Below are 72,089 nucleotides of genomic sequence, written 5' to 3' on the forward strand. Positions count from 1 at the left end.
ATCTACCATTTTTGCCCTTTGGATCAATCAAATGAGGCTGCTGAATTTATCCGTAAATTTCCTGAAATTAAGTGAAAAAATATTTTAGAACCCATTTAATTTGTTGGAATATCGCTACATGTAGTTCATATGTAGACAAGCTGTTCTTGTTCCTTTACCCACAGTCGAAATAGGATGTTTTTTGCAACAGGACGGCTCACCATTGTATTTCACTTCTGAAGTGCAAAAAGCGTTTAAAAACTGCATAGAATTGTCAAATTCAGGTTCCACGCTTTTGATTTTTTGCTGGCAGTATTTGTAGGACATTATTTACGTCATGAATCAGGTGGAAGATCTTGTTTCGGCCGTGTCCGACATGATAATAGCTAAATGCAACGAAATGCCGCTATTACATGAGTCGTACTGCAAATGAGACCTGCATAACAGTTTACTAACGAAAGTACAAGACCTTATATTCCTCTGCCACTGTATGTACAAATTAAACAGAATCCTTGTGTACATTAACAAGTCACTATCACGCCAAATCACGGTTTTTTTTTTCATTTTTCCGGAAGCGGCTGTAGGAGACCACAGGGTTAACTGTGTTAACTGTACTGAAAGCGGCCTCCCTCGGGATTTAAATTCGTACATATGGGACACTGCTTTGTTACTGCGCAAAACGTTAACCAGTTCTTGGTTTTTTTACATCAAATAAACAACGTGTGTCTGCACTCCTTCGGCTGTCGCTTCTGAAGAGAAAATGAAGCTATCATGGAAATAGTTGGCTTTCTTTTCATATTCACAACTGTCCATGGATACCGACCTTTGAATATCTGAAGAAGCAGGTGTTGACAGATGGATACTTACCGAACTATCAGTTTAATAAGTCACAGCTGCAAAACACTAACGCGAATTCTTTACAGACGAATGGAAAAACTGGTAGAAGCGGACCTCGGGGAAGATCAGTTTGGATTCCGTAGAAATGTTGGAACACGTGAGGCAATACTAACCTTACGACGAATCTTAGAAGAAAGATTAAGAAAAGGCAAACCTACGTTTCTAGCATTTGTAGACTTAGAGAAAGCTTTTGACAATGTTGACTGGAATACTCTCTTTCACATTCTAAAGGTGGCAGGGGTAAAATACAGGGAGCGAAAGGCTAATTACAATTTGTACAGAAACCAGATGGCAGTTATAAGAGTCGAGGGGCATGAAAGGGAAGCAGTGGTTGGGAAAGGAGTGAGACAGGGTTGTAGCCTCTCCCCGATGTTATTCAATCTGTATACTGAGCAAGCAGTAAAGGAAACAAAAGAAAAATTCGGAGTAGGTATTAAAATTCATGGAGAAGAAGTAAAAACTTTGAGGCTCGCCGATGGCATTGTAATTCTGTCAGAGACAGCAAAGGACTTGGAAGAGCAGTTGAACGGAATGGACAGTGTCTTGAAAGGAGGATATAAGATGAACATCAACAAAAGCAAAATGAGGATAATGGAATGTAGTCAAATTAAATCGGGTGATGCTGAGGGAATTAGATTAGGAAATGAGACACTTAAAGTAGTAAAGGAGTTTTGCTATTTGGGGAGCAAAATAACTGATGATGGTCGAAGTAAAGAGGATATAAAATGTAGACTGGCAATGGCAAGGAAATCGTTTCTGAAGAAGAGAAATTTGTTAACATCGAGTATAGATTTAAGTGTCAGGAAGTCGTTTCTGAAAGTATTTGTATGGAGTGTAGCCATGTATGGAAATGAAACATGGACGATAACTAGTATGGACAAGAAGAGAATAGAAGCTTTCGAAATGTGGTGCTACAGAAGAATGCTGAAGATAAGGTGGGTAGATCACATAACTAATGAGGAGGTATTGAATAGGATTGGGGAGAAGAGAAGTTTGTGGCACAACTTGACTAGAAGAAGGGATCGGTTGGTAGAACATGTTTTGAGGCATGAAGGGATCACAAATTTAGCATTGGAGGGCAGCGTGGAGGGTAAAAATCGTAGAGGGAGACCAAGAGATGAATACACTAAGCAGATTCAGAAGGATGTAGGTTGCAGTAGGTACTGGGAGATGAAGAAGCTTGCACAGGATAGAGTAGCATGGAGAGCTGCATCAAACCAGTCTCAGGACTGAAGACCACAACAACAATAATTGTTAACGCTATCAATGCACAAGATAGAGGGCATTTGTGCACGTGAACTGTGGGAACTAATCACAACGGAGGGTCAGCTGCGTCGCTTGGTATCATTTGGGGTCATTTTGGCCGTTGTCGTCGCTAAGGGACAAAATTCAAAGATCTGCATACGGTCCCCACAGCTTCATGAAATGAGGGAATATAACACTATTGTGATTATCCCTTCGCCTGTAGGGAATATTAAGCGACCCTACTGCTGCCGTATGGGAGACGTACAATACGTGCTAGCTTCTAAACTCCTTCCTTGCTTCATTTCGCTTTCATAATCATGTACAATAACACAACACTTAACCTGAAAGCAACTCATCACCCGTCAACCGACGTTGCTACGCAGTCGGTACACTACTCCGAAGAGAGACTGTCAGTACATCCTGCACAAAAATAGGTTAACAGCTTTGTGTTTCGACTTAATGACAAAGCGTACACATGTAGGGTAAATTCTCTTATAACTGGGTAGCTACTGAAAAGCTATATATCAATGACAATTTTCACTGTTGGGACTTAAAATTTATGTCAGTGAAAGATAAACAAGGCTTGAACAACATGCATGAACTATGAGGACTAAATTTTGATGGTTTAAATAATATTTAATATAACTTAGCCCTGTGCAAAACACGGTTATATCCCATATCTTATGGTAAAAGCAGATTCTCTGTGGGGTAACACTGGCAGTGTTACATTTTCCATGTGAGGCATGGGACACGCCGAACTCATTCAAATCATCTTCTCTCCACCCTATATAATCGTCATGGGCTCACTTCTCACAATTTTAATGCTTCATTCGCTCATCTGATTTTATTGTTGACAAGTATGTTTCTTTGCAAAGAAGGCAAGACGTTTCATTCTCATCTTTAGAAGAGCTTCTTGCCTCACACGTCTTCGGCTCTTCTAACTTTGTTATAATCTAGACCCGAAGGCCTTCAAACAATTTTTTTAACTTACCGGGAAGACGCATCTGTTGCACTGAGTTCATTTTTGTATGGAGACGCCATGCTCACGGCCCATTTTCCTCTTCACCTGTTTGATGACGGTGTCTCATAATGAGGAACTAGCTTTACACTCTCCGGTAACACAGTGAATGAAGACAGCGTTTGTACATCAGTCAATGGACCAGGATGTGGAGAAGACGCAGTAACTGACTCTGTTGTGTTCTGGGAATCTGGCATTATTCTTTCTGTTGTATCTAACAGTGTAAATTCCTCTTGGCTAAATGCATTTGAATTGAGCAGGAAAATATCCGTCTGTTTAAACCCATATAGGTCGTTTTACATTGTCGCCGTTATAGTACACTCATGTCCGAACAAGTGAGCTATTTGGTACTGGGTTGCCACTTTTCCCGGACCAGAGGATGTTAACCAATGTCTGAATTTTCTGAGCATATGGAGCGCTTAATGGTCCCATCTCAAATGAAAATATACCTACTCAATAAGACATAATTAATCACGTTATTAGCGAGAAAAATTATCAGAAAATTGGCTGAAAATAATTGTAAATTCTACATGTAATTATTAAATTGTATTTATTAAAACGTGTTCACACAAGTAGCGTAAGGTTAAAAGCGTATACTTCTTATGTCACACATGGAAGTTATACGTAAAGAAGTTATAAGGAAATATCTGGTAGTTCTTGTTTTACCCGGTTTTATCCCAGCTGTACGTTATCTGCAAAATTCCTTCTGCGTAAGAAAGAAGGTGTAGAATCGATGGCATGGCAAGTGTTCATAAAGACTGTGAAAAGTATTATTTATTGTATTACTAGTTTGAACTTGTAATACTGCGATGTAAGTTCCTTATTGAACACAAAACATCGCAAAGTAAGATACACAACCACAAAAATCTAACACATTATCTTGCTCAACAACAAAGCGTTTAGCCGGCCGCTGTAGCCGAGCGGTTCTAGGCGCTTCAGTCCAGAACCGCGCTGCTGCTACGGTCGCAGGTTCGAATCCTGCCCCCGGCACTGATGTGTGTGATGTCCTTAGGTTAGTTAGATTTAGGTAGTTCTAAGTTAGGGAACTGATGACAGATGTTAAGTCCCATAGTGCTTAGAGCCATTTGAACCACTTGAACAAAGCGTTTGACACTACCAAGCCTCGTTGCTCTCTCCTGTATGAGAGTACTCGTAAGAAAAATACTAGGATCTCAAGAAACCTATTCAAAAAAACAAAGTGATGATGTTTGGTTTGTGGGGCGCTGAACTGCGCGGTCATCAGCGACCGTGCAAAATCCCAGTTTTTTCACACTCCAATTTTTTACGCATCCAATCAAGCCACTGTCGCGAATGATGAAATGGTGAAGACAACAGAAACACCCAGTCCCAGAGTAGAGAAAATCCCCAACGCGGCCGGCAATCGAACCCGGGACCCCGTGATCCAGAGGCAGCAACGTTAGCCACTAGACCACGAGCTATCGACCAACAAAACGAAAGTGAGCAACACAGTAGACATTAAGAAGACACGAAAGCACAAAATCCATTTCTGTAATAGGAGTTAGCTCGGCCAGGAAAGGTTAACTTCCATGTTAGCAGACGCCAACAGCGTTTCTGCGCATATGCAGCATACTTGGAAACTTACAACTCCACGCTCGGTTCAATCTATAGATCAGTGACGTCACAGACATACTCGCGACTTGGATGGATTCTGATTTAGACGCAGGCACGAATGGCTCAGCTGATGTTGACCAAAACCTCGCTCGTGAAAAACAGGCTTATGGTACGTTTATGCTGCAATCGCGCTGCTGATACAACGATGTTTGCTGGTCGCCGGCCTGCAGCTACTTGGATCGCTAGCTGAGTGAATTACACGCATCGGTGTGAAGTGAGAATGATATTCTCTTCATCATGTTACGACATTATAAGACTCGGTACAACATTACTACTGGATTTTTTTTAAGGAGCCATTGGTACGCCTATTCACTCAGAGGTAACATGTTGTCAGTTTACATCCACATCTACTTCACGAAATACTTCTCACATTTGTCGAATTTAGTCCCAGTATTTAACCAAAAAACTGTCCATTATGAAGCGACTGTGATGATTTGCATGTCTCGAGAGACAGATAGCTTTGCATTCAAAAACAGCTAAAGGAAATGCCTTGCAAACGTGTCAGGATGGTCTGAGCGTGTATTGACTCGTTGTAGGTAGCTATGACCATCCAGGATATTCGGAAGGGAAGGAGGTACATAGAGCCAAGTGGACGGTCGCCAGAATGAGAAAACAGTAGCCAATTTATTCGTTTGACTCTCTGCAGCAGTCGAAACGTCGTCTTGCTGTGGTAATGCCCAGCAGTCCAGGCTACCCCTTGATAGAGGTGAATGCTTAGTTTGGCATGCGGTCTCAGGAGGTGACTGGCTCACCGAATGGCAAGCTGAGCAGGTGGCAGCAGTGACGAAGTGAAGTCAGCATATTACCGAGTGTAAGGCTGCGTCAGCCCAGGCCGGCAGCAGGCATGCACTGACCACAGCCCCCATAGTATGTTGGTCCCACTAGTTGGTGCACGTGCATGGCCAGCTAACAGCCTGGGGTCGGCCTCGTGCAGGGAACACATCAGCACAGAGGCGAACGGAGGACTCCAGCACAGGATACAAAGTCAGCATCCCACGGACGCAAATCTACAGTAACAGCATGTGCACACACAGGGCAGGCGGCAGCTCAGCCACAATTAAGGTGCAGGTGTGAACCGTGGACCCCCACGTAGGAGCCCTGAAATCGACTGAAGTCAGCCAACAGTTGGCCCCCTGCTGGAAGACTTCAGTTGAGCACCCAGGAGCATGAAGACTAGCCACCGACGGCTAGTGGAGCTGGTGTCTACTAGGAGGCCTGATGACTCATATCAGATCGATGACTGTTATCGTGTATCTCTTAGTGCTCTGTCCAGCTGATGACAGACACTGCATAGCCTGGGCGGGCGATACTAATAGTCGCTTGACACCATCCAGGTGTGTGAGAACATCGTTTCTGATCATGCAGGTCCTACAAGCGATGCACTGCCAGGTTTGGTTGTGGTGTAATCCAGGTCACCACTGCGAGACTCTGGCTGCTGTACTACGCTGTGTCAACAATGTTCCAGCCTCACAGCAGCAGTAGGGGCCGGATGTGTGGTAACTAATTTCACTCTATGCCTAGGGTGGAGACTTCTGGTATGTCTGTGCGGGTCTTCTATAACTTCTTGCGTCAGAACAAAATGGCAGCATTCTATTTGATTGGCCATGGGTTATAGCCACAAAGCTGGAGGGTAGTGGCCGAACATGCCTGCCCTCTTTTGAAGACGTGGTCCACAGGAACGCAGTCTGATAGTACTTTTGAATTACTTAACAATACATCTCAGATTTTTACATTTCTGTACACTCCATTCAGCTTTTATCTCACACTTCCCTGCCTGAATTACAATGTTCACTGTCTGGTATACTTAATCAGTAATTACCTGCTAAGGCTGAGCCACCTGGTTGGTACTTGGTGTACAAGGAGTTGAGGAAGATGGGCAGTTTTCCATCATGAACAGCTATTGGCTGCAAGAATGAGAGTCATAATAAAAATTGTACCCGAAGTTGAAATGCCTATCGCCATTACTTTGTAGTGATATTCAGCACAGTATTGTTGCACATGCTGAAGCATTTGCTCCGCACTAATATGTCCTTCTGTGCTGCTATTAACTCGTCCTGAGTTACGGACTTTGTATGGTACTGTTTAGGTAGGGTACGTTTTGGGCAGGTAGGATACCAAAGTCTTGTTAGACCAGCATAGTAGACAATGTGTTATGTTTAAAATTGCAGCTAATGTTATGGTAGCTGGAAGATGAAAAGCTAGCTCAAAAATGTCACAAGTTGTGCTGTTTATCAGTGTGATGCTCCATCTCAGCTCCAACCATTCCATACCCTTAGGCCATTCCTCCCCCCTCCCCCCTCCCCCCTCCCCCCTGCCCCCTCCCCCTCCCCCTCCCCCTCCCGCTAATTATCCAAGGACCTTGCGATCGGCGGGGTGGCTTGCGCTCATCAACGATACAGATAGCTGTACCATAGGTACAACCACAACAGCAGAGGGGTATCTGTTGAGAGGCCAGACAAAGGTGATTCCTGAAGAGGGTCATCAGAATCTTCAATAGCTGCAGGGGCAACATGTTGGATGGCTGACTGATCGGCACTGAAACATCAACCAAAGTGACCTTGCTGCCCTGGTACTGCGAACGGCTGAAAGCAAGCAGAAACTAAAGCCGTAATTTTTCCCGAGAACATGCACCTCTATTGTATGGTTAAACGATGATGGCATCCTCTTCGGTAAAATATTCCGAAAGTAAAATAGTTCCCTTTCGGATCTCTGGGCAGACAACTAAGGAGGATGTCGTCATCAGGAGAAACAAAACTGGCATTCTACGAACTGGAGCGTGGAATGTTAGATACCTTAATTGGGCAGGTACGTTCAAAAATTTAAAAAGGAAATGGATAGGTTGGAGTTAGATATGGTGGGTATTAGTGAAGCTGGGTGGCAGGAGGAACAGGACCTCTGGTCAGGCGAATACAGGGTTATAAATACATCTACATCTACATTTATACTCCGCAAGCCACCCAACGGTGTGTGGCGGAGGGCACTTTACGTGCCACTGTCATTACCTCCCTTTCCTGTTCCAGTCGCGTATGGTTCGCGGGCAGAACGACTGTCTGAAAGCCTCCGTTCGCTCTCGAATCTCTCTAATTTTACATTCGTGATCTCCTCGGGAGGTATAAGTAGGGGGAAGCAATATATTCGATACCTCATCCAGAAACGCACCCTCTCGAAACCTGGCGAGCAAGCTACACCGCGATGCAGAGCGCCTCTCTTGCAGAGTCTGCCACTTGAGTTTGCTAAACATCTCCGTAACGCTATCACGGTTACCAAATAACCCTGTGACGAAACGCGCCGCTCTTCTTTGGATCTTCTCTATCTCCTCCGTCAGACCGATCTGGTACGGATCCCACACTGATGAGCAATACTCAAGTATAGGTCGAACGAGTGTTTTGAAAGCCACCTCCTTTGTTGATGGACTACATTTTCTGAGGACTCTCCCAATGAATCTCAACCTGGTACCCACCTTACCAACAATTAATTTTATATGATCATTCCACTTCAAATCGTTCCGCACGCATACTGCCAGATATTTTACGGAAGTAACTGCTACCAGTGTTTGTTCCGCTATCATATAATCATACAATAAAGGATTCTTCTTTCTATGTATTCGCAATACATTACATTTGTCTATGTTAAGGGTCAGTTGCCACTCCCTGCACCAAGTGCCTATCCGCTGCAGATCTTCCTGCATTTTGCTGCAATTTTCTAATGCTGCAACTTCCCTGTATACTACAGCATCATCCACGAAAAGCCGCATGGAACTTCTGACACTATCTACTAGGTCATTTATATATATTGTGAAAAGCAATGGTCCCATAACACTCCCCTGTAGCACGCCAGAGGTTACTTTAACGTCTGTAGACGTCTCTCCATTGATAACAACATGCTAAAAACTCTTCAATCCAGCCACACAGCTGGTCTGATGTTCCGTAGGCTCTTACTTTGTTTATCAGGCGACAGTGCGGAACTGTATCGAACGCCTTCCGGAAGTCAAGGAAAATAGCATCTACCTGGGAACCTGTATCTAATATTTTCTGGGTCTCATGAACAAATAAAGCGAGTTGGGTCTCACACGATCGCTGTTTCCGGAATCCATGTTGATTCCTACAGAGTAGAGTCTGGGTTTCCAAAAACGACATGATACGCGAGCAAAAAACATGTTCTAAAATTCTACAACAGACCGACGTCAGAGATATATGTCTATAGTTTTGCGCATCTGCTCGACGACCCTTCTTGAAGACTGGGACTACCTGTGCTCTTTTCCAATCATTTGGAACCTTCCGTTCCTCTAGAGACTTGCAGTACACGGCTGTTGGAAGGGGGGCAAGTTCTTCACGTACTCTGTGTAGAATCGAATTGGTATCCCGTCAGGTCCAGTGGACTTTCCTCTGTTGAGTGATTCCAGTTGCTTTTCTATTCCTTGGACACTTATTTCGATGTCAGCCATTTTTTCGTTTGTGCGAGGATTTAGAGAAGGAACTGCAGTGCGGTCTTCCTCTCTGAAACAGCTTTGGAAAAAGGTGTTTAGTATTTCAGCTTTACGCGTGTCATCCTCTGTTTCAATGTCATCATCATCCCAGAGTGTCTGGATATGCTGTTTCGAGCCACTTACTGATTTAACGTAAGACCAGAACTTACTAGGATTTTCTGTCAAGTCGTTAAATAGAATTTTACTTTCGAATTCACTGAACGCTTCACGCATAGCCCTCCTTACGCTAACTTTGACATCGTTTAGCTTCTGTTTGTCTGAGAGGTTTTGGCTGCGTTTACACTTGGAGTGAAGCTCTCTTTGCTTTCGCAGTAGTTTCCTAACTTCGTTGTTGAACCACGGTGGGGTTTTCCCGTCCCTCACAGTTTTACTCGGCACGTACCTGTCTAAAACGCATTTTACGATTGCCTTGAACTTTTTCCATAAACACTCAACATTGTCAGTGTCGGAACAGAAATTTTCGTTTTGATCTGTTAGGTAGTCTGAAATCTGCCTTCTATTACTCTTGTTAAACAGATAAACCTTCCTCCCTTTTTTTTATATTCCTATTAACTTCCATATTCAGGGATGCTGCAACGGCCTTATGATCACTGATTCCCTGTTCTGCACTTACAGAGTCGAAAAGTTCGGGTCTGTTTGTTGTTAGTAGGTCCAAGATGTTATCTCCACGAGTCGGTTCTCTGTTTAATTGCTCGAGGTAATTTTCGGATAGGGCACTCAGTATAATGTCACTCGATGCTCTGTCCCTACCACCCGTCCTAAACATCTGAGTGTCCCAGTCTATATCAAGTGAGATAAGGGTAATGCCGGAGTGGGTTTAATAGTAGTATTTAAATAGGAAAGCGGGTAAGCTAATATGAACAGCATAGTGAACACATTATCAAAGCCAAAATAGACACGCCTACCACATTAGTAGAAGTTTAAATGCCAACTAGCTCCGCAGCTGATGAAGAGATTGAAGAAGTGTGTGCTGAGGTAAAAGAAATTATTCAGATAGTTAAAGGAGACGAAAATTTGATTATGATGGGAGACTGGAGGTCGATAGTACGAAAAGGAAGGGAAGGAAAAACAGAAGGTGAATATAATAAATATCAACATGGTACAGAAAGAAGTACGTTATTCAAACATAAAACTATTCAGTAAAATTCCAGCTCGCATCAAATCAGTCATTAGGAACCTGACTAAATTTAAAAAAAGAGCAATACTTGATCTTCTGTATAGCTCTTTCTATTCTTTACGGGAATATTTTGACACTGTGTAATACTCTGTGAATTGTGTTTAATTTCAGTTCTCCTAGGTAGCACTGGGACAGCACTTATTGACACTTTCTATATGAATTCAATTACAAGCCTTTAAATTCGTTTTGTGAGGTTATGTTTGCTTCAATTCTTTAAGCTATCGTCTGAGCCCTTATACTTCAACAGTCATGTATCTGTTTATACTTGATTTAGATTGTAAGCCTTATGACAATTTACATATGATTAATACTGAAATAATCTGAGACGTTCTACACCCTAGGGATCCACTAGCGTCAAGGACATATGGAACTCGAATATACACACAACGAAAAAGTTTTGCATCACCTCGGTCCTGAGAGTTCCGGAACCTGTACAGAAAACTGGAATAGAGATCAACATAAACATCAATTCTGCACTTTTTATTGCTCATGAAAACCCCACATTGCATGTTGTACCAAAATACAGCGACACCCTCAGAGGTTGTGGTCCAGATTGCTGTACAAACCGGTACCTCTAATACCCAGTAGCACGTCCTCTTGCATTGATACATGCCGGTATTCGTCGTGGCATGCTATCCACAAGTTCATCAAGGCACTGTTGGTCCAGGTTATCCCTCTCCTCAACGGCGATTCGGCGTAGATCCCTCAGATTGGTTGGTGGATCACGTTGTCCATAAACAGCCCTTTTCAATCTATCCCAGGCATGTTCGATAGGGTTCATGTCTGCCACTCTAGTCGAGCGATGTTGACATACTGAAGTAAGTCATTCACAAAATGTGAAATGTGCACGATAGGGGAGGGAGGGGGGCGAATTCTCGTCTATGAAGGCGAACGCTTCGCCAATATGCTGCCGATATGGTTGCACTGTCGGGCGGAAGATGGCGTTCACGTACCGTACAGCCGTTACGGCGCCTTCCATGACCACCAGCGGCGTACGTCGGCCCAACATAATGCCACCTCAAAACAGCAGGGAACCTTCATCTTGCTGCACCCGCTGGACGGTGTGCCTAAGGTGTTCAGCCTGACCGGGTTGTCTCCAAAATCGTTTCCGACGATTGTCTGGCTGAAGGCATTTGCGACACTCATCGGTGAAGACGTGATGCCACTCCTGAGCGATCCATTTACCAATTCAGCATGTTGAATGGCCCATCTGTACCACGCTGCATGGTGTCGTGCTTGCAAAACGATGGACCTCGACATGGACGTCGGGAGTGAAGTTGCGCATCATGCAGCTTATTGCGCACAGTTTAAGTCGTAACACGACGTCCTGTGGCTGCACGAAAAGCATTGTTCAACATGGTCTCGTTGCTGTTAGGGTTCCTCCGAGCCATAATCCGTAGGCAGCGGTTATCCACTGTAGTAGTAGCCCTTGTGAGGCTTGAGGGTAGTATGTCATCGACTGTTCTTGTGTCTCAGTATCTCCTCCACGTCCGAACAACATCACTTTGGTTCACTCCGAGACGCCTGGACACGTCCCTTGTTGAGAGCCCTTCCTGGCACAGAGTAATGCGGACGCGATCGAACCGCGGTATTCACCGTCTAGGCATGGTAGAACTACAGACAACACGAGCCGTGTACCTCCTTTCTGGTGGAATGACTGGAACTGATCACCTGTCGGACCCCCTACTTCTAATAGGAGCTGCTCATGCATGGTTGTTTACGTTTTTGGCCGGGTTTAGTGACATCTCTGAACAGTCAAAGGGACTGTGTCTGTGATACAATATCCACAGTCAACGTCTGTCTTCATAAGTTCTGGGAACTGGGGTGATGCGAAACTTTTTTTGATGTGTGTAAATAAGTAATACAAGAGGCGTACTGTTAGGTTTGTTACCAGTCGGTTCGATTACTTCGAGAACTTTGCGAAACACCCCTTGAACTTAAATAGAAATTCTTGGCAGACGATCCTTTAGAAGATGTTTAGAGGATCAGCATTTGCGACAGAGTACTGTACTGATTCCAATTCGATGTCTCGTATGTATATACAGTTCACTCGCCAAACACTATAGAATCAAGTGATATAAGGCCTACACTCCTCTGCGATATACCAACAACGCTGTGTAACGACACTTGTAATTCCTCTACGCCACTGTCTGAGCATCCAAGACTGCAAAAATTTATGTTTTTATGTTGCGATTTCATGTCTTTTATTTACGTTACTGTTAATTCAGTGTTCCTTTCGTGACGGGTTCCTTCGACAACTAGTAATAAGCCTCAAAATGATCTGATAGTATAACACAGCGTCGATGGACACAGTAGTACTCTCTTTGCTGATATTCCAGTGACTGCTGTGAATGTTTGTAAAACAGCATACTTCTCGATATCCATAAATATCAAGCTGAAATATTTACTAAAAGTCCGAAAGGAGTAGATTTTTTTTAAAATGCACCCACTAATATATGGTTCCACTTTACAGAAGACACTGAGTTTATCAGTTGGACATCGGTTCCCCACATAGCCCAGTGATGGACGCTTTCGGTAAGGATCTCCTCAACGAGGAAGCTCCACTGACGCATGCAACCCGCTGAGTCAATGGCGTGACCTCACACTCAGGTTATGCAGCGTCATAGTCCAGTAGCTACACTCGAGTTTCGTAATATATGTGAGGGGATGTGACTCATGAGAAGCATCACCTCCACAGGAACTCGGATCATCAGCAACAGTTCATTTATTGCAGTTAATGTCGCAGCTAGTTAGTGATCGAACTGAAGAGATGCTACGGTGCGTTTCCCAGGCGGAAGATGACGATTTAAATTGGTACTGTTCTCCAGCTTTAATTTCAAAGAGTTCACTGACAGGTGTGAATAATACTGAACCATCAATTTGTTGTCGGGTCCCGTGGACTAAAGTAAAGGTAACGCGTGACTAGACACCGAGAGATCGTGGACTTGAATCCCTGTCGAATTACGGAAATTCTCCGTCCGTCTTTAATTTGATCTTCACCTCTTAACGATATAAAGAATCGCCAGGAACGACACGTGCTTCGGATTCCATGTTAAATTGTAGATCCCCTTTCCCCGGATAGACAAGTGGGGGTAGATTAGCCACACGCAAGTTGCCGCAGTAACGGCAAATTCAAAGACTTGCACCAGACTGATAACCTACACGCAGCCCACAGCGAGGGAAGGTGTAGCCTCTCGCCAAAGAAAGCGCAGAATGAGGCCGCAGCTCCAGTTCTGCGAAAGCTATTCAGCTCCCTGGAGGACGCTTCCCGTACTTCTTGAGGTTAACTGGCTGGCTTTTGGTGACATGCAAGAACTTCAGACCACTCCAGTAGCGCACCTTCCCAGCAAGAAATACGCTAAACTTCCTCCCTAGCAGACGTACACAGTACTCTCAATGAAATAACCACGAAGTAGTGGCCAGAAAAACAATATCACATGTGTGTGTGTGTGTGTGTGTGTGTGTGTGTGTGTGTGTGTGTGTGTGCGTGTGTGTGTGTATGTGTGTGTTGGAATTACCAAAGTACGTCGGAATGCACAATGGGCATAAATGAATGCAGGTGATCAGACACGATACTTAAGTACGTGTCGTCTATCAGAGTCGTATCTAGACGTATCAGGTGTTCCATATCACTCCAACTGCACACGCCCCACACCACTACAGAGCCTCCACCAGCTTGAACAGTCCCCTGCAGACATGCAGGGTCCATGGATTCATGAGGTTGTCTCCATACCCGTACACGTGCATCCGTTCTATATAATTTAAAACGAGATTCGTCCGACCAGGCAACACGTTTCCAGTCATCAACATTCCAATGTCGGTGTTGATGGGCCCAGACGAGGCGTAAAGCTATGTGACGTGCAGGGTACAAGAGTGGACCTTCAGCTCCGAAAGCCCATATTGATGATGTTTCGTTGAATGGTTCGCACGCTGACCCTTGTTGATGTCCCAGCATTGAAATCTGCAGCAATTTGTGGAATGGTTGTACTTCTGTCACAGTAAACGATTCTCTTCGGTCATCGTTGGTGTCGTTCTTGCAGCATCTTATTCCGGCCGCAGCGACGTCAGAGATTTGATGTTTTACCGGATTCCTGATATTCACGGTACACTTCTGAAATGGTCGTACGGGAAAATCCCCAATTCATCGCTACTTCGGAGATGCTGTGCCCCATCACTCTTGCGCCGACTATAACATCACGTTAAAACTCACTTAAATCTTTATAACCTGCCGTTGTAGCAGCAGTAATCGATCTAACAACTGCGCCAGACATTTCTTGTCTTACGGGTTTGGAAAATCCACCGGAAAAAATGGAAATTTGGATGGTATCTTTGTATGAAAATGTCAATGAAAGACAGTCGGTTTGACAGTTCTGCTCTCATGTTTGCGTAAAAAAGGTTACTTTCAGCTTGATAGTTCTGCTATTGCAGTTTTTCATAACACCAACAAATTCATCATTGAATATTGATATTTTGCGAAAAAGAATACAATTGGAAGTGAAATGATCGTATCTTCGGTGTGTTGCAAAGACTGAATTGATCTTGGTTCGTATTGATTTTGTGTGCTGCCAACATTCAGTTGGTTTCTATTCGTGATTTACTTCTTTGGTAAAAATGACACCAGTGAAGCGCCGAAATATTGGTCGGTATACTCGCAACGTAGGCCAACTACATGATCGTAGACAAACTGGATAAGAATTATACAATAAACACATTCTGTTAAAACGGCTTCGAGAAAAAACATGTCAAGCTGTGTTGTGAAAATGTATTGTTATGTGTTCCATTTCGCACTCTTTTTTTAATAGAAAAGGGGAAAGTTGTGTTTATGGCCAACTTTATAATCTTACCTGTTCGAAGATTAAAACCATGCGAAATACTGTCACTAAAGCTATTATCCTCACAAATCCAGCTGTTGGAAATGTCTCTTTCGTACCCATTGTACTAGTGATTCCAACCGATTTACCCATTCAATAATACTTCCATTCCCGGTCAAGGTTCCGTTTGCAATAACAATAAATAAGAGCAGGGAGAGGGGGTAGGGGGACGAGATGGACAGAGAGAGTGTGGGATAAGGGATGTACAGGAAGCGGAAAGTAGGTGATGAAGAGAGAGTGTGGGATAAGGAGGAGGGAGGGTGGAGGAGGAGAGGGTTAGAGAGAGGGGAAAGGAGATTAGCACGTACACTGATCAGCCAAAACGTTATGACCACCGACCTACCATCGATATAAGTCTGTTCAGACGATAGCAGCGTCACATGGCGAGAAATGACTGCTAGTCAGACACACGCATAATGCATGTCTATCAGTGAGCGTGCCATCCGTGGCGAAACGAAGGTGAAACCACGTCCAAGCGTCGTGGGGTTGGGCGGCCACCCTACAGATGTTTCCCAACTGATGTGAATTTTTGACCAAGATAATACGCTATGTCACAATGCCAGGAGTGTGATGAAGTGGTTCGGTTCGAGGATCACAGTGTGCTGCCCCCCCCCCCCCCGCCTCCTCCCCCCCCCCCCCCAAAATCACCAAATCTGAACCAGATCGAACACATCTGGGATGCGACAACTTGGCGTCAGAACTCATCGTCCCTCTCCCTGGAATTTACGGAAATTAGGCGACCTGCGTGTGCAGATGTGGTACCAGCTCCCTCCAGCGACCTACCAAGGCCTCACTGCTTCCATGCCACGACGTGTCACCGCTGTTATCCATGCCGAAGGCGGATATACCGGCTATTAGGTAGGTGGTCGTAATGATCTGGCTGATCAGTGCACATCAAATCCCCATAGATATTTGGCAATTGCAAAGCACTGCCGGGTTCGCTAGTTGTTAATGAATATTATTATTTGTGCTACAGAGCACACAGTCTAGCATAACTTTAAAAAAGTGGAAATGCCTGGGACGTCTGCCTTGTGAATTGAATACACACACACATTATCGTCTATGGCTGCTACAGGGGGCTGAGAGCCTGCCATGCCTGGCAGTCACTCTGGGAGACCGCCTGCGCAGTGGGGTGGCTCTTCCATGGAGGTTATGGCCCTATATACAGGATCTCCATAATCAAAGCTCCGGTTTCAAAACGCTGTAGAAAGAGAACCACTGCTCAGAATGATGTCATATTTTAAACAGCATATTATGGACGCACGGGGAAACTTCATGGAACAAAAAACAAACGAAAATTTGACCAATATATGTCGCTGTAAGAGTCTTAACATAAATGGGTTCGGCTACAAAGAACAGATGACTCCCAAAACAATGGCTGTCGTTTGAGATCGGCAGTACACCATCTGTACTGTTCAATGTGCACGGCTACAGAGGTTGGGCAATCAACAGTTGTGGCGCTGTTAGTTAAGTAAGCCCATCCACCACGGCAAGGTCCAACCACATCAGATGGGAAAAGAAGGTTTTTAACTGCCCTGAGAACAGAAACTGCACAAAAAGCAAAATGACATCGGTTTCTAATTGTTCTTGGGTTAAAAACCGCACAAAAAGCAAAATGACTGATTTCTAATTGTCGTGAGACTGCCGCAAGGCATGTTCAGTATGTTTTTGTACGCCCATCCTTGGGATTAACAGCCTGCGGGACTTTGGCCATTCGCTTACGTAATAAAATGGAAACACCTACAGCCATCGTTCTGATATTAGTTTATTATATTGCAACCAGTTTTAGTGCCTCAGAACACCACTCCAGGCCTTAACTTACGCTGAGGTGGTGAACTCCAGTCATTCATATGATCCTATCAGCAGTCTAAGCGATGTTGTCTCTGCAACCATCAACCACTACTACTCAACTACTACTACTTGATAGTTGTTGGTTGCAGACACATCACTTTTACTGAAACTTCCTGACAGGTTAAAATTATTTGCCGGGCCGAGACTCGAACTTGAGACCTTTGCCTTTCGTGGACAAGTGCTCTACCATCTGAGCTACTCAAGCACGACTCACGATCCGTCCTCACAGCTTCAATTCCGCCAGTACCTCGTCTCCTACCTTCCAGACGAAGCTCTATTGCGAACCTTGCAGAACTAGCACTCCTGGAAGAAAGGATACTGCAGAGACAAGGCTTTGCCACAGCCTGGGAGATGTTTCCAGAATGAAATTTTCACTCTACAACGGAGTGTGCGCTGATGTGAAACTTCCTGGCAGTTTAAAACTGTGTCCCGGATCGAGACTCGAACCGGATCCCGAGTACGAGTCTCGGTCTGGCACACAGTTTTAATCTGCCAGGAAGTTTCGTACTAGCGAACATTCCGTCGCAGAGTGGAACTTTCATTCTGGATCACTTTTACTGTATTCTACAGAAGCAAGTTCATAGAGCATGCCACTGATGGGTTTGTGTATATGACTGGAGTTCACCCTCTCCGCGTCACTTAAGGCCTGAAGATGGTGCATTGAGTCACCGAAACTGGTTGCAGTATAATAAAATAAAATCAGAAAAAGAGCTGTAGGTGCTTCATTTTATTGTATGTTCAATATGCTGTCCACCGTTTTCTGCCACAAGTTGAAATTGAGAAACAACATGTTCCACAACAGATCGGTGTGTTTCAGGAGTCACGTTCAGAATGTGTTGTGCAGTGCCTGACCTCAATCCAACTATATTCATAAGTGGAGCACTGAACTCATCTTTCAAGTAACCCACAGCCAGAAGTCACACGAATTAAGATCAAGTGGTCTGAACAGCTAGGCTGTAGAAAAATGATGGCTGATAATTCTAGCATGTCCCAAATGCATCTGCAGCAGCCACTTCACTGGGTGTGTAATGTGCGGAGGTGCGCCATCGTGCATAAAAATAATCCTACTCACACATCCACGCCATTTTAAAGTGGGAATGACGTTGGTGCGCGAAAGACTCTCATAGCGTTTACCAGCGACGATACAGGTAACAGGACCCATAGGGCTCGTCTCCTCGAAAACATACAGCCCTATGCTGTCAACCTGTAGAACACAGTCACCTTTGCAGAAAGAAGTGATACTAGTTGTTGTGCGTGCGGATTTTCCACTGTCCATCATTTTCTGCAGTTCTGTGTATTACATGTCCTTGGAAATGAGCATCGTCTATCTACAGAATGTTTCATCGCCATTCATTGTCCACTTCTAAGACAGGAAGAAATTCCAGAGTGAATGTTTGTCTTGCTGGCAGGTCAGCAGGAAAGAAGACCTTTGTATGGATTACAACGCAGGATGTGTCGTGAGATGTTATGCACTGCGCTCGCCAGCACGCCCAGCGCTCGTGCAGTCCCCCACGCACTGCGTGTTTGCAAACCATCATTCGACCCCTCGTGCTAAGCTTGGGCCACATCTTCGACAGACGTCCTCCCTCTACCACATTCCACTTGAAAAGATCCTGTCTTTACGAATTTTGTAATCGTTCACTCCAGACACTTAGCAGACATCAGAGTGATGCCTTTTTTCGTACCGTTCAGTGTCTGGCACTTTTTCAGGGCTATTTGTCCACAATCACTCTTCTTGTAAAAGAAACTCACCAGCAGCGTGGAATCCTTCATAGAGATAGTCATGTTGGGCATCTTGGATGCAAACTGAGGAACAACCGAGTGCTGCATGTGGGGGTGCGCATATTCTGATGGTGGTGGTGGTGGTGGTGGTTAGTGTTTAACGTCCCGTCGACAACGAGGTCATTAGGGAAGGATTGGAAAGGAAATCGGCCGTGCCCTTTCAAAGGAACCATCCCGGCATTTGCCTGAAACGATTTAGGGAAATCACGGAAAACCTAAATCAGGATGGCTGGAGACGGGATTGAACCGCCGTCCTCCCGAATGCGAGTCCAGTGTGCTAACCACTGCGCCACCTCGCTCGGTGCATATTCTGACTTCTGACGCTTACAGCGCCATCTATTGGTAAAATTTTCGTTAAATTTTTTGTTCCATGATGTTTCCCTCTGCGTCAATAATATGCTGTTCAAATTTGATGTCATTCTGGGCAGTGGTTCTCTTTTTACAGCGCTTTGAAACATTTTGGAATCATATATATACATAGGGAGCCCATAATTAAAGGTCATATATATATATATATATACCCTAGCCGAGCCTCAGGTACAGGGCGGGTCGCAGGTGGCGGATAGCGAACGATCCATCAGATATGGTGGACAGCTGCGAATAAGGGGAAACCCAAATAAGCAGTCCCGGACCGAGGCGGCAGCATCACGAGGGTGTGGGAGGGTGACTTTTGGCAAGGGTCACACTCATTCAAAGACCACAGAACCCGAAGACGTTGCTGTGTCATGGCGAGTAAGTGCCGCCATTACAATAAGCACTGTCAACACCCAAATCCAGGACGCGTCTGAAGTGGGAACCATCGGCATCCTGGTCAGCGTCTGTTCACACAATGTGCGGCTGGTCATAATGCGCCAGGAACTAACAATCCCTGGTTCTAAACACCCAGTGGAAACACTGGACCAACTTGATTACAAGCAAGTATGACTCGTGCAAGTAATAACAACATTACCCCAGGTGGTAACCAATCCACCCATCAACAGATGGCAACCAGGAATTCGGATTCTGGGGAACCTGGACTTACACGATTACATCAGAGAAAGTCGGAGCTCTCTGGCAAACTTCCTCTTAAAACACCTGCATACATTGGAACCTTTAACATAAATACATTAATCCAACCAGGAAAACTTCTAAACCTTACAACAGAACTTGAAAAGCAAAAGATAGTAATACTAGCTTTACAGGAGACACGTTTTACAGATGAAGAAACATCAGATTATGGCAACTATCGCATCTTTAAGAGCAAGACGGATAAACGAATCGGAAGAGGAGCCCCCCATCTCGGGATGGCGTTTATCATACACAAGAGCGTGCTCAGCTCCATCAAGGAAGTTACTCCCGTAAATAATAGGATAATGACGATGCGCTTACAATGTGCCAACAAAACATACACACTGGTTAATGTTCATGCTCCCACAAACGGAGACAACAAGAAAAACCCCACAGAAACAGAAAAGTTCTGGGAAAATTTGGAGAATAAAATGGCCAAGATTCCAAAAGATGATACAAAAGTTCTACTCGGCGATTTTAATGCCCAGATTGGTAGAGAGAAAATCCACCAAAAAACCGTAGGCAAATATCTTGCACATAAATTTACCAATAAAAATGGTACAAGGCTCGTCGAACTATGTAAGCAGAATAACCTGAAGATAATGTCAACATCTCTAAGAAAATGTCCAAGAAAACAAAAGACATGGAGATCTCCTATACAACAAATTGGCGAGTTTCAAATAGATCATGTGGCGATTTCATACCCAGTACAAAAAGAAATTTACGACGTCCAAGTACGCAGAGGAGCAAACATTGATTCAGACCATTACCTAACTAGAATTAAAATCAAGTTTACAGCACGAAGAAGTCATCAGAAGAAAACAGAAATACAGAAATATGACACCAAGAAGATTAAAGAATCTAAAGTAAAAGAAGAATGGGAGAAGGAAAAGGCAAACACATGGGAAGAATTTCATTCTAAAATCACACGAATAGCTGAGGAAACTATTCCCTTGAAAACGATATTCAAACACCCTTGGTGGGATTCAGACCGTGAAAATGCATTGGAAAGGAGAAAAAAGGCATTTCAAGAATATAACAGTAAAAAATCACAAGAAAGTCTACATTTATTTAACGAGGTTAGAAAACAGGTTTCAAAATCTATTAGGCAAGCAAAAAGGAAGTACACAAAGGCCCAACTGGATGCCATAGAAGAAAATTTCTAAAACTATAATACAAGAGACTTCTACAGAACTTTCTCAGATAAAATACGAGGATATATCCCTCAAAATTTATGTTTCAGAAAACCAGATGGTAAATTAGCCCTAACAAACCAGGAAAACTGTCAAGTATTGGCTCAATATTTTTCTAACCTACTAAATTGCCCAGAACCTAGTTTAAGGTTTCCCAAAGAAATCAGTGCCAACGCTCAACCGGATTCATTACCACCAACACAGGAAGAAATCAAATGTCACATTAAAAACTTAAAAAATAATAGAACATCTGGCGAAGATGGCATTGTTGCAGAGCTATTAAAAAACCTAGGACCAAAGACGTTGCAAGAGCTCACAAAAATAATAACAAAAATATGGGAAACAGAAAAATTACCAGAGGATTGGAAATGTGCCCTTATTCACCCGTTACATAAAAAAGGAGACAGAACAAATGTCAATAACTACAGGGGAATCTCACTTTTACAAGTCACCTACAAAATTCTCTCAACATGCCTGCTGAAAAGAACACAAGAGCAGCTGGAACGCCAAATTGGTGATTATCAAGCAGGCTTCCGCCCCGGTCGCTCATGCATAGAACAAATATTTAATTTAAAGACAATATTAAAACACAAAGCAATTAGAAATGCCCCCATAATTTGTACATTTGTAGATTTTAAGAAAGCCTATGACTCAATTGACCGGCAATCTTTGTTTAACATTTTAGAGGAACTTGGACTTGACTCCAAAACACTAAGGCTTATCAAAGAATCACTGACAGACACTGTATCTAAAGTTAAATTCAGGGGAGAAATCTCTGAACCTTTTCTCATAAAAACTGGAGTACGTCAAGGTGACGGGCTATCTCCACTTCTGTTTAATATAGTCCTGGATAAAGTCATTAAGGAATGGGATAAAGAATTAAAAAATCAATCCTACTGGAAACCAATCCATCTTGGTAGAACCAAAGACAACGTGGAGATATCTTGTTTAGCATTCGCGGACGACTTGGCCATACTTGCAGATGATGAAGAAATCGCCACCAAACAAATAGAGATCCTTAAGGAATGCGCGGATAAAGTAGGTTTACAAATTTCGTTTCAAAAGACAGAATTTTTCTGTACGAAATTCCATATACACAGTTTGAACACAAAATATGGAAAAATAAATACAGTAAAACATTTTAAATACCTAGGTGAAATTTTGGAGCCAACCGGAGGAGAGAAAGTTGCACAGAAGATCAGACAACAGAAAATGAAGAGAGCATATGGTATGACACATGAAATATACAATAAAAAATGCATCTCCTCGTACACAAAAATCAGACACTACTGCGCAGTAATTAAGCCAGCAGCACTATATGCTAGTGAAACGCTCACACTCCACACAAAATGTGATTTAGAAAAAATACTAAAAGAAGAACGCAAAATTATGAGAAAGATTTTAGGTCCAAAATTAACAGAAGAAGGATACCGGATACAATCAAGAAGAACCACAGAAACTATATCAAACCTGGCAGCAGACATAAGAAGGCGAAGATTAAAATTTTATGGACATGTCACTAGACTTCCCCCCACACGACTCACCAACAGAATTCTCACTTACATAGAAAAAGTCAAATCAACAACACCATGGATTGGCCAAGTAAAATTAGATTTACAAAAAGCAAATATTGAACTTAAAGATGTCAAAGATAGAAAAACTTTTAGAAATAAGGTCGAAAAGTGGATTGTATTGTCGGAGAAGGAAGCACTAAAGAGACCAGGAACAAAATGGACAGAAGAAAGAAAAAGAAAACATGGAGAACGAATGAAAGAAGTATGGAAGAAACGACGTCAGAAAGCTTGGCGTGATCCTTCTGGGTCCATTCGCGATAAGTATATATATATATATATATATATATATATATATATATATATATATATATATATATATATATATATATAAGACATCGTAATTCTGTCAGAGACACCAAAGGACTTGGAAGAGCAATTGAACGGAATGGACAGTGTCTTGAAAGGAGGGTATAAGATGAACATCAACAAAAGGAAAACGAGGATAATGGAATGTAGTCGAATTAAGTCGGGTGATGCTGAGGCAATTAGATTAGGAAATGAGACGCTTAAAGTAGTAAAGGAGTTTTGCTATTTGGGGAGCAAAATAACTGATGATGATCGAAGTAGAGAGGATATAAAATGTAGGCTGGCAATGGCAAGGAAAGCGTTTCTGAAGAAGAGAATTTTGTTAACATCGAGTATTGATTTAAGTGTCAGGAAGTCGTTTCTCAAAGTATTTGTATGGAGTGTAGCCATGTATGGAAGTGAAACGTGGACGATAAATAGTTAAGACAAAAAGTGGATAGAAGCCTTTGAAATGTGGTGCTACAGAAGAATGCTGAAGATTAGATGGGCAGATCGCATAACTAATGAGAAGTTATTGAATAGAATCAGGAAGAAGAGGAATTTGTGGCACAACTTGATTAGAAGAAGGGATCGATTGGTAGGACATGTTCTGAGGCATCAAGAGATCACCAATTTAGTACTGGAGGGCAACGTGGAGGGTAAAAATCGTAGAGGGAGACCAAGAGATGAATACACTAAGCAGATTCAGAAGGATGTAGGTTGCAGTAGGTACTGGGAGATGAAGAAGCTTGCACAGGATAGAGTAGCATGGAGAGCTGCATCAAACCAGTCTCAGGACTGAAGACCACAACAGAGAGAGAGAGAAACACGCCTACTTGTCCCAAGTTAGAATGAGGGAAATAGCCCACTTATCTGCTTAAAAATATCCCCACCCATGCCTCTACACAAGCTGGAGCTCCGTGCGCTATTATTACTTATTTAATCAATCATGTGGAGATGTTTCATTGTTTATTTAAACAATTATGCTGTGTCCTCGCCCACCACAGTGCTAGTGCAGGTCAAGATGATGGATCTAGGCCACCTGTGTGAGTGTGATGGAGATGTTTTCATGAACAATTATGCTGTGGCGTTTTTAATATTTGTTCAAACAATTATGTTCATTCCCTCTGTCTTATTCTCAGAGCACAAGCAGTAGAATGTCTGCAGTGACTGGCTACACAGGAGTGGCAGGTGACACCAACGCTGAGCTGGGTTCTTGAATGATTTCATAATATGCTAAAAGTTGTATGAACTGTGGACATTTTTGTAAATTGGTACAACAGCTCAAAAACTGTTGTACCTAAGTGACTGATGAGCAGCGTCCTAGGCGACCAGTTGAAGTGTCAACTCCTTCATCTGAAACCTGCATTGTCGGCATTATTATTGAATACAGACGTGTTGTAGGTGAAGATATGGCAAAAATATTTACAATCAGCGTTGGCAAAGTTCGTTACGTTATCAGTAACAACCTCAAGTACAGAAAACAAGTGCAACGACACAAAGAACCAAGACCCAAAGTGTGCTCAGGCTTGAAATAACGCTATGAAACGGAAGGTAGCAGTTTAGATTTTAACTTCTGATGAAGCTTGAGTTCACTGCTTTGAACCAGAGTCCAGGGAGAATGATCAGAAAAGGAAACATTTTATCAACATCAGAAGGGAGGCAAAGCGAATCCTAAGAGCAGAGAAAAGAATATATCTATCCAGTTTGCTACAACAAGTTGAGGCAAAGAGCCAAAACAAAAACTCAAAGCAATTCTTCCAATAGATAAAAAATCGGAAACGTAGATTTCAGAACCCATCTTTTTTCATCAGAGATAAGAATGGCAACTTGATAAATGACAAGGAAAGAATTGTATAAAGAGAATACTTCTCAGATTTGTTGAATCCTCAGACCAAGATGAGATATTACCTGCAAACACTACGGAGGAAAGGAAAAATGAAGAAGAATGGGAAGTTAGTGAAGAAAACGTGAAGATCGCAATCAAAGGACTCAGAAGCAACAAAGCCCCAGGGAAGGACAGAATAACATCAGAATTAATCAAGGAGGGAGGTGAGAGCTTACAATTAGAGATATGTAAACTGATCCAGTTGATATGGGAGAAGCAGACACTGCCAGAAGAATGGAAATTGGCTATATGCCCAATATCCAAGAAGGGAAGCAAAATGGAATACAGTAACTACAGAGGAATCAGCTTGTTGAATGTAACGCATAAGGTGCTGCCCATCATTATCCTCAGAAAATTGCAACCATTCACAGAGAACAGCATACAGGAGTACTGTAGTGGGACGAAATTGAAGCGTCAACCATCCACCAGTGTCAGCCCAGTTTGCAGATGAATATAAGTTTAATTTAGTTTTGTTTATGTATTTTTGCAATATTTGTAATGGTTGTCAAGTGTCTAAAGTTTTGTATTTTTTTTTATGTTTCATGTACGGAGAGGGCGGCGCAACGAACGGAGACAGCATCTTCGTTGCCGGGACCGGAGAGAAAATTGCTGGCCACTATACGTCGCGGGTCGACAGCCAAAGAGAGACAGAAGATTCTGAAACCGATTTGTTGCGTCGTGCTTCTAAAAATTGAAAATGAATAATTTGTAATGTTTGTACAACAATGACGTCGTAGAGAGTTTAATTTTATTGATACTGTTAGTTTTGTCTTGTCAGGGCTCAGGTTCACGTCTGTAGGCAGGAAGATGATAAACTAGTGGATGCTATTAAAGTTGAAATACGTGTTCCGAGGATTTATTTATGAAGAATTATGTGAATGAATTAATAATATATTTGACAAGATTATTGAATTTTGACAGCGTTCATCGCGACTTTGAATCTCAAAAGTTTATTCAATGTGGTTCTAATATCGATTAAATCAGATAACCTGTATCAATATAATTTCTGAGGAGAAACAAACGACATCTAAAATTGAAAAAGTTTACGAAAACCAATTGGCCCGAGTGACGTAATTCTGTGCATATGACTCAAATGATGTTTTACAGTTTCGTTCAAGAACCATTCTGAGACAATTCAAAAAGAATATAAATAATTTTGAAGTGGGTTGTAACTGACGTAGGTGACGAAGTCTGCACATGGTCATATGTCAAAAGAAAATCATTTAAACAAATCTATACGTCGTTACACTACAGTACCAAGCTGGCTTTCGACCAAACCGATCGACAATAGATCACATTTTCACACTAAGACAATTGTTTGAAAACATTGTGAATATGATAAAGATATCTACAGACTGTTCGTCGATTTTCAACGTGCATAAGACAGCATACATAGGAATAACCTATACAATGCAATGCGTGACTTCAGAATCCCTGAGAAGCTAGGGAGAATGGCGCAAGCTTGTATGGAAGGGTCAAAGGCAGCAATGCGTTTCCAAGGAGCCACATCAGAAACATTTGAGGTTGAGACAGGCCTCAGACAAGGGGATGCTCTCTCATGGGTTCTGTTCATGTCATCTTAGAGAAAGTAATAAATGAGCGTAGGCAACAGGAGTTGGCTGGAATAGAGGTGGACGGTAACTTCAATTGTCTCGCACATGCAGATGACATAGTACTACCAAGTGAATCAAAGCATGAGTTGAAAGAAGTGGCCTCCAACCGATTAGTAAGTTCTCTGACGATATTGCAGTGCCTGTGTTGACGGCATATGGAAGTGAAAGTGGACAATTATGCACAGAAGGTAGGGCTCAAAGTGAATCGAGAAAAAACAGAGTTCATGCAATTAGGAAGAAGACAAGAGCAGGGAGAATTTTTTGAGATAGATGGCAAGAGGCTCAAGAGAATACACCAGATCAGATACTTGGGATCTTCGTTTACCACGGACAACGATATAAAAATGGATATCAAGGAAAGAATAGCAGTGGGAATGAAATGCATGCATTTCCTCAGAGAGACGCTCGGCTCCAAATCGATCTCAGTGAACACTAAGATGAAAATCTACAATGATATGCCTAGCAATAATGTACGGTTCAGAAACATGGAGCATGACTAAGCGAGAAAGGGAAAAGCTACTAATATTTTAAAGAAGAGTAATGAGGAAGATATGGGGATCAGTTTTAGATAAAGGAGAATAGAGGAGAAGGAAAAACGAGGAAATCTACCTTCTGAAGCGACAACCCACTATCCTACAGAAGATAAAGAGCAAAAGAATACAATGGGTGGGCCATGTAGCCCGTGTGCATATGGAAGACAGGCGAAGATGGCACTAGCGGGGAAACCAAACACCAAACGCCGTATTGGGCGACCAAGGCAGCGCTGGATGGACGACCTGGCGAAAGACCTAGCAGCCTCGGGAACTGAAGACACCTGGCTCAAAACAGGAAGGAATGGAGGCAGTTTGTGGAAGCAGCGCGTGGTCTGCAGGGCCTGTGATCGCTGAATATCTATCTGTCCAAAAGATAAAGCTTAGAATAGAAGTACACCCAAGCGCCTGTTCGAAAGAAATTCAGAACGCAAGAAACAGCGGGAAAAGTCATGTTCATCAACTTTTAGGCTGCCCTAGGTGTCGTCTTCCTTGATTATTTGGAAGATGAGCGTACAATCAACTGTGTCTACTACTCAGACATCAAAAAAAGGTAACAATCTGAGAAAAACACGTGGATCTTAAAGAAAAGGTATGATACTGCTGCACGACAATGCTCGCCCTGACACCGCCCAACCAACCCAAGAAATCACTGAAAAAATGGGTTGGGAGATACTGCCTCATCTTCCCTACAATCCAGATTTGGTTCCCTCGGAATGTCATTTGTTTGGTCCACTCAAGGAAGTAATACGTGGAAAAAAGTTCAGCGCCGATGAGGAGGTCAACATCAACTATACTCATATACTATTATGTGACAGCACTAGATTAAGTTTATGAGAATAACAGTGAAAAAATATAGCTTGCAGACATTTTTGTTTAACAAAATTTTGGACACCTCCATATTTTCCTGTCCTTACTGAGGCTCCATACATGTTTGGTTCCTATTTAGTCAGTGACTCGCCAAACATCAAGGCATTGTATACAATTTCTGACACAAACTGAGCAGTTTTGTCGCTAGAAATATTGTGAAAACCAATAAATCTTTTTATGGGGCCGTCTATGGTACAAAAGCTGAGGATGATACATTTTTATGACCTACAAGAAACACCTGGGGTCTCATCTGCTTGTACTCCAACAAACTCACATGACTGTAACTTTTCTTTAATTCTATCATTAATGACATCGGTGACTGATTCAGTTAATTTGTTTTCAATTGTGCTTACTGTTCCTATGAACCCAGAAGTGCTCTGCAAGTGATCTCGAATAAACTGTTCCTGTGTAGACAAAAGTTCCAATAATTCGAGGTAATTCCATTTGTTGCTGTAACTTTCATTTTCAAAGCGTCGTCTGAATGCAAGCTCTTGCTTGCCCAAGAAACAAACAACGTCAAGAAGTCTTTTGATTACTGATCTGTTTTAATTAACACTCACATTATGTTTTAGGGCTAGAAGCATTGCTCCTTCAGAAACGGAATGTTCAGTTCGTTCTTGATCCAGGAACTGTAAACTCTCTAGATTCTGAAGGCCCCTTCTTGAATTCTGGTGCTCCTCGGCTTTTCTGTCAGAATTTTTTGTCACACAAGAGGCTGACGAGCTGTTTCTTTCAATCCCAGACCCACCAAACAAAACACATGCGTAACAATACAATTTAGGCATGTTTGTTACAGAGCAACCTGTTGCAGTATCGACCGCACTTGAAAGCGCGCGCGCCGTTAGTCACGCCACCGAGTTTCTTACAGCCGCCACCGCAACACGAGGGCGCTGCTACGAACGCGTAAGCTGCTGCCAATGATATACAAGCATCCCCTCTCCGGAGCTCCAGCGGCGGCTCTGCTGAAGTTCAAACATCTATACATTGTGCCCGTTATGTGTGTTTGCCATTTCATAACACATACAGACTTTCATAGCCGTCAGGGATCGTTACCTACGGAATAATCATTGTGCCGAAGACTGACTGAATTGTAAACCTTAGTATGTGTATATATCTCAACATTCAAATCTACTGTTAGCATCTGACGCTGCCATTAGAGCAAAAGAAGTTATGTATTACTTTTATTATTTGATATTAGATGTAGAATAAATTAATATTTCAATTCTTTGTCCATGAACCGCATCTTTTCCTCACTCCCGTATCCACTAAAGAACCGCAAAATGTGCGAACGATGGTACAACACCTGTGCGCCAAGGATACTTTTTATACCAAGAAAATTGAAATTTTCTCTTTTGTTTCCCCATCAGCTAGAGCAGTGTCTAAGCGTGTTGTGAATTCCGTATCTTTATAAGCGTATTTTGTTTCGTAAGTTCAGTTTAAAAATAGTCATCTAATTTGTGAAATAGACACAAGAGTTCCCTCTGTACAAGTCATAACATAAGGCCAGTTGTGAATTCCTTATCTTCTGTAAGCTACTTTGTTTCGTAAGTCCAGTTCAAAAAAATAGTTTGTCATCTAATTCGTGAAATAAAGACAAGAGTTCTCTCTGCACAAGTCATAACATGAGCAGTTAATCACATACAATCACGAATTATAGTACTAAAACATGTTTTGTTAAACCACAGCTCGCAAAATGATACACAGTCTGACAGTCGAGGCAAGCCTCAATGCTACGCTTCAACGACACACGTGGCTGCTTGCCACCCTACAGCAACCACATGGAAACATGAGGCTATTTCTAGAAGCCTCCAGTGAATCGTTAAACTGGATGGCATGCAAAGCGCAGGGAATTCTCTACTCGTAGGTGGATCTAATTAAACTTTAGTAATAAACAATACAAACTTACACTGTTATTAATACATTGCTGTATTCTAACTTGCGAGGTGCCGGGGCTAGCAGTGTATTTAACACTAAATTCTTCTAGAATCTTCATATGGAAATGATGCTCTAAGCCCCCCCTTTTCTAACTCCGACTTTTGCTGCTGAACATGGATTAAGAAGAAACGCAAACTGACTGCAATCGACCCTGCAAGTGGAGTAGAAAACAGTTTGGCACCTGCAATAATTTAATTTGATAAAAATTAATTAGATAAAGGAAAGTTTCATTAATGTAGTGAGAAATGAAAGGGTTGTTCTACCGATTAACAGAATGAAAGTTCTGTCCAAAATAACAATTTGATTTATTATGACTAAACTCAAAATAGTAAACAAAACACATGAAACATTTACAATACATCAAAACTGGATACTCAAATAAATGCTGTGAAGGTGAGGTTGTCCATAAACTAGATTGCGACATTTATGACCAAGTGGTATGTGGAGCCAATTCATTGAAACTCAAATCTTAAGAGAAACACCCAGCCACCCCAACATTAATTGCTGCTACAGTAGTGAGAACTCAGGCAATGAACATCCAAGACAGAACCACATAAGAAAAGACGGGAACAGGCGCGCTCTGCTGAGCTCTGATTATCATAGAGCAAATTCCCTAAACTGCCGGTGCTGCGGACATACATTACCAAGCTGTCTTCTTAACTGCAAGGACACGATCTGGAGTACTGGAAGCGATGGCTGGTTGCTTCGACGTCCCGACATGGTGATGATAATGTCGCAAGTATAGCCCGAAACAAATTGTCTTGGTCTGGTCGTTCCAGACTAACGACTTCCTATCAATACAAACGCACCTCTGAGGGAGATGAAGAAGGCTTGCCACACCATCACTGACGGTACAGTGATTGATTTTAACAAGCGAAGTCACACAGTAACTCTGATACAGTAAACTTAAGCCAAAACTGCTCAAGACGGACAACATAGGCCGCTTGTACGCAGAACGCTCAATTGCCAACTGTACTCGGAAAGTTACGTTGAAGTCGAAACTTCAGCAACTTCGTCGAACAGTTACAATTAAATGGAAGTATATTAGACAGGTAATGGAAGGCAGACTGTCCAGAGCAGTGAGAGCCCAGTCTTGTAACCTACCCCGACCGAAAGGCGAGAGCCGACTCCTTCAGGCCCCTGTGGGCGTGTCGCTCCCGCTCTTATGACAACATTGGCATCTGGAAAGCATCCACTCGACTCCCTCACACCCATCGGCTTAACCCTTTCGAGCTCAGCAGAACCTGCCTGTCACCGGACCACCCGGGTGGCGGGAGATGCTGCGTGGCAACTCCGCGTGTGAAGGAATAGCAACTTTTCACTGCATTCAATTAGAGAGGAAAATCAAATTACTCAGAGTAAGATAGAAATATGAGAGGGGGCTCATGCCACCTCTCAAGCTCTAAGTATCCTTCAACTTTTTGGATAGGCTAAAACTTGAAATTTTTCTAATAGCACTCATTAAAGTTTGCGAAGCTTTGTCTATCATCTATTTGTCATATTTGCATATTTGTCCATATTACCTCTGCTTTTTAGTTCACCAAATCCTAGCAGTGTGCTCCCTGCCGCCGTTGGATAAGCAGCTGAGCAGCAAGTCGTATACTCCTAGCTCACTCATTTGTTACATAGTTTAATTCTTAATTTCTTTGCATGTTTTTGGGACTTGCATTGTTTAATTCATAAATTTCGGGCGTATTATAGTATTTGAGAGTTGTAGCATCGCGTTTTAGTACCTGAATAGTGTAATTTCGCGTAGTCGTTTGTCTACTGTTTTTGTTTTGAACGGCCAGTGTCGGTTGGTCAGTCAGTGTGCTCCCTGCCGCCGTTGGATAAGCAGCTGAGCAGCTAGTCGTATACTCCTAGCTCACTCATTTGTTACATAGTTTAATTCTTAATTTCTTTGCGTGTTTTTGGTACTTGCATTGTTTAATTCATAAATTTCGGGCGTATTATAGTATTTGAGAGTGTAGCATCACGTTTTAGTACCTGAATAGTGTAATTTCGCTTAGTCTCCTTCCGCCGCCGAGCAGTGTCAGCAGTGCGCAAGTAGCAGCATTACTGCATTTACTAGGCAATCTTGTATTTTAATAACCGTTTAAATTTTGTCGATTTGTTTGCGCTCTCTGTAGATTAGTTCAGACGTTCTTTGCAAAACAGTTTTTAGCATGGATAGGGACTGCAACTGCTGTGTTCGGATGCAGGCTGAGTTGGCATCCCTTCGCTCCCAGCTTCAGGCAGTGTTGGCTTCGGTCACACAGCTTGAGGCTGTTGCCAATGGGCATCACTGTGGGGGTCCGGATGGGGGTTTGTCGGGGACGGCCAGCTCGTCCCACACATCCCCTGATCGGACTACGACTGTGGTTGCCCGGGATACTGCCCGCATTGAGGCTGATCCCTCACCTGTGGTAGAGTGGGAGGTCGTTTCAAGGTGTGGCAGGGGGCGAAAGACATTCCGGAGGGCTGAACGGAAAGCCTCTCCAGTTTGTCTGACGAACCGGTTTCAGGCTCTGTCTCAGGCTGATACTGATCTTCGGCCTGACACGGCTGCTTGCCCTGTTCCAGAGGTTGCCCCTCAGTCTGCAAGATCCGGGCAGTTGCACAGGGTGGGCTTACTGGTAGTTGGGAGCTCCAACGTCAGGCGCGTAATGGGGCCCCTTAGGGAAATGGCAGCAAGAGAGGGGAAGAAAACCAATGTGCACTCCGTGTGCATACCGGGGGGAGTCATTCCAGATGTGGAAAGGGTCCTTCCGGATGCCATGAAGGGTACAGGGTGCACCCATCTGCAGGTGGTCGCTCATGTCGGCACCAATGATGTGTGTCGCTATGGATCGGAAGAAATCCTCTCTGGCTTCCGGCGGCTATCTGATTTGGTGAAGACTGCCAGTCTCGCTAGCGGGATGAAAGCAGAGCTCACCATCTGCAGCATCGTCGACAGGACTGACTGCGGACCTTTGGTACAGAGCCGAGTTGAGGGTCTGAATCAGAGGCTGAGACGGTTCTGCGACCGTGTGGGCTGCAGATTCCTCGACTTGCGCCATAGGGTGGTAGGGTTTCGGGTATCGCTGGATAGATCAGGAGTCCACTACACGCAACAAGCGGCTACACGGGTAGCAGGGGTTGTGTGGCGTGGGCTGGGCGGTTTTTTAGGTTAGATAGCCTTGGGCAAGTACAGAAAGGGCAACAGCCTCAACGGGTGCGAGGCAAAGTCAGGACATGCGGGGACCAAGCAGCAATCGGTATTGTAATTGTCAACTTCGGTGCTTTCTATCAGCGCTTGAAGTTCCGGTACTTTACCAACGCAGCTTCGACAGTTGACAATTGTGTGTTGTTGTGTTGTGGTCTTCAGTCCTGAGACTGGTTTGATGCAGCTCTCCATGCTACTCTATCCTGTGCAAGCTTTTTCATCTCCCAGTACCTACTGCAACCTACATCCTTCTGAATCTGCTTAGTGTATTCATCTCTTGGTCTCCCTCTACGATTTTTACCCTCCACGCTGCCCTCCAATACTAAATTGGTGATCCCTTGATGCCTCAGAACATGTCCTACCAACCGATCCCTTCTTCTGATCAAGTTGTGCCACAAACTTCTCTTCTCCCCAATCCTATTCAATACTTCCTCATCAACATGGATTCCGGAAACAGCGATCGTGTGAGACCCAACTCGCCTTATTTGTTCATGAGACCCAGAAAATATTAGATACAGGCTCCCAGGTAGATGCTATTTTTCTTGACTTCCGGAAGGCGTTCGATACAGTTCCGCACTGTCGCCTGATAAACAAAGTAAGAGCCTACGGAATATCAGACCAGCTGTGTGGCTGGATTGAAGAGTTTTTAGCAAACAGAACACAGCATGTTGTTATCAATGGAGAGACGTCTACAGACGTTAAAGTAACCTCTGGTGTGCCACAGGGGAGTGTTATGGGACCATTGCTTTTCACAATATATATAAATGACTTAGTAGATAGTGTCGGAAGTTCCATGCGGCTTTTCGCGGATGATGCTGTAGTATACAGAGAAGTAGCAGCATTAGAAAATTGTAGCGAAATGCAGGAAGATCTGCAGCGGATAGGCACTTGGTGCAGGGAGTGGCAACTGACCCTTAACATAGACAAATGTAATGTATTGCGAATACATAGAAAGAAGGATCCTTTATTGTATGATTATATGATAGCGGAACAAACACTGGTAGCAGTTACTTCTGTAAAATATGTGGGAGTATGCGTGCGGAACGATTTGAAGTGAATGATCATATAAAATTAATTGTTGGTAAGGCGGGTACCAGGTTGAGATTCATTGGGAGAGTGCTTAGAAAATGTAGTCCATCAACAAAGGAGGTGGCTTACAAAACACTCGTTCGACCTATACTTGAGTATTGCTCATCAGTGTGGGATCCGTACCAGATCGGTCTGACGGAGGAGATAGAGAAGATCCAAAGAAGAGCGGCGCGTTTCGTCACAGGGTTATTTGGTAACCGTGATAGCGTTACGGAGATGTTTAATAAACTCAAGTGGCAGACTCTGCAAGAGAGGCGCTCTGCATCGCGGTGTAGCTTGCTCGCCAGGTTTCGAGAGGGTGCGTTTCTGGATGAGGTATCGAATATATTGCTTCCCCCTACTTATACCTCCCGAGGAGATCACGAATGTAAAATTAGAGAGATTAGAGCGCGCACGGAGGCTTTCAGACAGTCGTTCTTCCCGCGAACCATACGCGACTGGAACAGGAAAGGGAGGTAATGACAGTGGCACGTAAAGTGCCCTCCGCCACACACCGTTGGGTGGCTTGCGGAGTATCAATGTAGATGTAGATGTAGATACATGCTGTGTAATCTCTTAATTATCATGACATGGACTTCCATTGGATAGTTGTTGCATATCCTGTAAACAGTACACGCAAAAAATTTTAATAAAACCACTTCATTGTATTACGAAAAGTTAATAAAAAGTCCAGAAGTATGTGCCTTATATCTCAGATTAGCACCTCTCATAATAAAATTAAAACAATTTGGAATATTGGTGAAAGGGAAATATGGCAACCAAGAGCACAGGAAGACTGTATTTCTATCACACTCAATGAAAACTTTCTTAACAAAAAGTCAGAAGTAGAAAATGTTTTAATAATCATTTTTAACTGTTGTAGAGAAAATAGAATCCAGCTATTCATTAGAAAAAGCAAGGTAGTATATGGAAAAGGCAATACCTAAACAATTTAATAAATCTGAAATTCGACCCATCTCTCCTACTGAAATTAGGAAAGTAATAAATTCACTCAAAGATAAATGCTCACATGGAATTGATGGCATTTCCAATAGAATACTAAAAGCTTGCTCTCAAGAGACAAATAGGATTCTCGGCCACATATATAGTAGCGCATCGAAACACAGTATTTTTCTGGATAGATTGAAATATGCTATTGTTAAATCATTGTATGAAAAGGGGTTAGGTTTGATGCTAACAACTACCGCCCAACCTCACTTCTGACAGCTATATCCAAAATTCTTGAAAAAAGTAATGTATTGAAGAGTAGCTTCACATACTTGTAAAAATGAAGTACTAACAAAATGTCAGTTTAGTTTTCAGAAAGATTTTTCAACAAAAAATGCTATATATTCTTTCACTGATCAAATAATCATCCATTGGTTAAAGTGATGTGAAAGGGTTGTATACAGTAAAATTGCCGGTGGCGGATGATGCAAGGTGTATATTATTTTTGGACAGGGTGAGGCGGTTATAAACGATGTGAAACTGGGAAAACTAGTAGCAGAACCGCTGAAATTGTATAAGAAACCCGTAGAAATTCTCTCACACCCCGAAAACAGGAAATACCACCAGGTTAATGTGGTGGCCTCTCACAATTTCCTGACGATGCTCAAACGAAATTCCAGGAAAGCAGGATTTTAGAAGAGAATCATAAAAAAGTTATACCCATTATATAAACGATTAGATTACTGGGAATCAAAACATTCCATTAAGAGGCCACAGAGGTGACCGTGATTTAAAGTCGGAAAGTTCTCCCGGAGAAGGCAATTCAGAGTTTCTTTGAAGTTCCGAGTAGATGGTGGAGATGAGATACTACTCAACCTCGTGAAGACATACGCTAAAAAGCTTCCTACGTGAGCAAATCGACGCAAAATAAATTACAGTAATTGAGAGCTGTGGGCAATTAATGACAAATTAGTAGCGAAAATTAAAATACGTAAATATTTTTCTATTATAGATGATGAGATTACAGATGTATCTATTACTGAGCAACTATCCATTTGTATTCGCTGTTTCGATGTGGATACGAATGAAATCAAAGATGATTTCCTCAAGTTCGTCAACACTGCGGATCTTAGCGCTGAAAACATGGTTCGCAATACACTGGAGATTTGGAAAACTGAACCTAGACATTTCACTGTGCCGGGGACAAGCATACTATGGAGGAACCAGTATGAGAGGTAAAATAAAAAGTGACCAGATGTGCATATCCAATATTCAGGGTGTAGCGTTTTATACTCTTTGTGCTAGTCACTGACTTGACTTAGCCATCAATACCGTCTGTACTGTACCTGCCATAATGCTGTGGGAGTTAGTCTAGCCGTATCATTCTTTGTCCGTGAGCCAGCGGGGAGATTGCCTATCTTCATAGAAAAAATTCAGATTCGTTTGCCCACGGAAGAACGAATTACACTAAAAAAATGTGTGAGACAAGATGGAGGGAAAGACATCACGCGATTTTGACATCTTTAGACGTCTTCCCATGCCTCTCTCCAATTTTGGAAGAAAATGACTGAAAAAGGAGACAAACGTGCTAGACCTGCATTTTCGCTGCTCCAAAGCAATAAACTCGTCGGAATTCATAGGGCGCTTTGTCACAGTCGCTGACGTTTTTGAAATACCTCTTCCTTTATCTCGATCGTTATCGTTCATTGAAATTGATATACTTTCGACAATGAAACTTGCCAACACAACCACAAAAAGTTCCCAAAAACAACGCAAAATTAGCGCAGGTAATTTTCAATGGAACTCAAAGCCTAGCGAATGAGACTGGCACCGAAATCACAGTCCGCGTGTTGGCAAATTGTCAACCGACAGACCCATTTTCCAAACACAGTCTGTAGAAGAGTGTTGCCGTCTATCAGTGTTCATGCCTTTCCTCGATCATTTATTAAATGAAAGATTCCCTACAACTCAGCTACAAAGAAGCGGACACCTACAAAAATGCTGTCGGAGAACTTAAGTGATAAATAATTTTCCTGATCATGCTGTTGTAATAGTGGGTAGCATCAACTTGCCAGGAGTAGATTGGGGGTGTCATGCTGTCAGAACTGGTGAAATAGGCAGGGATACCTGTGACATTGTTCTGGATGTCTTGTCCGAAAATTACCTTGAGCAGATAGTTAGAGAACCAACTCGTGAGGGTAACATCTTAGACCTCCTGGCAACAAACAGACCAGAGCTTACCGAATCAGTTAACGTAGAGGAAGGTATCAGTGATGATAAGGCTGTGACAGCATCTACGACGATGGGTCCTACAAGAAATGTTAAGAAAGGTAGGAAGATATATTTGCTCAGCAAGGGTGACAGGATAAAAATTTCAGAATATCTCAGCAGTCAGCATCAAATATTCGGTGAAGAGGACGAAGACGTGAAGAACAAATGGAAAAAATTCAAATTCATCGTTCAATATTCCCTAGACAAGCATGTTCCGAGTAAGGTTTTAAGAGATGGGAAAGATCCTCCACGGTTTAATAGCCGTGTTAGAAAAGCGCTACGTAAACAAAGAGCACTTCATCTCAGATTCAAGAGAAGTTAAAACCTAGCAGACAAAGAAAAGCTGAACGAAACGAAAATGAGCGTAAGGAGAGCAATGAGAGATGCGTTCAATGATTTGGAAAGTAAGACGTTGTCAACCGACCTGAGTAAAGAGATTTTGGTCATATTTAAAATCAGTAAGTGGGTCAAAATCATCTATTCATTCACTCAGTGACTATTCTGGCACCGAAAAGGAAGATAACAGAGAGAAGGCCGAAAAACTAAAATCGGTCTTGCGAAAAACTGAAATCGGTCTTGCGGAATATTGTAAAACAGTTCCTCCTTTAGATCGTCATGCTAATGTCAGATATTGAGATAACCGACGGCGGAATAGAAAAACAGCCACAATCGCTTAGTAGTGGATAGCCGTCAGGGCCGGATGAGATACCTACAAGACTCTACAAAGATTATGCGAAAAAACTTGCTCCCCTTGTAGCAGTAATTTATCGTAGATCATTTGAGCAATGAAGGGCACCTAGTGACTGGAAGAAAGCGCAGGTCATTCCGTTTTTAAGAGGGGCCGCAGGGCAGATTCACATAATTATCGACGTATATCGTTGACGTCAATCTGTTGTAGAATTATGGAACATGTTTTATGCTCAAGAATTATGACGTTCTTGGAGAATGAAAATCTCCTTTATAAAAATCAAGATGGATTCCGCAAACAGATTTCCTTCGAAACTCAGCTCGCTCTGTTCCTTCATGAAATCCCCAGCTCCATAAACAATGGCGCTCACGCTGATGCCGTGTTCCATGACTTCGAGAAGGCATTTCGTACCGTCCCGCACTGCCGTTTAGTGAAAAAATGCGAGCTTATCGAGTATCGGAGCAGATTGGATTCAAGACTTCCTTGCAGACGAAACGCAACACGTTGCTCTTAACGGAATAAAATCAATAGATGTATAGATAATTTCTGGAGTACCCCAAGGAAGTGTGAAAGGACAGTTACTGTTTATGATATATATGAATGATCTAGTAGAAAGCGTCGTATGCTCTCTAAGGCTGTTCGCAGATGATAGCGGTTGTCTGTAACAAAGTAGCAACGCCAGAAGATAGTAACGATTTGCAGAATGGCCTCCAGAGAAATGATGAATGGTGCAGGCCAGACAGTTGGTTCAAATGGCTCTGAGCACTATGGGACTTAACATCTGCGGTCATCAGTCCCCTAGAACTTAGAACTACTTAAACCTAACTAACCTAAGGACATCACACACATCCACGCCCGAGGCAGGATTCGAACCTGCGACCGTAGCAGTCGCGCGGTTCCGGACTGAAGCGCCTAGAACCGCTTGGCCACACCGGCCGGCCCAAACAGTTGACCCTGAAAGTAAATAAATGTAACTATTGTGCATACGTAGCGAAAGAAATCCACTACTGTTTAGCCCGTACACTATTGATGACAAAATGTTCAAATGTGTGTGAAATCTTATGGGACTTAACTGCTAAGGTCATCAGTCCCTAAGCTTACACACTACTTAACCTAAATTATCCTAAGGACAAACACACACACCCATGTCCGAAGGAGGACTCGAACCTCCGCCGGGACCAGCCGCACAGTCCATGACTGCAGCGCTTTAGAGCGCTCGCATTGATGACAAACCGCCGTAAACAGTATCTGCCGTAAAATATCTAGGAGTAACTATCCAGAGAGACCTTAAGTGGAATGACCACGTAAAACAGATAGTGGAAAAGATACCAGCCTCAGATTCATAGGAAGAATCTTAAGGAACTGTAACTCATTCACGAAGAAAGTGGCTTATATGGTGCTTGTTCGACCGAATCTTGAGTATTGTTCATCTATCTGGGATCCTTACCAGATAGGACTGATAGAAGAGATAGAGAAGATCCAACGACGAGCGGCACGTTTCGTCACGGGATCGTTTAGTCGGCACAACAGCGTTACGGAAGTACTCAACAAATTCCGTTGGCAGACGTTACGAGAGAGGCGTCGTGCATCACAGAGAGATTTGCTATTGAAATTTCGCGAGAGTACTTTCCGGGATGAGTCGGACAACGTATCACTCCCCCCCCCCCCCCTCCCACACACACACATCTCTAGCGTAACGACCATGAGGAGAAAATTCGAGAAATTAGAGCCAATACAGAGGCTTACCGACATTCTTCCCACTCGCTGTTCCCAACAGGGTTGGAGGGCTCAGTTGGTGGTACAAAAAGTACGTCCGCTACACTCCATTAGGCGGCTTGCGGAATATGATGTAGATAAAGATGTAGAGCATGCTTTACAAAGTGCTGAAGCATACAAAGACGATCTCCATTGTTTTGTAGCTTTGAAAAGAAGAGCTACAAATTTGTCAGCAGGGGAACGAAAATATCCCGGCGACCAGTAGAGGCCTATAGAAAAGCAACGGTGCTGCCAGGTACTAATGTCTTGTGTCAGCTGATGTGCACATTTCCTGTAACAGTCACCACTGCCGTGAGATCTTTCTCAGCCTTACGCAAGGACTTAACCAATGGCAGGGGCGGGGGGGATATCTGGACCCCCTATCACCCAAATGAAATTACACACGACCTAGCTGCCCTGTAGTGAAATTGAAAGATGTTTGGATTTTGTCATACGATGAAAACGGGATACGCGCTATCGATAGTTAACAAGTGCATCGATCAGCCCAGTTCTTACTTGCAGTTGAATTAAATGTAAAATGTGCTGGCGTTTATTGTTTTTACGCTGTGTGGTGTTGTGACACTTTCTAATTGTCTATAAGTTCTGATTCGTACACCAGCGTTACAGTAACTGAAAAATTTGGACATACTACTACAAACATCAAAAAAAGTTTTGCATCACCCTGGTACCCAGAACTCCTGAAGATAGACGTTGACTGTCGATATTGTATCACAGACACAGTCCCTTTGACTGTTCAGAGACGTCACTAAACCCACCCAGCCGCGCGGGATTAGCCGAGTGGTCTCAGGCGCTGCAGTCATGGACTATGTGGCTGGTCCCGAGGGAGTTTCGAGTCCTCCCTTGGGCATGGGTGTGTGTGTGTTTGTCCTTAGGATAATTTAGGTTAAGTAGTGTGTAAGCTTAGTGACGGATGACCTTAGCAGTTAAGTCCCATAAGATTTCACACACATTTGAACGTTTTGAAACCCGCCCAGAGATGTAAACAACCATGCATGAGCAGCGCCTATTAGACGGATGGGGTCCGACAGCCGATCAGTTCCAGTCATTCCACCAGGAAAAAGGTACACGGCTCGTGTTGTCTGTAGTTCAACCATGCCTAGACGGTCAGTACCGCGGTTCGATCGCGTCCGCCTTGTTACTTTGTGCCACGAAGAGCTCTCAACAAGGGAAGTGTCCAGGCGTCTCGGAGTGAACCAAAGCGATGTTGTTCGGATATGGAGGAAATACAGAGAGACCGGAACTGTCGCTCACATGCCTCGCTCAAGCCGCCCAAGGGCTACTGCTGCAGTAGATGACCGCTACCTACGGATTATGGCTCGGAGAACCCTGACAGCAAAGCCATCATGTTGAATAATGCTTTTCGTGCAGCCACAGGATGTCGTGTTACGGCTCAAACTGTGTGCAATAGACTGCATGATGCGCAACTTCACTCCCAACATCGATGGCGAGGTCCATCGTTTTGTAGCCACGGCACCATGCAGCGCAGTACAGATGGGCCCAACAACATGCCGAATGGACCGCTCAGGATTGTCATCACGTTCTCTTCGCCGATATGCCTTCAACCAGACAATCGTCGGAGACGTGTTTGGAGGCAACCTGGTCAGGATGAACACCTTAGACACACTGTCCAGCGAGCGCAGCAAGGTAGAGGTTCCCTGCTGTTTTGGGGTGGCACTATGGGGGGCCGACGTATGCCGCTGGTGGTCATGGAATGCGCCGTCACGGCTGTACGATAGGTGAATACCATCCTCCGACCGACAATGCAACCATATCGGCAGCATATTGGCGAGGCATTCGTCTTCATGGACGAAAATTCGCGTCCCCATCGTGCACATCTTGTGAATGACTTCCTTCAGGATAATGACATCGCTCGACTAGAGTGGCCAGCATGTTCTCCAGACATGAATCCTATCGAACATGCCTGGGAGAAATTGAAAAGGGCTGTTTATGGACGACGCGACCCACCAATCACTGTGAGGGATCTACGGTGAATCGCCGTCAGTAGTGGGATAATCTGGAAAAACAGTGCCTTGATGAACTTGTGTATAGTATGCCACGAGGAATACCGGCATGTATCAATGCAATAGGACGTGCTACTGGGTATTAGAGGTACCGGTGTGTACAGAAATCTGGACCACCACCTCTGAAGGTCTCGCTGTATGGTGGTACAACATGCAATGTGTGGGTTTCATGAGCAATAAAAAAGGCGGAAATGATGTTTATGTTGATGTCTATTCCAATTTTCTGTACAGGTTCCGGAACTCCAGGAACCGAAGCGATGCAAAACTTTTTTCGACGTGTGTGGAACAGCACTGCAGTCTTCATTTGGTGACTGGCAGGACCTTCGGGTTGTAATATTTTAGTATTTCACAAGGCAGCGGAGCGCTAAACATCATTAGGAATAACATTAAATTAAAATCAATGTGTCAAAATCGATCTGGATTCGTCTGTGCCGTCCAAAAATCGCGTCGATCAACAAATTATCGCGCGACGACGACGATTGCACTTCTTTAAAAAAATTTGCTCAAAATACTATCATTAATGCCCCAAAAGGCAAAGTATAGCACGGGTGAGTAACATTTAATTACGAAAAACCATTTACGATCCGGAATGATGGGGAGGGGTTTGTACGGAATGAAAGGGGTGTATGATGGCAGCACATTGTGTATTTCGTTCGTTACTGAAAGATTTTTTCAGCAGGCTGCTTGAATTCGTCAGAGCCGACTGTGCCCTGTATCTGCTCCCCCCCCCCCCCCCCCCGCCCCCGACACACACACACCCTTACGATCAAAACCTAATTACCTACTTGTAATACTATGATAACCAAGCCTGGAATTCCATGTACTATTAAATCGTAAAATATGCGTGTGTCAAAATCATAAATATGGCTGCGAATCAGCAACTGTATAAATCTGAACAGGTTGATAAAAAAATCAGCCAACCAGTTGCAAACCAAAGGTTTATTGAGCCCTTGATCTAGGTTTCGATGTGTCTAAAAATGTCTTCTTCCGAAGGAGTGGGCCTTGTTACATCACATGGTGATAAATTATATTAGCTGAAGCCGAGCGTCTCTTGCCTTATACGAGGGTAACTCAATTATTATCCGCAAACTAGCTATAAAATTTTACTGTAATCAAATAGGAAACTTACAAGAACATCATTTTTCGACATAGTCTCCTTGCGTTTCAACGCACTTGGCCCATCGTTGTACAAGCTTCCTGAAGCCTTCATGAAAGAAGGTTCTCGGTTGAGCTGCGAGCCAGGAATGCACCGCTTTTTCACTGTTTCGTCCGAGGTAAATCGACGGCCCCTTAAAAAATGCCTGTTTGAGTGGACCAAACAAGTGATAGAAAAGGGCAAGATCGGGACTATATGCAGGATGATCCAGTACTTCAAATTTGAGTTTCTGGAGCGTTTCAGCAGTGTGGACAGCAGTATGCGGACGGACATTTTCGTGCAACAACACAACACCTTTTGGCAGCAATCCTCGGCGTTTGCTTCAAATTGCAGGCTTTAGTCTGGCAGTAAGCATCTCACTGTAACGTACACTGTTTCTTGTTGTGCCCCTTTCCCCATGATGTTCCAGTACTGGACCCTGTGCGTCCCAAAAACCCGAAAGCATCAGTTTTCCTGCGAATAAAGGGTCTTGAACTTATTCTTACACGGAGAATTTGGATGTTTTCATTCCATACTCTGCCGTTTACTCTCCGGTTCGTAATGATGGATCCCTATTTCATCACCAGTGATGATCCTGTCTTAGTCCCCTTCGTTACCATAGCGATCCAAATGTTTTTTGCAGATGTTCAAGCGCGTTTGTTTATGCAACTGTGTGAGTTGTTTTGGGACCCATATTGCACAAACTTAATGAAACTCAAGTCTGTTGTGGATGATTTCGTAGGCAGAACGGTGATTAATTTGCAGACGATGTGCCACTTCGTCAATAGTTAATCGTCTGCCTAAGAGAATCATTTCACGTGAACGCTCAATGGTTTCTTCAAACGGTCGTCCGGCTCCTTCATCGTGCGTAACACTTGTGCGACCATTTCGGAATTTGTCAATCCAATCGTAGACACTCCGCTGTTGCAAAACACTATTCCCGTACTGCACCGAAAGTCTTCGATGAATTTCGGCCCCCTGATACGCCTTCCGACCGCAAACAAACGTGGCACTGCACGTTGCTCTTCTTCGGTGCAAATAGACAGCGGAGCAGCCGTAATTAATAGCACGGTAGCAATAACGAAACTAACCTAGCAGCTTGAAAATTGCAAAGATATAACAACAAATAAACAAAGCATGCGTCATCAACGTAAAACGACAGTACTGCCAAAATAAACAAAAAGATAACTAAATTGCGGATAATAATTGATTTACCCTCGTAAAAAATTGATATAAATACGAGAAACATCACACGCCATGGCTTAAGACAGCAGCCAGATCACATTCAGCGTACGTCATAATAAATGCACAAACATATTCGCCAGCTGGTAAAGTCTCTTGTCAACGCAAAGTTGACTCCTGTTCGACCCAGCAAGCGTAGCACGCAGCGGCAGCGACGCCCACGCCTCGCGCTGGCTCAGGCCAAACGCCCACTCCTTATTTCTGAAAGCTGCAATCTTACGTAAAGTCTGAAAATGCTTAAATATTTGACATGGAGGCTGTTTTTTTTTTTTTTTTTTTTTACAATCGTATTGACCAACTAGGATCACGTTAACAACTTCAGTTCCTCTTCTTCCTTTGTTGTTGTTTCCTATTTTTCCAGTATTCCCTCATTTTCTCCCCATGAAGTCTCTTCCTTTCTTCTGTCCATGTTGTTCCCGATTTTTTATTTCTTCTGCTTTGAAAGCCTTCCAAATTTAGTATTTTGTTTTTAAAACGGTTTCTCTCTGCTATTTCTGATTCTTTGATGTTGTTTCTTTCAAGATCTTTTCTTACGTCTGTAATCCATGCTATTGTCGATTTCTTCTTCCAGAAATATAGGAGTATTTGTTTTGTTAGTCTATTTCCATCCATTCGGTACATATGTCCAAAAAAGGTTAATCTTCGTTTGGCCATTACTTCAGATATTTTCTCTATATTTTTGTAGATCTCCACATTAGTTCTTATTTTCCAACCATCTGCAGTTTTCATTGCACCCATTATTTTTCTAATAATCCTTCTTTCCAGTACCTCTAGTTTGTCTATCTTACAGTTCATCGTTAGGCATTCAGATCCATATAAACATTCTGGTCGTACCATTGTGGTGTACTGTTTTAGTTTTGTTTTTCTAGATACACATTTCTTGTTGTAAATATTTTTGGTCAAACCATATGCTCTTTCCATTTTGTTAATTCTTACATCTATTGCAGATTTTTCTAGTCCATTCTGTTGTATAGTTTCTCCAAGATATTTAAATTTATTTACTCGCTCTATTTTACCTATTTTTGTTTCTATGTGTTTTGGTGCATTTTTTATATTTGTCATAAATATTGTTTTTTCAGCTGAAATTTTATTATTATTATTATTATTGTTATTACTATTATTACGTAGACAACCACAAATGTAATGCTTAATACATAAAAAGTTTCTCATTTCTCACAGTACAGTTCTGTATACAATACTGTAAGTAACAATCGTCAACTTCCCGCTACATTCAGAGAACAAGTACTCTGTCCAGTCTCAGAGTTTATTACGCGAGGTTCTATTCACAGACATTACAGCACATTGTTTATTCCTTGCCTAGATAACTAAAATTCTTTTCCAGTTATTCTCACATAAACAGCGTTTATCTCATTTTCATCGTAACACCAATTAAAAACAATAATCATATGTCACACACAAAGTTCTTCACTGTAATCCGTTCAACATATTACGTTATTAAATATGTCCACCCATGCAGGAACGCTCAATATAATTAGGCAATTCGTTCATGTTTGAACTTCTATAAACTCAGCGAACGAAACAAGAATTCTGGTTGATAAAAACTAACATCGCCAGACGTTAATCTGAAGTTTGCTGAAACGTTTATGGAATGCTGACGAACGTTCATCGAAAATGTTTTAGGATTAAATCTGAGTAAGCTCTCCGCTAAAAGATGGAATAGTTTTTCGATGCGACATACGTGTATGCAGTTACATAGAGCTTTGCGATTGAAAAATTCCAGAAGAGACACTGGGTTTGGGTAATCGAGCCAAATTTACAAAGAACTTGGTCGTACGAGCCCACTTAACAGTATGGCGTTGCACCCCTCTGACCTGGATATACACACTGCTTCGATTCGGAAGTATGTCATAAAGTCATTGTATCTTCTCACGTGGCAAGCTGTCCCACACCTGTTATAACTGCTGCTTGATATCCTGAGTACTGGAGCATGCAAGCTGGTCACACACGCGTGCTTTCGGAGACAGATGTTGGGATATTGCTGGCCACAGGAGTACCTCAACATTATGAAGACAGTTCATACAGACATGTGTCACATGTGTACAAGCATTGTCCTGTTGAAAAGTGGCACCACAATGCTGTCGCTTGAGAGGATGCAGGATGTTTATGATATGCTATTGTACCATCAGAGTTCCCTTAATCGGAACCAGTCGTGACAAGAAATCATACCTGATGTCTCCCCTCATCATGATACCAGGAATAACACCACTGTCCCTCTGACCAGGTCACTGCCATACCTGTGCTACAAGGCAGCTTATTCCCAAACTGTCATGCAACACACTTCATAATAATGTTACATCCACATCCCCATGGTCAATGTACTCGATCCGTTTACACTGCATCATAAATGCAAACAGTATTCAGCACTACCAGTGACTGCCCAGCTAATTACTTCTTCTCATCCCTTTCTCTTATTACGGTAAGACATCTGTCATTTTCTACTGCCTTGAAAGGGTTATAAAAGTTTACTTGAAAGGACCAGGAGGGGCTATAAACGTGTTCAGAGCACAGAACTATATTTTAGAGCGGGTAGTCAATGCAGAATTCACTTCGGCTCATCTCCGCACACCGGGAGGCCGAAGGGCCGGTCTTTGCATCACAAAACTCCATTGTACGACGCCTAGAGAAATCCTTCTGGAAAGATAATCCGTGTAACCAGGTGCAGACGCCAGCACTGGAGGAGCGTAGGATCTGCCATTATTCTGCAGTCTTGACACGAACGAATGTTAGTTTAAAATCCATGCGACAAGCTCACTGACTGGCTTATAGTTACTATTTCTGTAGGACGCACACTTTCCTGTGTGAGCCTGTGTGCACGCCGTTCAATAAGCCAAGGTTAGAAACCTGGCAAGTAGTGAGAGACATTTTCTGCCTTTCTCCCCACAGCAGTACATGATTGGGATTGGTTTATCACAAAAAATCTGCGAGAATAGGAGTTTATCTTATTTATAAAATTATTGTTGTTCGGAACGCGCAATCTCTGCTGCTTGGCTGACAAGGTTCTCATACTGGCAAAAACAACCGAGTTCGAGAAAGTTAAGAAAGACGATCACAGGGAGAGCTCTGCTGTTGGGAGATGGAAAAGTAAAGACTTCTTGCCAGACAACGGATGAGACGAAATTTGCTGTCATATAGTAGAAGAAAGTCTCTATATTAGTACTGAGTACAGAAGGCGAACTGGACTTCCGTTACTGCCAGGATTTTACACCGTATAAGCATTTCTACATCTACATCTACATTTATACTCCGCAAGCCACCCAACGGTGTGTGGCGGAGGGCACTTTACGTGCTACTGTCATTACCTCCCTTTCCTGTTCCAGTCGCGTATGGTTCGCGGGAAGAACGACTGTCTGAAAGCCTCCGTGCGCACTCTAATCTCTCTAATTTTACATTCATGATCTCCTCGGGAGGTACAAGTAGGGGGAAGCAATATATTCGATACCTCATCCAGAAACGCACCCTCTCGAAACCTGGCGAGCAAGCTACACCGCGATGCAGAGCGCCTCTCTTGCAGAGTCTGCCACTTGAGTTTATTAAACATCTCCGTAACGCTATCACGGTTACCAAATAACCCTGTGACGAAACGCGCCGCTCTTCTTTGGATCTTCTCTATCTCCTCCGTCAGACTGATCTGGTACGGATCCCACACTGATGAGCAATACTCAAGCATAGGTCGAACGAGAGTTTTGTAAGCCACCTCCTTTGTTGATGGACTACATTTTCTAAGCACTCTCCCAATGAATCTCAACCTGGTACCCGCCTTACCAACAATTAATTTTATATGACCATTCCACTTCAAATCGTTCCGCACGCATACTCCGTACAAGACTGGTAAAAATGAACCGCCGATGCAATCACCGACTCGAGGAAGACGCGACGGTAGATAACTTTCATCAGGAGCTAACTGCACAGTTTTAACGTTGCAGCCAGTTAGTTGCTTCCATTGTGTACTTTTGCGATTCTACCGGTGTCCTTACTTGTTTTTCCATGTTCTTTCCATAAACCACTAATCTTTGTTACAGTCATTGGCCAGATCCGTGTCTTAGTTTCACGATTATGTTTTTATTGTGTTCATCCACCTGTCCCATGGTTACATTTCACAACCACATTCCGTTATACATTTACTAAATGTTCACATGCTTATCTTAGCGGGTAATTCATACTTTAATGCTTTATGGTACTAACATATAAACCAAATTGTTACAGTGAACACTTCTGTCTGTTGTAGATGGATGTGCCCTTCGTTGACAAAAAACGTGAGTGGTGTGGTAGCTGTATTTTCATGCTTCACTTGGCCTTCCCTATTACTTCTCCTTTAGTAAGCTGTTTCAGTTGCATGACATAGTATTTTTTTTTTTTTTTAATTTTCATGATATTATGAAGAGCTTCCCTTCTCAGTAGGTCACCAGGGACCGATCTTACAGCATCTTAGCAGTATGCTAAGCAGCCCAACTGGCACCCCGCACAGGAATTTGGCCTCTACTGCCCAGAATCAATTTTCGAAATCCTGCAGTTTCCAGATTTATGTAGTCAAATTTTTCATTGATCGAATTTTAACCGGAAAGGTAGAGATGGACAACTTAATAATAAAAGAACGACATTAATTTAAACTACTGGTAAGTTGCTTGCATTTAATTTATTTGTGTTTCTTTACGGGTATGGTTGGTGCGTAAAAGGCCATCGTCGTCCTGATTTTGATCGTTGCAATTTTGGGGGAAAATATTTTATGTGCTTGTGTTTTGTTAGGATTTTATTGTGTATCGTGGCTTGTTGTTTTGGAATTTGCTCATTAGGGGGAAGCGTTGGAATTTTTCTGTCAGTATTTGCTTATACCAAGGTTAACCCATCCTCGTGTATAAAGTTGAGAGAAAATAACTACCATTGACAGGGAAGAGTCGAGTCAATCTGCATCTGTTAACGGCGAACTCAACATGGACATCGAACAAGGCAGTTTGCACAGTTCTGAGATGAAAGAAAGTCGTGGAAGTAACTTGGACTAGTCCTTAACTACAGACAGCAAATCAAACAACATGCAGAATAACATGGAACAATCCGAAACTGAGTTGCTATGTGAAGAGAATGTGACATTCTCACAGGCAGTGGAAGATTCCGTAGCCGCTGGTGATGAGAATGAGACACCATTTTATCTGTGGCCTTCCGTACTTTAGATGGCATTATAAAATAAGCATCTGTATTAAAACACATTTCTCATGCTCTTTGAGATTTGCTATCCATTAGAACATTCTAAACAGGGTACTAGCAGTAATGGGCAGCCCGGGTGGATGACTAGTGGGATAAGGATATCATGTAGAACAAAGCGGGAATTATATCAAAATGTTATAAGGAGTCACAATCAAGCTACAGTATCCCATTACAAACAGTATTGTAAGGTGCTTAAAAACGTTATCAGGAAGGCAAAGAGTATGTGGTATGCAAATAGAATAGCTAATTCACAGGATAAAATTAAAACCATACGGTCAGTTGTAAAGGAAGTGGCTGGTCAGCAGCACAAGTTCGACGATATAAAGTCAATTCGCAGTAAAAATATTTCTGTTACTGATAAATCAGATATACGTACAGCATTTAACAATCATTTTCTGAGCATTGCTGGTGAATTAAATAAAAATTTAGATTCTACAGGAAATCATATAACTTTCTTGGCAAATGCCTTTCCGAGATTGATGTCTGAAATACTCCTCTGTGATACAGACAAGAGGGAGATTGAGTCAAAAATTGAATCACTGAAGACTAAGGACTCTCATGGTTAAGATGGAGTGTCTAGCAGAATATTAAAGTACTGTGCTGCACATTTTAGCCCTGTATTTAGCCATATTTGTAATTTTTCCTTTAGGAGTGGTCAGTTTCCTGAACGATTAAAGTATTCAGTAGTAAAGCCGCTTCATAAAAAGGGAGAAAGGGATAATGTAGATAATTTTAGACCTATTTCTTTCCCATTAGTGTTTGCAAAAGTTATTGAAAGGATAATTGGTCATTTTATATCACACGATTTGCCATCAAATGTACAGTTCGGCTTTAGAAGTCCTCTAACAACTGAAAATGCTATATTCTCTTTTCTCTGTGAGTTACTGGATGGGTTAAACAAAAGGTTTCGAACGCTTGGCATATTTTTTGATTTAACTAAGGCTTCTGATTGTGCTGATCACAAAATATTGCTCCAAAGTTGGACCATTACGGAATACGGGCAGTAACTCACAATTGGTTCACCTCTTACTTTAGCAACAGGCAGCAAAAGGTCATTATTCACAATGTTGATAACAGCTGTGATGTGGGGTCTGAGTGGGGTACTGTCAAGTGGGGGGTGCCCCAGGGATCAGTGTTGGGGCCACTCCTGTTCCTTGTTTATATAATGATATGCCCTCTAGTATTATGGGTAATTCTAAAATATTTCTGTTTGCTTGGTAGTAAAGGATGTTGTGTGCAACATTAGCTCGGTTTCAAATAATGCAGTACATGACCTCAGTTCATAGCTTGTAGAAAATAAACTAACGCTAAATCACAGTAAGACTCAGTTTTTACAGTTTCTAACACACAATTCAACAAAACCTTACGTTTTAATTTCACAGAATGGGCATATGATTAGTGAAACTGAACAGTTCAAATTTCTAGGTGTTCAGATAGATGGTACGCTGTCGTGGAGAGCACACGTTCAGGATCTTGTTCAAAGACTTACTACTGCCATTTTTACTATTCGAACGGTATCAGAAGCGAGTGATCGTTCGACACAAAAATTAGTCTACTATGCTTATTTTCATTCGCTATTGTCGTATGTTATATATATATATTGGGGTAACTCTTCTCATTCTAAAAGCATATTTTTGGCTCAGAAACGGGCGGTTCGGGCAGTGAGTGGTGTTAGTCCACGAACCTCTTGTCGACCTCTGTTCACGAGTCTGGGTATTTTGACATTGGCCTCTCAGAACGTATATTCCTTAATATTAGTTTATTCCCAAGAATAAGCAGCTTTCACTCGGTTAATACTCGGCAGAAATCAAACCTGCATTTGGATCGGACTTCCTTAACTCTTGTGCAAAAAGATGTGCAGTACACTGCTGCATTCATTTTCAATAAGCTGCCACTCGAATTTAAAAATCTTAGCAGTAATCCATGCGCTTTCATACCTAAACTGAAGAGTTTCCTGATGGGTCACTCCTTCTATTCTGTCGAGGAGTTCCTTGAAAAATAAAGCTGACTTTTATTGTATTGCTGATAGCGTTTACTTAAACTTATGGCTGACTTTTTTAAGGTTGATGAACATTTATTTTTAACTGTTATTGCGTTTATATTGTAATTTCATGTACTGACACGTTCCATGACATTGGAGATTTGCTCCTCAATTTGGTCCTACGGATCTTGACGAGTAAATAAATAAGAATGAACTGTGTCATAATCAGTCCACAAAGCACCAAAGAAGAGAAAACAGAAAGATGGATGAGTGACACAAAAAGGCAGAAGATCATAACAGAATTCCTGATGAGCGTTAAAAGAAGACGAAAATTTCAAAAAATTAAACGAGAAAATTGATGTGTGGTTCAATAAGACTGAAAACAATTCAAAAAAATTGGTGATCAGTTTAAGAGGCTACCACAGCAGTCAACAGTTCATTTACATGGGTGTGATGAACAGTTGGGCAAATTAGTCAGAAATATCAGGGAAGAAGTTAAGAAATCTGAAGAGAAGACGAGGGCCAAAGATAAATTAGGGACAGCAACTCAAGCAGTGCAGGGTGCAACCGATGAATTACGAAATTAAATTTATGTCATTAAAGAATGGAAAGACGAAGTCGTGGACGACATATCTCAAGTTAAGAAACAGGTACAGAAACTGATATTACATAATGATGCAAGTTCGGATAGCGTAAACTTAAAAGATCAAGAGGAAATGAAAGCGTTGTTTCAATTTAAAGGCATAAATGCCGACTTGAACCATTGCAATTAGGAAGCACTAGTGAAATTGTTTAGAGACAAACAACATAGTACCGGGTCAGCAAACAGCGCCCAGATCAGATATACATTAATGAGTGAAGAAGATATGTGAAAGGAAGAGGAGGAATTGCCTGAATTAACAGACAGACTTTGCCGTATACGCGGCAGTCCCGTCGCACCACCTGTGAATGAACAATCACCTGTGTCAGTAGGAATGAATTATCAGGACATTGAGGAGGACAAATAAAGAAACATTTTATTTCTGTTCAGAAGTACACACTGTTAGTAAGTACACACTGTTAGTAGTGTAGTAAGAAGAGGACGAGTGCAGTGTGTGTCACTGATAATGTCGTCAATGAGATCATCAATGACGTCATTGATGAGTATAGAATTTCTCCATCCCCACCACCTCCTACATCTGACAAAAATCAATTGTCCTAGGTATAAAATGATAGGAAATTCTAATTTTGGCGGAAAATTAAAAAAAAAGCCCAGTTATGCTAGTATGTTTCCTATAGAAGCAGGGCTGTTGTTTTAATTATAAACTGGCAAGAAAGGCACGATGGTGCATTGTGATGCTGGCTAACTTGGAATACTGGGACAGGCTGACCTGGAATACAAATTGGCGATGAATCATGGCGACTGGGGCATACTGAAGCAGTTCTGTGACGTTACAATCCAGCTCTGACCCGTCAGGCTTTTTTTAACAGTGTAGAATTCCAGCATACTGGCCCAGACTTGAGATACTGGCTCAGTTCTACTATAAGGTACTATTCACTCAGATGGGTATGATCACTGCTTCTCCTAACTCAAGTTTGGGTCTCTCCACTTGTATCTTTATTGAAACAAACACTGGTGAGGGAAGGGACAGGGCTCTCCACCCCCATGCACTGATGCTGCCCCCATCTGTGCCACTCTCATGCCGCTGCCGCCAAGTGTCCACGCCAACCCACCACCCACGCTGGTCTGTAACATGCGGGTAACACAGCAGCCGCCCTGTTTGAGCCACGGCCATAGCCAGGTACCAACCCTGACTTGTTCCCCTAAGTTACACTCCAAACTGTACGCTGTGTAGTATGCACACTTGCCAGGGAGAACTCCCTATTCCTTGACTGCAAAGTTCATTGTCACCAGACCAGTCGAGAAGTCAGCCACCGATCGCTCCACGGTACCTGCAGCTAAGAGCTAAGTTGCCCTCTAGTTGTGCCACAGTGCGGCAGTCTCAGCTCCATTGATAGAGACACCACATGCATGCTACCAATTCGGTAACCTATGAAGCAACGAAGTAAAGTAGTTTCGATTCCCGACACTAGTATGCTGTTGTGACAACACTGCAGCTACAGCCTATGTGACTAGAATTAAAACGATGAGAAACAAGAAGAATGCGGGTACCACACTTGTACCTTAAATGACAGGGAGTCAAAAGTAAAAGTTTACTTACCCCAAATTTAAAGTGATGGGAGAGCTGCTGGCTGTCAAACTATAAAGCACTTATCCTAACTTTAAAATTGAATAGCCTACCCTTTCAGCCTGTATGATCTTCAAACAGTCACAATTATTGTATTTAGCTGGTGGGAAAGGAATAGGAGAGGTATTCACTTGCATCAACACCGCTGCCCTCCTAACACATCATACCAAACGTCAGACAAGTCGTGGATTCAGACTCGCATCAACTGTGCTGCATCTGACTGTGCAGTATCTTGCCATGCCAGGCCAGGTCATCGGGTCACATGCTGCACTGGAGACATCCTCTCAGATTGACAGATCATGTGTAACTCAGCACCAGTATTGCTCGGAGCACACAGCATGATGTCACATAGCCCCCAAATTGACCAGGGCCTGCTTTCATGTGCAAAAGGTACAAATGAACCAGTCAGCACCAGGCCTGTTGTCCACTGTACGCTGTATATTAATGGTCAGCTTCAAATACGAAATACACAGTGTAACTGTGTGAGGTCTGCGGCAGTGGACTCCATCTCTTGGTGAATAGGGATGTGATGCAGAGCTGGCGAGGTGGCAATGGCAGCAGAGTGCAGAGACCATGTAGTCTATTCGAGCTATGGAATGTCAGAACCATTCCATCGCATTCCTCTAACACAACAGGATGTAGTCCTGTTCTAAAATTAGACCAGCAGATTGCATGGTCTTGTATGTATCCAGCCACTAGTACGATTCTGGAGCAGCATGACCCACTTTATGCAGTGAGGATCACAACTCACGCCTTTCACCCAATACAGGCTGTGTGCACCGCCACAACTGGTGTGCTGCATTATAGGAGGAAGTCCATGTCCAGCGCCTGAAATATACTGTACGCAGTCTGCGTGCTTTCTGACATATTCATACTACAAGATTTTACACTTCAGAAAAGTCTAATTTTAGAACAGGACTACATCCTGTTGTGTTAGAGGAATGCGATGGAATGGTTCTGACATTCCATAGCTCGAATAGACTACATGGTCTCTGCACTCTGCTGCCATTGCCACCTCGCCAGCTCTGCATCACATCCCTATTCACCAAGAGATGGAGTCCACTGCCGCAGACCTCACACAGTTACACTGTGTATTTCGTATTTGAAGCTGACCATTAAACACTCCAGCAGATTGCATGGTCTTGTATGTATCCAGCCACTAGTACGATTCTGGAGCAGCATGACCCACTTTATGCAGTGAGGATCACAACTCACGCCTTTCACCCAATACGGGCTGTGTGCATCGCCACAACTGGTGTGCTGCATTATAGGAGGAAGTCCATGTCCAGCGCCTGAAATATACTGAAGAGCCAAAGAAACTGGTACACCTGCCAAATATTGTGTGTTCTGCAAGCATGCAGAAGTGCCGCATCATGACGTGGCATGGTCTCAACAAATGTCTGAAGTAGTGCTGGAGGGAATAGACACCTTGATTGCTGCAGGGCTGTCCATAAATCTGTAAGAGTACGAGGGGGTAGAGATCTCTTCTGAACAGCACGTTGCAAGACATCCCAGATATGCTTAATAATGTTCATGTCTGGGGAGTTTGGTGGCCAGCAGAAGTGTTTAAACTCAGAAGAGTGTTCCTGGAGCCACTCTGTAGCCAATTCTGGATCTGTGGGGTGTCGCATTGTCTGTCGGAATGCATGCTTATGTATGTGTCACTTGTCACTGTCATGTCTAGACGTATTAGGGACCTCATATCACTCCAAGCACACACGCTGCACACCATTACAGAGCCTTCACCAGCTTCAACAGTCCCCTGCTGACATGCAGGGTTCATGGATTCATGAGGCTGTCTCCAAATTCGTACATGTACATCCGCTCAATACAATTTGAAATGAGACTCGTCTGACCAGGCAACATGTTTTCAGTCACAAGCAGTCCAGTGTCACCACTGACATATCCAGATGAGGCGTCAAGTTTTGTGTTGTGCAGTCATCAAAGGTACACGAGTGGGCCATTAGCTCCAAAAGCCCATATCAATGTTGTTTCATTGAATGGTTCGCAGGTTGACTGACACTTGTTGATGGCCCAGCATTGAAATCTGCAGTAATTTGGGGAAAGGTTGCACTTCTGTCACCTTGAACGATTCTCTTCAGTCGTCGTTAGTCCCGTTCTTGCACGATCTTTTTCCAGCCGCAGCGATGTCGGAGATCTGATGTTTTACCGGATTCCTGATATTCACGGTACACTCGTGAATTGGTCGTACGGGAAACTCTCCGCTTCATCGCTACCTTGGAGGTGTTGTGTCCCATCTGTTGAGCGCCGACTATAACTCCACGTTCAAACACACTTAAATCTTGATAACCTGCCATTGCTGCAGCAGTAACTGATCTAACAACTGCGACAGACACTTGTTGTCTTACATAGGTGTTGCCGACCGCAGCGCCATATTCTGTTTGTATACATATCTCTGTATTTGAATACATTTACCTATACCAGTTCCTTTGGAGCGTCAGTGTACTTCAACTACCAAGTTTCTCCTGTACAGAGCTCTAAACATTATGCTTGCAGACTTTGAGGATGAAACTAGTACTTTGTACATCACTTACAACATTTGTTTTGTCTGACACAAATCATTAATAGGTTTCTGAAGGGGTACATCATTCCAATACCACTAGTAAATGTCTGTGATGGCGTTACAGTTACAGCCCTGTGTAACCTAAATTAAAATGCCAGGGAAATGTGAGAGTGCGAGTGTTGCACATTTGCTTCAAACTACGAATTTCGTTCCATAAGTAATGCCCCTCTCCTTCTAAAAAAAAAAGTCATTAAAATATACAGACAAAAGTCCGTGTTGATGCTTCTCATTTGATGTTTGTTCTGTGCGCCGGTGAAGGTTCGAACCATTCTGGCAGATGGCAGAGCCAAAGTACAGCCTCAAAATGGCGTCAACATACGATTCGTTAAAAGCAGCGTGCTATTATTGAATTCCTGTGTGCAGAAAAAGAAACTGTGGTGTACATCCATAAACGTTTGTGTGCAGTGTTTGGCGATGCTGCAGTCGACAGAGTACAATTGGGCAATGGGTAAAGAAAGTTATAGGCTCAAGACGTCCTGTCACACGCTGAATCGTGCGAATGCCATTGTTCGTGTCGACTAGCGCATCACAACTCAACAATTGGCTCTACAGTTGGCGGTCAGCAATGGAAGTGCGTCTGCAAAGATCGAGACTTTCGAATATTCAAAGAGGTGCTCACGATGGGTTCCATGAACGCTCACAGCGGACCACAAGATTTATAGAAAGGCCATTTCATCTGAATGTTTGGAGTGTTTTGAGGCCGACGGAGAGGCATTTCTGTCACAGATCGCTATGGGGACGACAGTTGGTTGCACCACTTCGAGCCCGAAACAAAAAGGCAGTCCATGGAGTGGCATCATCCTCATTCACCACAAAAGAAGAAATTCGAGACAACTCCCTCTGCCAGAAAAGTCATCGCCAGATTGGGCTGGACATCATTCAGTATTTCAGTATTCAGTTTATTTACCATTGACCACTTACAGCGGAATAGGTCTGAACATGAAATATACAATTAACAATAGCTTTACAGTAAAGTTTTTACAATCCAGTTCCACTTATTTTGGGAATATTCTTATATACTAATGACAATGATTATTTCAAAATATTCTGTTATCTTATAAAATGGGTGTTTGAGTAACCAGTCATAAATCTTACATTTGAAAATATTACTGATCAGTCACCGAGCAGATGCTGGAAGTTTATTGAAGAGTTTTAAACTCATTATTTTGTGCGAGTTTGCAGTCTTTGAGAGTCTGTACGTTGGTATGCCGAAGTCCAGTTTGCCTCTGGTGTTGTGGGGCTGTATGATCTCCCTGGTCTCGAACTCATCTAAGTTGTTTTTGACATAAAGCAATGCAGTGTAGATGTATAGATTCACAACAGTTAATATTGTGTGCTTGATGAAGTGGGGGCGGCAGTGTCCCTTGGGCTTAACTTTGCTCATTATTATGATTACATTTTTTTGAATTTTCATAATTTCACTAACAAAGCAAGAATGTCCCCATAACAATATGCTGTAGGAAATGTGTGATTGAAACAGGCCAAAATATACCACCTTTAGATACTCATCAGTGACTACATCTGTCAGTCTCCAGATGAGATAACACAGTCTTGCTATTCTCTTGCAGATATGGCTAATATGTACATCCCAGTTTAATTTTGAATCAATGTGGAATCCTAACAATTTTACTAATTTGCTTTCAACAGCTGTGGCTAAACCCAGAATTAGTTATTGGGTTTTATCAGGATTACATACGAGTTCATTAGAAGAAAACCAATTCATTACTAGTTCTAGTTTTTCCTGTGTTGCCTGATGCAGTTCTGTTGTGTCATGGTGTGTAGTGAACAGTGTTGTGTCATCTGCATAACACACAATTGAATTTGCTCCTAGATGGTACGGTAAGTCATTAATTGCAATGATGAACAGAAAAGGACCTAGGACTGAGCCCTGAGGCACTCCAGTCCGAACTTCCTTCATCGAGGAGCATCTATTTTTATTTGATACAAACTGTCTCCTGTTACTTAAGTATGATTCGATTACATCGAGAGATGGTTTGTGTATGCCATAAAATTCCAGTTTTGCAAGTAGGGCGTTAAATGGTACGCAGTTGAAGGCTTTGCTAAGATCACAAAGTACAGCTAATACCAGATCCTTATTTTCGAATGCAGTTAACACCTGGTTAACAACTTCAGTGAGAGCAGTAGTGGTATTTTTACCATGTTGCCTCTTCCACCCTACAGTCCAGACCTGGCACCCTCAGACTTCCATCTCTTTGGCCTGCTTAAAGATTCTCTACAGGGAACACACTTTCAAGATGAAGGCAGTGTCAGTCATGCAGTGAAAACATAGCTATGCCTAGAGGACAAGAGCTTTTATCAGCAGGGAATACTTTCTCTTCCACAACAATGGGCATGGCCATAGAACGTGATGGAGACTACATAGAAAAATAGGACATGGACAAGATATGTTGATGTATACTGTCACCAAATTCTGACTCTTAACAATAAATATGTTCTGAGAAAAAAATGTGGGGCATACTTATTGAACGACCCTCATATATTGAGGGAAAGGTGGGAAGTTAAATATAATGTTCAGCCCTCAGCAGCGAAATTTGAAACACCAGAGTCTAAATCTGATCACACCAGCGTCTTCTATACTATTCACTTTAGTACACAATAGTGCTCCACCTCATGTCAGCTAGGAAGGGATCGGAACAATTTTTTGAGCGTGTGTGCAGGCGTTCTTTTTGTGAGACGTTATTGAAAACGATAAGATATTAAATTGTTACAATCGACAGCTACCCACAAGTAATGATGTCTCACATTTGCCACGTTTATAAACTGACCAATAACATCAACGCAGGAAGCAAGAACACAGCTTGTCCAGCAAACAACCAAACCAAATCATCCAACTTTGTCTTTAAATCAATGAAAATTTTCCCGAAAGAAGTGAATTCCACATCATACCACTACACTTTTGTCTGGACTATACATAAATATTATGACCCTAAAAGGATGTCTATGATTTAATTCGATACCTGTTTGTCGTGCACTTTAAAATTGATCGTAATAGTGTCTTCCTTTACAGACCATGTCATTAGCGATGTTGGTGTGCATGTGTTTGTTGTAGGACGAACTAGGTCAGGATCAGAATCCAGCACAAGTAACGGTAATATGCAGCTCTCAAAAGCGGATATTGTTACTGGATTACAGCGTGTAAGAACCATCCAAGGGCGGTAAAAATATACATCGAAAACGAGAATACCATGCAATGACTGATTCACATCTCACTGAAGGATCTCAATAAAGTATCGTTACTCCATGGTTTTGTAGGTTTTACACAAATTATAATGACATCAAACGTTTCCACTGGATCTACGACGTCAGAATCGAAGAGGGCAATGCAGGAACACTGACCTGGAATACTAGCCCTATGATGCTAGAATCCAAGACTCGGAGTACTGGGACAGGCTCTGTGACGTCAGAATACAAGATGGTGATCGAACATGGCGACCGGAGCCGTACTGGCGCTGTCGTATGACATCAGATCCAAGGCTTCGAATACTGGCACTGGTTCTATGCCATCACAATCCAGCTCGTCGGGCTCTTTATAACACTGTAGAATTCCAGCGTACTAGCCCCTCAGAGGTGTATTGTGGCTGCATATTGCTTCTCCTAACTCTTCAGTTTGCATATCTCGATTTTACATCTTAAACACTGGGGAAAAGGCCCTCTACCCCTTGCCAGTTCGCTTCACCCACCCCAAGTTCGCTTGTGCTATTCTCCGTAAACCCTCCATACCCCCTCCAACATTAAGTTTAAACAGTTTACCCTTCCACACTATGGTATCGGCCACTATCTGGTAGGTTGCACTTTCAGATACACTGCCAGTTACACCACCGTGTTTCCTACAGTCGTCACTATGGAATGAGAACACTGCCAAGAATGACTACACAACTACCATTGAGAGACTGTCATCTCTTCTCCAGAGCTCTAGTAGCAGGTGTACTTAAGTTCAAACATTCATGAACTAAGCCCTATTTTGTGTGTTCGCCAATTGTATAACATGTACAGGATTTCATGTGGGTCACGGGTTGATGTCTACTGAATAAAATTCTATTGAAAAGTGAAAGGTTTATAAATCTCTCGTATCTGTATATGTTTCTACATTCAGATCTACTGTTAGCAACAGACATTGCCACTTCAGCAACAAAGTTATGTATTATTTTTACTATTTGATATTATATATAGAAGAAATAAATATCTGTATTCTCTGTTCATGAACTTCATCTGTTCCTCGCACCTGTACCCACTAAGAACCACACAGCATGCTCAGAAAGACGTAACAGACCGGTGACGAGGATTAGGTAGTGGGAAAGGAGCTGTGGACATCAGAGCTGAAGAATTTTCTTTTTCTTTCTATTGAATTATTTTTTGTGTGTGCATATATTAAGTTAAAACACATAATCTGAAATATTTCAAGTTGCTATATTTAAGGAATCATGGAAAGCCAGGGAAAGCAACATTTAAGTGCTGGGCAGCGTATACCATCTCTTGTAAGGTTTTCGAGTCAACAAAGAACTGCTATCAGCAGTTTCTTGCCTCATACAGGCGCAAGCAGCCCCGCAGCAAAAGGCACCAAGAGATGAAGAAGGAATTCAGCTGCCGCCTCCGCCCCCCCCCCCTCCTAGTTTGTTAAGACGAAGGAAATACGGAAAAAATACGTACTACAGCTGCGTCAACATTTTGACGCCTACAAAATCACAGGAGACTCACGTCACGCATTTTTTTTCATGTGTAGGAGCGAGTGTGCACCTACCACCTCCTAGTGAAATCCTTTCCTCTCAATGAGCTCCAAACCTAGCCCTACGTGGTCATAAATGCAAGACTGCACGAATTTTTTGAGAGTCAAATACACGTTGCTGCTGCACGAACTAATTTTGTGTTGTTGTAGAGACTAGTCCTACAAAGAAGGCGCTGCGGCATTGCAAGGTGAGACTTGACACTGTAAATTCAATTCGGTATTTGGCGCAACTTATCAGGATGAAATGCTTCGCAATGGTCCCGGCGGAGGTTCGAGTCCTCCCTCGGGCATGGGTGTGTGTGTGCGTGTGCGTGCGCGTGTGTGTGTGTGTGTGTGTGTGTGTGTGTGTGTGTGTGTGTCCTTAGGATAATTTAGGTTAAGTAGTGTGTAAGCTTAGGGACTGATGACCTTAGCAGTTAAGTCCCATAAGATTTCACACACATTTGAGCATTTTTTAGCTTCGCAATGGTATCGTTCAGAAACTATCAGATCAGGGATTGAGGGCCGAAATCCTAAAGCATCGCAACCCTAGCCTCAATAAACTGCTTAAAGTTATCAATGAACGCGAAATTCTAGATTTAGCTGAGCAAGATTTCTGTCTACCAGTTATAACTTCACTTGAGGCAAACAATCTGTGCCCCAGCCCCATCCACACCCCTGGCCCCAGCACTCGCTAGTCAGCACCGTGTAAACAAGGCGAGGCACATTATATTATACAGTGCTTGCCGCGCCGTCGCACGGCTAATTACACTGCCCTAACTCCGCACAAAGGGAAGTGACGAGTGGAATGCTATGTCACCCATGGTCGGAAGAACTGTTTCTTCATTCAAGCTGAATACAAACCTTCTCATGACTTGAGACATACAAAACCAGTCTGCCTACAAAGAACTAGATAGCGCTTTTCTGTTTCATGCGGGAATAATGCAAAGCAGGAACGGATGGAAATCAATGTTATTTCATGTTCAGATTCTGAGCCACCTACCGCTCATAAACATGCCAAGCAAAGATGCAGAAGACGTGCGTACGTTTAATGCGAATACTACACACTTCAAAAAGACTCTCCCAATCTCGAAATTCACGAAAGCACTTTAGTGCGCAGGTGGAAACAGAGAACAATTTTTCACAACACGGAATGGACAGTTCTATTCAGACAATACACCTCAAACTGTGGATTACGCTGCAAATTTGTAATCAGTTAGCGCCTTTTAACTGGATACCGGAGCTTCTATCACGTTGCTTAACCCAGATACATATGAAAAAATTTGATAACCATATTTGCAGATATCATATCTGCATCTCACTGCCTGTAACTGCAGCACTATTTCAGTGCTTCGAACACGCCGCTTACGTGCAAAACACAACAACACAACTAAAGAAGTCCCTTTCATCCGCACACGCACGAGCCCAAATATTTTTGGCATGGGTGTATTTGATACGTTTGGATTAGACATACAGGACAACGTACATGCCATTGACACAAAAGAGTCCCATGCTGCAATTCAACAACTCTGACAAGTATCAGCAATTGTTCAATGGTACTCTAGGATGTGCAAAAGATTTTCACGTTCACATTACGCTGAAAGCTAATTTGCAACCCAAACTTTGCCACACATGCCCTATGCCACATGCGTTATGCAACGACCTGGCAAATGAAATTACCCTTAGTCATTATGCGTAAGCCGAACGGGAAGATTTGTCTTTGTGCGGATTTCAAATGCTTTGTAAATTCAATTGCAGTCATTGATTCCTACCCACTCCCATGTATAGAGGAAATTCTGAATCACCTAGCGGGAGGACAGTTCTTCGCAAAAATTGATCTTGCAGAAGCCTATCTTGAACTACCATTGGACAAAGAGACAAAGAAAAATTTTGTTGTGAATACTCACGTCAGCTTGTGTGAATATCAGCACCTACCTTTCCGTGCCTGTGTTGTTTCAAAAATTTCTCGAACAAGTAAAGTGCAAGGTGCCTTCCTGTCTTAATTATCTTGGTGACATAATCGTCACCAGACAAACATCTTAAAAATTGGGATGTCTCTTTCAAGTTTTAACTGAGTTGGGCTTCAAATGTAACTTGCAGAAATGTTCTTTTTCAATACAAAAATTGAACACTAGGACATATCATCGACGCCAGTGGTGCTCGTCCTTCAACAAAACGTTTTCAAACAATTTGGCAATTGCCTACTCCTAAGAATTTCCATGAACTGCAACCTGCTCGTGAAAAATTGACTTACTACATAAAGTTCATTCCTAATGCGGTCCAAATTGCTGTGCCTCTAAGCTGCCTCTGCTAAACACCTTATGCTTGCAGTCAATGCCTCATCTGATGGCATCGGGGTGGTTTTACCTCACAAAATTGGCAAAACATAATGCCCTATCCCATTTGCCTCCAAAACTTTGAACAGTGGCCAGATTAATAACAGTCAGTGTGGCAGAAAATTTTTCCTGGTCACAGAGCAGCCTTTGACTGCACTATTTCATCCGTCGAAACAAGTTCCTGACTACATGGCACAAAAGCTTCAACATTGGTCACTATTATTGTCAAATTACCAACATGAAATTCTGTATCACCCGACAGCACAACAAGCAAATACCGACACATTGTCTCATTTACCTGTCAGCACAGATTCAGCATTCGACGCTTCTTGTTTACATAGACCAAGTAAGGTGACGCAGTGGTTGGCACACTAGACCCGCATTCGGGAGGACAACGGGTCAATCCCAAGTCTGGCCATCCTGATTCAGGTTCTCCGTGATTTCCCTAAATCGCTCCAGGCAAATGCCAGAATGGTTTATTTGAAAGGGCACGACTGTCTTCCTTCCCCATCCTTCCCTAATCCGATGAGACTGATGACCTCGCTGTCTAGTCTACTCCCCCAAACAACCCAACACAACTCTTGTTTACATATTGATTCTTCTGATTCAATAGCACTGGGTTCTTTTCCTATTGATTCATGGCAGATCACACAAGCCATGGAACATGACCAATCATTGTCATTGCCAAAATGTTACATTTGGAAAAGTTGGCCTCTCCCTGAGACAAGTATTCCCAATCCTTGGCGTGAAGATACTTTGTGCACTACAACAGTTTATCTCTCCTGAATGATGTAACTTTACTTCATGCTGCTAACATTCGAACAGACAAGAAAGTTAATCTCTGCCTCATTGCAACAGCAGATGTCAAGTCCACCATGTATATGTTACTGGGGAACAGTTCGCACTAAGCAGCTGGCACACCAACATTGTACATGACTTGGTTTAGATAAGCAAGTAGAATATGTGATGGTACAATGTCATGCTTATGCAGACAATCAGACCACTCCGCACCAATAATCTTTTCCTGGCCACATTCTAATACTAAATGGCAATGCTTCTATATTAACTTTGCTGGCACTTTTGACAAATATATTGGTTGATTATCATCGATGTCTACAGCAAATACCCTTTTGTTATCTCAGTGCATTCCATGAATGCCACTAGCATTATCAAAGCACTCGATTCCGTGTTTTCTTTCAAGGGCTTGCCACAAATAGTTGTTTCTGACAATTTACCTCCTTTTTCTTCCAAGGAATTTGCACAATTTTGCAAACTCAGTGAAATGCGGCATGTCAGAACATCACCATTCTCACGACAGTCTAACAATAAGGCCAAACGTTTCTTTCCAATGTTCAAGACGCAAATGTCAAAACTTTGAGCTTAACATTCACGTGAAGATCCCTTTCTGAGTTCGTATCATACTTTTCCTGCTCCTGACATTTCGCTGGTAGAACATTTGCATGGGATACCATCAGACTTTGCTGCATTTGCTTCATCCGTAGTACTCTACCCCAGCTTCAGACTTCACCATGAAGTTTCAACTGAACATCAGAGTTCAATATCGAGTGCACAACAAGCCACATTTATGGGAATCCAGCGTTGTTCTCAGATCAGAGGCAGAGCGCAGTATACTATTGGCCACAGAGCTGGCACGCATCAGCACCACCAAAATCAGTTATGGTTCTGTGAATTCAGTGATCTTGCCATAAACCAAACTGTTTAAAATTTCTTCACTGCATGGCATCCAGCCGCCATGTTGCGGTCATATTCATCCACCGCAGTGCCTCCTCCTGTAGCTGCCTCACCCATAGAATTCTCCACCTGCCCATCTGCGACACAGCTGCTGCCAATGCTGCAAGCCATCTCTTCCATGGGCATCAATGTTGTTCTGGCGTAACCACAAGCGTCGGAACGCCGAAGACGGATGGAAGACCACAGAAGACGGCCAATGGTGCGCGAAATTGGACTGTGCCGCGTCGGGAGCGACATCTGAAAGAAGTAAACATAAGCGCCGCTCCTGCCAGCCTTGGGGCTCCGATCGCCTCAGTGTACAGACATTAGTGGAACATTTTTGCAGAGCGTGCTACAGAACAACTAGTTGCGATCCTTATCAGTTACTTGCCCCGACTTTGCCAATAGCGAGGACTATTACTGTTTGCATGTTACTTGTGACATCTATGTATCTCCAAAGTTAAGTATTGTTAATTGCTTTACAGAAATAAAAATACTAATGTTTTTTTGTTTGAATTGTTGTATAGCATTCCGGGGACGCTGGATTCCTTAGTCACTCTATTAGTCACAAGTGGGCAAGACCCCACAACTGCTGACGAGGTGTTAGAAACAATCCCTGTGCCTGACGGCCACCGACATTTTTGTGGTATTGTGCCAGCGCCTTAATTCTATCTCGTCTTCAATTTGCGGCGTGAGGGGGAGCGCGGGCTCGCTTTGCTTTAATGGGAGACTTTGGCAGTCTTGCACTGATATTTTTGTAAATCCATATCTTTGCCATTTTTTGTTCAATCTCATTGAAATTTTGCACACTTATGTATAGAGATCTAATATGAATTTTTAATCAGAATTTTTAATAACAATCTAACGCAGTGAGATAATTTTGAATTTTTTATTTCATTATTATTTTAAGGTACACTTTTTCATAATTTCGAGGCAAATTAGGCAAATTTTTTTAATGGTAAAATAATCTACACTAATAGGTGTACAATTAAGTGCAGTAACTTTTAGGTAAATTAATGTATTATTTTCTGTGATATTTTGGATTCGAACATTTTTACAAGCACATTTTTCAATATATTATCAACCACAAAACTGTGTATAATATCTCGATTAAAATTTTGTCCCACTTAAATATTGCTTCAAAGTGAAAGAATAGGTGTGCCAAATTTCATTGCAATCCTTCCAGTAGTTTCTAATATATGTGTTTCTGAAATCAGAAACCTTAAGTTGCAGAAAAATCATTTTAAAGTTTGGATGAAATGTAAAAAACATACCTTAGCTAAAACTGCCCATATCAATATTCCATTTCTTCCTCATCATCCTCTACATCTCTTTTAGCTTCTCTGCTCCTTTGCCTAGCACATTTTTGTATGTTCTGGGTGAAGACTCTGCCTTCACGATTCTTTGCTTATCGATGATCTGCAGTATCTGCTCAGTGAAGACTCCAGGTGTAAAGCCCAACTTACTGAGGATGTGAAGTCTTGCCACATTCCCATCATTAAACACTGCTGCAGCTTCCAAAGAAGAAATCTTCACCACCAAATTGGAAACAAACACAGTCTTTGGACATCTTTTCCAAATAAGGGCATTGAAACTTTCATTTGGATTCTGTGTTTTCCCATGCAGTCATTTTTCTAGCAGTTCTGGTGAAGCCAGTGCTCTAAAAGTTGGTTTAATGGCCATTGAAACCTCATAAGGAAGGTTATTTTTATGGGTATAAGGTTCTCCACTTTCTTTACTTTTCAAAAATTTGCACCATTCCTTAGAACAGAAGCCATGTTGAGGTGTAGTGTCTGTCGACAAGTAATAAAATCAAATAGCCCATACTGCTTTCCTCATACTGTCCAAGCTTGTGAGGTTACTTCTAATTGCAGCACCATAATAGACTTGCAGGCTGTCAATTCTCTTCTTTGTTAATTTGTTTTTACCTCCCAGTCGCTTCCCATCCTCTAGTAGCTTGCCTTTATTGCCTGCAACAAGTCTTTGGGGTCGTCCACCCATCCTCTTCTGAATATGGCCTAAGCACTCCAGTTTCTCAATAGTGCAATCTTTTCCGTAGGGCTGACTTCAACTACACTTTTGAATGGAAAATGAATTTCATACCTGCAGAACAATATTCAGACATCACCTCTAATTCTTTTCCATTGTCAACACTAATGATTGTTGAAACTCCATGCAGTGAAATATGCCCCCTCTTCATCCAGGAACTGTCAAAGGAAACTGCTATATCATTGGTATTAGTTGCTTCACAATTTTCTTGAATTGCCCCCAGACTGCCATTTTCATGCTCTCTTCACTTCCGCAAATGCACTGAGGAGAGCAGTATTCATTGCAGAAAATTTTAGAGGAGGACCAGGCATGTTCATAATACCACATAAAAGGTTTCCACCATCTCTTCCAATCCCTATACATCTTAGTCCATAAGGAAATCTCATATTGGCTTCATAGATTCTATTACTGACCTTTGATGTCTTGAATGATCTGTCAGCATCACAGTTTCTACACAAAATGTGCAATGTGCAAACTAAATCTTCTCTCTTTCCATCATCAACCAAATCCACATTTCCTCCACAGACAGAGCACTTGCAGGGTTTTCTAAGTGCTTCTTCCACCAATTCCAGATCCACAATTCTGAAACCTGTGTTTCTGTCATGATTTGATCATGATCTGTCACAAGTTTTATTTTAGATGCAATTGGAGACAAGCTAATGTTTGCACCTGCAGGCCTGACCCTAACCTCAATGTCAGTTTTTCGCTTTATATTGGGAATATGGGACTTACTATATTTTTTAAATACTTAACCAGGTCTAGACATTGTAAAAAGGGATCAACAGATTCTACCTTGCACAAAGAATGGCACAATAAATCAAGCATCACTTGAATTCCACTGAACAGCACAAAACTTGTTTACAACACTCCACAGCCTTCTATACCACACTGATTGAACCAGAAAATGGCTCCACAGCCTTCTTTACAACACTGGTGTTACGTATACAAAAAAAATTACAGCCTTCTAAAGCTATATTTTATAGGTTCACAGGTCAAATTCCGCAATAAAATTTTTTCTCCATTTGCTACATTGAAAAGCGAGCTTGGCGCATTACACTGCTTAGGGTTTTAATTTTTTTTATGCCATTTGTAGTTCGAATTTCAAGGAAAAAATTTGGGATAATAATCTCAATTATACACTCCTGGAAATGGAAAAAAGAACACATTGACACTGGTGCGTCAGACCCACCATACTTGCTCCGGACACTGCGAGAGGGCTGTACAAGCAATGATCACACGCACGGCACAGCGGACACACCAGGAACCGCGGTGTTGGCCGTCGAATGGCGCTAGCTGCGCAGCATTTGTGCACCACCGCCGTCAGTGTCAGCCAGTTTGCCGTGGCATACGGAGCTCCATCGCAGTCTCTAACACTGGTAGCATGCCGCGACAGCGTGGACGTGAACCATATGTGCAGTTGACGGACTTTGAGCGAGGGCGTATAGTGGGCATGCGGGAGGCCGGGTGGACTTACCGCCGAATTGCTCAACACGTGGGGCGTGAGGTCTCCACAGTACATCGATGTTGTCGCCAGTGGTCGGCGGAAGGTGCAAGTGCCCGTCGACCTGGGACCGGACCGCAGCGATGCACGGATGCACGCCAAGGCCGTAGGATCCTACGCAGTGCCGTAGGGGACCGCACCGCCACTTCCCAGCAAATTAGGGACACTGTTGCTCCTGGGGTATCGGCGAGGACCATTCCCAACCGTCTCCATGAAGCTGGGCTACGGTCCCGCACACCGTTAGGCCGTCTTCCGCTCACGCCCCAACATCGTGCAGCCCGCCTCCAGTGGTGTCGCGACAGGCGTGAATGGAGGGACGAATGGAGACGTGTCGTCTTCAGCGATGAGAGTCGCTTCTGCCTTGGTGCCAATGATGGTCGTATGCGTGTTTGGCGCCACAATCAGGACTGCATACGACCGAGGCACACAGGGCCAACACCCGGCATCATGGTGTGGGGAGCGATCTCCTACACTGGCCGTACACCACTGGTGATCGTCGAGGGGACACTGAATAGTGCACGGTACATCCAAACCGTCATCGAACCCATCGTTCTACCATTCCTAGACCGGCAAGGGAACTTGCTGTTCCAACAGGACAATGCACGTCCGCATGTATCCCGTGCCACCCAACGTGCTCTAGAAGGTGTAAGTCAACTACCCTGGCCAGCAAGATCTCCAGATCTGTCCCCCATTGAGCATGTTTGGGACTGGATGAAGCGTCGTCTCACGCGGTCTGCACGTCCAGCACGAACGCTGGTCCAACTGAGGCGCCAGGTGGAAATGGCATGGCAAGCCGTTCCACAGGACTACATCCAGCATCTCTACGATCGTCTCCATGGGAGAATAGCAGCCTGCATTGCTGCGAAAGGTGGATATACACTGTACTAGTGCCGACATTGTGCATGCTCTGTTGCCTGTGTCTATGGTTCTGTCAGTGTGATCATGTGATGTATCTGACCCCAGGAATGTGTCAATAAAGTTTCCCCTTCCTGGGACAATGATTTCACGGTGTTCTTATTTCAATTTCCAGGAGTGTATGTACTATCAAATAAGCAAATAAAAATAATTTGTAAATTTTTCATTATTTCTGCCACTGTCTCTCCTTAACAGTATCTTGTCATTTTTGCTAATCATTGTTTACAGGTGGATGTTACAGGCAATTTCCTTGCATTCGTCATTATTTTTGTCTATTTGTTGCACTTGTCTCTTCCAACATGGCCACCAATCCTGTCCCGCCCCTGCTCAGGCGCCGCAGCTGCAAGCATTGGATGCCACACAGCTAATGCAGATGTTTCAGTTTCAGACACAGCAGACTTCTACCCTGCTCAACACAGTGCAGCAGCTACTCGCTAACACAGTGCACACTACAGAACAAGCACCACCTACTACGTCCGCTATACCACCTTTTTGACAATTTTGTTAACAATAAGAAGAATGGTTCGAGTGGTTACAACAGTTTGAGGCACATTTACTCGCCCACAATGTTGCAGGTACTGTCAAACTTCCCTATCTATTATCCACGGTAGGAAGTTGCAGTGTTCAGATTAATTCAAAAACTATTTCCTAATGCCACTCCAAGTGAACTTGGAGTCAACAAACACAGTATCAACAGATATAATTGAGCTCATTCTTAATTTACTTGACAGGCAACAAAAAACTTGTGGGATTTTTATGGACCTATCTAAGGCATTTGATTGTGTGAACCACTCAAATTTAATGATGAAATTATATCAGTATGGAATTAGAGGAAAATGCTATGACATACTTAAATCATACATTACAAATAGGGAACAATGCACAGAAATCAGCCATACTAGTGGGGGAAATATAACAAACTACAGATCAGAATTGCAAACAGTTAAACACGGTGTGCCGTAAGGGTCATTTCTTGGACCAATACTATTTATACTCTATGTAAATGACTTCCCTAGCTATATAAATCAGAAACTTATAATGTATGCTGATGACACAACAATCATTTGCACAGCTGACACAAAGGAGGAGCTTGACAAGGAAGCAAATAAATATGTAACACAAAACAACCTGTTTATGAATCAGTCTAAAACAATGAATGTAGTATTTCAGACCAAGCATAGTGAAAATTGTAATATAAAGACTATTAAAGAAGTAACCAGCACAAACTTTCTAGGAACTATAATAGACAAACATTTGGCATGGGGGGGAGCACATAGATGTACTGTGTAAAAAGATAAACAAACAGATCATAATGCATAAAACAGCTAGGACTGTGTGTGGATGATAAAGTCCTCAGATCAATGTATTAGGTACTTGTCTTCCCACATTTGTCTTATTCAGTTGATATATGGGGAAGTGCACAAGCTGGCTACTTAAAAGGAATATTCACAATTCACAAAAAGGCAGTGAGATGCATTGCAAAAATACCACCAAGGCAGACCTGTAGGCAAGCTTTTGTACACTATAATATTATAACAGTATATTCACTGTACATATACGAAAGCATAATGGCGGTAAGGTCAAGCAATAAACACCTCCTAAATAAAGATGTACACAAACACGGTACAAGAGGAAATGAAAATTACTACATGATAAACAGAAATCTAAAACTGTCTATGACTGCCCCTGAAGAAGCAGGCAAAAGATTTTTTAATGAACTCCCCAAAATCATGAAAAAAGAAACAGACCTAAAATGTTTTAAAAATCATTTGAAACTATATCTCACAGAGAAATGTATCTCACAGAGAAATGTATCTCACAGAGAAATGTATATACAGTTTGAGTGAATACTAAGATGGTGTTTAAACATGTTATATCATTATTGAAATGTACCTTTAAAATTGTCATTTCTGTATGTTGTTTGGATTTGTGTGTGTATATATAATGTGAAACATGTAGTACCTTTGTATGCTTATAGACTATTTCTGTTTAATTATTTGTTTCATTTATATACAATGAAATCAAGTCTGATGTTAATAGCCTATTGTATGACACACCCAATACTTTCAGCTGGAGTCCATGGGCAAAGAATGAACAAATAAATAAGTACAGTCACTAACAAACTATTATGACCAACAAGTGAATGTGGTAGCAGCTAGGTAGCAATTTTTTTTGAATTGCAAAAAACGGTCACAACAAACGTATAGCGAGTGGGTAACAGATTTGCAGAAGACAAGGAAATGCACATTCAAATGTGCTTGTTCTTTATCTTCAGATATTATGTTGCGTGATGTGTAGCGTACAATGTGCCTGATATCGAAATCAGAGAAAAAATTTTGAAACAGTCCGATCCATCATTTCAGAAGGTAGTGCAAATACTAGATCAGTACGATGCCTTGTCGGCTCATACATTTGATCAGCCACCTGTTTGCCAGGTTGAGTCCCTTAGTTGCGATCGCTCCACTCCGCAACGGCGGCTTGCGCTAGCCAAGCTGAGTGAACAGCTTTCCACGCCGCCTATGCAGTTCGCTAAACAGGTGAACAGAATTAAGTCTTGCCCTCGCTGTTATACATGGCACAAACGCCAATACCGCTCCTCCCGACAAGCTCAATGT

Source organism: Schistocerca serialis, chromosome 4 (genome assembly GCF_023864345.2).
Source record: "Schistocerca serialis cubense isolate TAMUIC-IGC-003099 chromosome 4, iqSchSeri2.2, whole genome shotgun sequence".
Taxonomy (NCBI): domain Eukaryota; kingdom Metazoa; phylum Arthropoda; class Insecta; order Orthoptera; family Acrididae; genus Schistocerca; species Schistocerca serialis.